The following is a 72,089-nucleotide window of genomic DNA, read 5'->3' on the forward strand; positions in this document are numbered from 1 at the left end:
TGTCACTCTTCCGCGGTTCTCTTTCCCGAGGAATTTGGCTTGTCTTCAGGTTCACTTAAGGAAGGTTGAGGACAAATGAATGAAGACCTGCAACTGTCAGAAGAGCCTCGGGGTTTTAAAAGGCCTAATAACCTTGTTTCTGCTTCCAGGTTTGTCAGGGATTTTTTGTCTTTTTTTTAAAAAAAAGAAGATGAGCTAAGACAATGGATAATATTGCTGTTGATCCTGGTTTTGTTGATTTGAGCCTGAGTCAGGGACAAATCAGAGTCAGTTTCCAGATTTCTGTTAGTCCTAGAGGACAGTCTACATGGAGAATCATACCTCCGTGCAGGCACTACCAGTGAGCAGGCCCTCCATGAAACTTACCTGGGACTCCGTGTGACCTAGAAAATACAATTCATCAGAGTGACATTTCTTTAGGATTACATCTTGAGTCCCTTCCAATTTTTCATAGCATGCAAAAAATACAAAAGTAACTGTTGACATTAACATGGCATTAATAAATAGCCAGAGGGCTGGGGACATGGCTCAGTGGTAGAGCGCTTGCCTAACACAGCAGGCCCAGGATCCACCCCATACAAGGCAAAACAGAAACAAAAAAAAGTTGCCAGACATTTTTATTTTAAAAGTTATTATTAACTTTTGTTTCCTACCCCTTTAATAAGACACAATAGATGAGACTTTTAAAAATGCCCTAGACAATGGAGAGAGCTATTAAGATATAAATACTGAGGTTTCCTTGTGCCGTGATCCAATTTAGTCTTAATGACTGTGTATGTGTGCATGTGTGTGTGTATGTGTGTATGTGTGTGTTTTAAAGCTAAAGTTTATTGCTCAGCTACAAATAAAACAAACTTTGGTTATAGTAACTGACGTGAATATTAAAAGAAAACTTTCACTAACACAAAGTTTGGAAAAACTTTTCTGAATTCTAGATTTGGTTAAAAGTTTCAAGATATATTTTTGAGAAGTTGAAAAGCATGGAAACCTAGAAAATAAAATTGGTATGCATTCCGGAAAGCAATATGGAACTACTGTTTCAATGATTACCAAAGCACATAAATGTTAAATGCAAAAATGGAAATTATTAGTGAGAAGCATGAGTACCAAAGTTTTTAGCACTCTATAGAGTACGAAATTTATTTGTAATTATTACATTTATAATTATTAAAGTAAGATTATTAAAGATGAGAAATTCTTAGTATCAACTATAGTAATGAAGCTTTAGGCATCAGTTCCAGGTACCTGCTTCCTGAGGAACTGCAGTGTGTGTGCTAGAGCTGCTGTTCAGAAGCAAGAATAAGAGGCAGAGGGGACCCAGGCACAGTTCAACCCAGCTAGCACCACCAGCATCATTTCACTACCGCCACGACACTGGGCTCTAGGAAATTCAGATGTTTACTCAGAATGGCGCCAGGCTTTGCTGTTTACATGCTGACTAGAAGTCAGACACCATCCAAGTTGGACACTGACCCGAAGAGCAGGGCTAGCAGGGGACACAGGTCCTCCCGGCCACTCCAGAGGCTGAGGCAGGAGGATCCTTCAGCTCAGAGCTTGTGAGCCAGCCTGAGCAGTTCAGGAGGACCAGTCTGAAAACAAAACATGAATAAATAAGCTGAAGTAGTTATTTGGATAGGAAAGACATTCCTAAAGGTTATTGTCTTACTGACTGTGCATAATACTGATATAAAAATCTTATTCTAATGTTCCTTTTTTTTAATGTCCATAAATACTCAGTTACTAAAATGCAAGTAGAACCAGTTTTACCCATGTCTTTTTCCCGGATCATGAATTAAATACAATTTTGACATGATATATGTAACATTAACTTTACAAAAAGTATACCTTGAAACTCTTAACCAAATCTAGGATTCAGAAAACCATGAGTCCTAACCCCAAATAATCAAACTCTCAGATTTCTAGTATATCTTAAAGCATTTAGTTAAAAAGAGCTGGACTAGGGAGATAGCTCAGCTGGTAGAGTGCTTGCCTTGCAAGCACAAGGCCCTGAGTTCGATCCCCAGTACCGCAAAAAAATAAAAAATAAAAATAAAAAAAATAAAAATAAAAAGAGCAAGTCTACAGTGGTATAGTGCTCACTAGCACGTGTGAGTCCTAGGTCCAACCCCCACCTGCTCAGATAAATAAACAGAATGCAAGTCTTTGTAAAGTAATCATATATCCCACGAACATGACCAAATGAGAAATTCAATGGATCACATCAAGTGGAAATGAACTACTTCTTAATTATAATCAAGCATATCTTAAGGAAACTTTCATTTATGTCTCTGTAACAACTTCCACAAGAACTAACAAAAACTGAAACAAGTAAGATTTTTCTGTACAGTCAGCAACACATGACAAATTTATTGACCTACTGTCATTTCTTTCCTCAAGATTTACTGATAGTTAGCGTTGTTCCTGACAGCCATCAATCCAAATACATGGATTACCAGCCTCTGTGGAATATTACCAATAATAAGAGTTGTCATGCTGATACACTGTCAGCAGATAAGTCTCACAAAATGGCATATCCAGCAAAAGATACAAGTCTCAAAGAGCACCTATGAAGATTCTACATGTGTTAAACAGACAAGCTGCAGAGGAAGAGTGTCCATTAGTGCCCGTCTGCACATTTGAGCAGGATAGGAATTGGGCAGGACTGCAGATGGATGTGAGCCTTCCTTGTGTGGCCAGGAAGATGTTGTAACATTAGGTCACAGTGAGGTTGGATGACTGTTAATATACTTAATTCCATTAATTGTTCACTCAAGTGGGTACATATTATGGTAGGTAAATTGCATCTAAATAAAATTGCTAAAAGATAAGATGTTTTATTATTACTTGAAAGTTTTTAATATACACCTCTATTCCCCCATGCAGGTAAATCTACTGGGTCTGGAATATTCCTATTATTCCAGCTAGGGCAGTAAGAGTGAACACAGTTTGTTCATGCGATATGGTCATCAGTCGGGTCCTGTGGGCATGTGGCAGCCCAAGACCTGGCACTGTTTGGGCTAATCCTAACAGACATGTATGCACACACACAGAATCCTGAGATTTGATCTCCAAAATCACACAGATGTTGTGAGGATTGCTGAATGCTCACGAGGCTCGGCTTTTTTGGCTAGCCAAAGATGCATTCCACATTGTCCAGAATGCCTCTTGCAGGATGCTGGCAATGGGCAGCCTCTGAAATCAAAGGAGAAGTAGTTGTTGGTATCCTAAAGGGAAGGAGCTGGTGTTCACGTGCACTCCAGGCCTGAACAACCCTCCTTTTCTTCCTTCTTCCCTTCCCTCTATTCTTTCTCTTCCTCATTCTTTCACTCCTACTTTTGTTGAACCTGTCTGCCCCACAATCAGCATTTATGAAGGCAAACTTTCAAAGACTGAAAGTCGCTAAAATCAACCAAATAAACAGATATTTCAAAATTAAAAGGGGTATAGTTTCAATTTCAGAACTTTTATGAACTATGTGATTGAAAAAAAATTGCATCTCTCACTCTGCCTACAATCTAAATCTAAAATATTGAGATAGGTCATTTTTACAGACACAGAGGTGAAGCCATGAGAGTGGAAAAGGGGTGGGTGTGTAAGCACACAATTTCCTCACTGAGGGGAAGGCTCCTAGGCTGCAGCGCTTTCAGGAAATTAATGACCAGAAACGGAAATATAGTGGATGCAAAAATAACTTCTAAGATTACGCAATATATAAGTGCTTACTACATACAATAGAATTGTATTCGTTTAACCAAAAGGATTCTTTTTTAAGTACCACTTTCACAGTCATGATGATCAAATTTCATGATCCCATTGCTAATATCTCATGCCTATTCTTAAAAGTCTGATCTTGGCAAAATGAAGCCATGACTGATTCAACAAGTAACAAGCCTTCTCTTTCTAGAGTTCAGAGGTTTCTAGGTATCCTTTCAAAGGCACAGTTTGGGGGAGGAATTGCTTCCCATCATGCTTTGGTAGGGCTGTGTGATGGGGCCGGGAGGCGGTTTTGGCGGACACAGGGTGTGTGATAATGGAAAACTTGCAACTTCTCTGCAGACGGTTTTGTCGTTTCAGACAACTCCCTCCCTTTCCTGTCTGGACTCTTTTGTTGTGTTATGTTTTTATTTTGGTTCTTTGTGAAATCTTAGGCAATACTTGTCTTTTAAACATGATTTCTGTGTCCTGGCATTTCTTTCTCTAATTTCATAGATCAAAAATGCCATATGTGCTTTTACTTAACTTGGAGATTTATTATTAATGAAAGAGACTCTGGAGTCCTCATGTTTGTGACACCAGATTATCCCTTTCTCATTAAAAACTTACAGGCTGATGAACTGTGTAAGTATAAGCTGCTTAAAATCCATTTCTTGTAGAGCCAAGAAAGATACTCCACGCAACACTTAAGAGTAACTCTGCTACAATGCATTCATCTGTGTGGATCATGTGTTCACAAGGTTTGCCATTCACTTTGTTTTCTAAAGTGAAATTATTTGTAACAATGTTTTCTTTATAAAAAAAAAACCAGATTATTGAAACTTAAAGTAAGTGTCAGCCGTCTTTAATATTTTTACTGCGGAGGAAGCTTTTAAATATTATTTTGCCCTTGCATAAAATTATAACACCTATATACTTTAGTGTGACAAGTAAATGGTATAATCTCTTAACTATTACTGTTACCTTTGCTTTTGTGATTCACCATTGTAGCAGGGACACCAACTCCAGTGAAATTCATAATTATAGGAAATGGAGACTTCTTTCTTGTCTTTCTTAGTTTTTTTTATTTTAAATAATTTTTATTTTGAACTTTTTTCCTAATCAAAATTGGCCTAGATTTTAATTGTGAAAGATATTATTGGTATGTGGTATGTGATGCATTCTATTTTTTAAAAATGGATTTTTAAGTAAATCTTTCAGGAAATTAAAATGCTTATACTTAATGTATATTTAAAAAATAACTTAATTTTTTCCTTTTTATAAATTTTATAAATTCTTAAGGAAAATATACATTTTGGCTAAATAATTGGCTTAAGTCAAAATGGGATTAAATCTTCAAAAGATATACACAGTAAAATTAATTTAAATAAAAATTATAAATTGATTTTAATGGATCTACTTTGCAATATTTAAAAACAATCATTTGAAACAGAACTACTAAAATAAAAATAAAGCAAAGTGAATGAATATATACCGTAAGATAAATTTCATGCTAGACATTTAGAATGATATTTTCAACTAAATGAGGTTTTGGGGACCAAAAAGAGATCTAGCACTTACAAAAATTATCATTATATCCATAATGGTAGTGTGCTTCTATGCTCAAGGACCTGAGTTTTATCCCTGGCACCAAAAACAAACAAATTATATATATATATATATATATATATATATATATATATATATATATATAATTTATATATATATATAAAATATATATATATATATAAATTAAAAGTGTGATTTTTAAACAACTTAAAAAATGAAATATAGCTCTCTTTAAAGTGAAACCTGAGCTTCCTTTTTTCTTTAATCCTAAATTGGAGTCAAATTTGTGTCAAACACAGATTTCATTTTCAACTGAAATGGGACGATCCTGTCCTTGTTCATGATGCTTGCTAAACAAAGCAAAAGGTTGTACGACTACATAAGAGATGTGCGTTGCTTTCCTGTCAATCCCAGCATACACTTTTCCAAAGAAATCTGGATTTGTATCAAGATCATCAAATCTCAAGTATGATAAATGTTTAGTTTGTGCCAAAAGCTTGCCTCTTTGCTAAAGCCAAGTTCTCAGTCCATGGTCAGTTGACTCTGTTACTCTGGGTCTGAAATGAGGCAGAACATCATGGCAGAAGGGCATGGCAGAGGACAGCAGCTCAAGGACATGGCACCAAGGAAGGGGGTGGGAGAGAGAGAGAGAGAGAGAGAGAGAGAGAGAGAGAGAGAGAGAGAGAGAGAGCGTTCTCTGCTCACCAGGGACAAAAGAAAAAACCCCAGTGACTTACCTCCTCTAATCACACCCCACCTGCCTACAGTTACTGCCCAGTTATTCCATTCAAGTGGATCAAACCACTGATTAGGTCATAGCTCAAGAACTAATCATTTCACCTCTGAACATTCTCACATTGTCTCACACATGAACTTTTGGAGGACACCACTTACTCCAAACCATAACCGCTAATATTAAGAGGTAAACAGTCCATGCAATGAACATCAAATTAACTCAACATTGTGATTTATTCAATTTTTCATCAGACAAAAATTATTTATTGGGCACTCACTTTGTGACAGACACAAAGTGAAATGATCCATGAACAGATCTTTCAGTTTTCTTCACACAGGCACATAATTTAGGGAAGGAGAACAGCAAGAACAAACAAGTGAGAATCAGACAAAGAAATGATCAAGGCACTCTGCAGGCCCCTCAGAAATGTCCCACTGAATCCCTTTAATATGTACAGCATGCACTCACAAAATAAAAGCCATTGAACTGATGCTAAATATTAAGTTAAGAAAATCTAATTGTTACAAACCATGAAAAGATGTGAAAGGTAACAAAGGTTACTAAAGTAGAAATGGTGGAAGGAGATCCACCTTAGTTTGGATGCTAAAAGGAGAATTTTCTCCAGCAGCAATAGTTAAGCTGAGGGCTCAGGGTAAGAAATGGCCAGGCAGTAAGGGAAGAATTCTAACAAATCCTAGGACAACACACGCAAAGCCCCTAGGACAACAAGTGGTGTATTTGAGGAACTGAAGAGCCAGTGTTGTGTGAGTGTGATCAAGGGCCGGAGTGGCGGGGTGACCAGAGCACACCAACCCCCTCCGCGATTTCTGACACACACTGGTGTCCACACAACACGTCCAGTAAATTCCAAGCGAAAGGCAAAACCTTAAAGGGGTTTTCAGGGAAAGAGCTAACATAAGCACTTTGCCTGGTTTAAATGGAAGGCTTGTATTAGTTGACTGTATTCATCAATTCAAATGTTTAATTTTTTTTCTGTAGGCACCATGTAAAGACTCTCAGGAATCAAGCTGTTCATTAGCAGCACCATTCCAATATGCATGTTTTATAGCAGGAAATTCATTTCTGCATGTGCGTGTGCTTTGATCTTGCCATTTTATTTCATCTTCCTAAATTCTTTATAAAGGCTTATCAAATAAAAGCCTTGGGAAATATATATAAAATCCATTTCCATTTTTATCCTATTACTGGAGTCTTCATTGAAAAAAAAATCCCTAAGGTTGGGCTCGTTTTGTATGCAGTTTGAAGATACAGTTTAATGCCTGCAGAGATACATTTATTTATTTTAACTTTGATCATAGCTGAAAAACTAATAGTGTGTTTTAAGCATATTTTTCTATTAGATGATAAAATATTTTATTTTTACCAAAGAATAATCTAATTGGCATGCTATTTATATACGCTTTTCAGAAAAAACTAGTCAGCAATCCTTTTATCACATAAAATATATATAAGACTTATAAATATTGCTGTTTTCCAATGCAAATTGATAACCACATCATAAAAAAAAAACTTGAAAGGGCTGGGAATGTAGCTTTGGAAGGGCACCTTCCTCGTATGCATAAGACCCCAAATTTAATCCCTAGAACAGCAAAAAGAATTTTACACTACAAAAAATAGTAATTTACTAAAAAATTATAGTTCCCTGACTTTTTTCTAACAATCTCACTTTCTATGTTTTATGTTGAATTGTCATACTTTAAATGGAACACAAAATATGAAGTCAATCAAGTTCAGTGCTGTGATGTGAATATGGTTTGTTCCTTCTGAAACTCATGATGAAATTCAGTCCCTGTGATGAGATGTTAAGAGTCCCACCAGGTGGGACTCTGTGGAGCTGAGGAATGAATGAACCAGTAAATGCACCTGTGAACTAATGGGTGAGCAGGTTTTCTCTAGAGACAGTCTGTGGAAAGGGCCTGTTTGATTAGGTCTCCCCCGTGCACCTCTCCTGCCAGGTGCTGATCTGTACTGCTCCAAGACTCCTGGCAAAAGAGGTCATAACCAGATGCAGCCACCCGTCCTGGAACAAGAACTATCAGCCCAAACAGACCTCTGTGCCTTGTAACTTAGTCCATGATCTGGTATTATTAGCCATGGAAAATGGACTGAGAAGTTCAGATTAAGAGCATTCAAATTTTCTTAGTCTAATATCATTATATTCCTTGCAGGGAAAAAAAATCATACTATCATTTCTTATTTTTATTGGAGAAAATCAATAGACAATTCAGAAACCGGTATGGATACCTTTAACAACTCTTTGATCAGAAACTTACTAAAGTAATTTTGGTAAGTAAAATATATTATTACACTTTTTAAAATATAATTTATTTGTTAACAAATACATGCCACTGTGCATCAAACCCTACCGAGGCCAGTCCTGGCTACCACAACACTAACGCAAGGTACAAGGTATTCAGGCAGGTGAGAACAAGGGTACTTAGCCAGTCTAGGACCCTGGAGATAAGGGATGGCTGATATCAGTCCGACATGCTTGTCAGAACTACCTGTAGAACATCCCAAAACAGTTAGGTAAGACCTGGCTCCTCACCACGCTGGAAATAATGGGAAGGGCAAACTCATCAATCAGGGAGCCGTGTGATCAAATAAACAAATAAGGGAGATCATTTGGAAATCAGGATATGACATGAAAGGGCGGTGGGCAGAGGGTCACCACTGGGAAAGATAATGAAGGGCCTTGAGTGAGGATGACCGTGTATGAACCGGGGCTGTGGGTGGAAAGGAAGAGCCAGGAAAGAGCAAAGGTCCCTGCAGGGATAGAGCGGTAAGGAGAAGAGGAATCCTCTGAGCGGAGGGAAACACTTTTAAGGGTCGAAATCAAACACACGCCTGCTGTGTGCTTTTCAATGCAGCGCTACCAGCCACACGTAGCTACTGGGCACATGAAATGTCACTGGCCTGAAATGAGATGCATGTGTAAAACTGGCCTCAGATTTTAAAGGCTGAGCAAAAGAAGCAGAATACAAAACATCTTGTTAAGTTTTGTACTGATTATATGCTTAAGTGTCCTAGAAAAGCATGTCCTAGAAAAGTAAAAGTATGAAAGGGATTTCGCCGGCTCCCTTCACTTTTTTAAGTGGGACGACCAGGAAATTCATGATTGCACACGTGACTATTGAACGGCAGAGATTGCACAGTTATCTGGACTTTATAGTTTTAAATGCCAATTAACCTTTCTATAACTGTTTCACCTTTGCAGAATATGAATCGCTCTATTTCCAAAGTACAAAGGCCTATGTGAAAAATCAATTGAAGCAATATATGAAAGGACTAAATAATGAAATCTTTTTATATATTAATTCAGAAGGTATGAAATGAATGAAATGCACAATTTTACCTAGCTTACTTTGAAAATAATTTATATGTTTTGTATCTTCATTGAAGATACAGTTATTTTTGATCCCTACATATAAGCACAGACTGATCCAAAGAATCTATTTTGGCCAGGGTTTTTTGTTTGGTTGGTTGGTTAGGTTTTTTTGTTTGTTTGTTTGTTTGTTTGCTTTTTGCTGTAGATTTTCAATAAAGCACTTTAGCAGTATCTCCTAATAACATATGACTGCTGTCTAACCGTCTTGTAAAACCAAATGCTCCCAGGGCATATAGCAATATATTCTCTTTGGCCTAAAACTACTCTTTCAAGTTTCTTCTTCTGTTTTCTAGAAGTCATTGAAAAAACACATAGTTGTCCTACCTATAAATGTAAGTTACTATTTTTAATCATTCTTTACAACTTTACTTTTGCTTTATGTCTTAGTTTTAAATAATAATTAATATGAAGATAAATATATTTTTTTTTTTTACAAAATAATCTTTTGAATTCTGGGAAGAAGCAATTTCACAGACTAAGATGAGCCAGTGGTAATTTTTAAAGTCATCTCTAGTTGAAAGTAACTGTTTGTGCCTCTCATAATTGGCAGGGTTTTAGTTATTACATGCAACACTCATTTGACAGAAGCACTAAAGTGATTTTTCATAAAAATAAATGAACACTTGCTTTTGATTTTGTTTTTAAAATTAGGCTCAATAGGAATTGATTTCACTTTAAATTGCACAGGAACATCAAAGACTTCAAACTTTGCATACAGTGTCCATGACATAAAGAAAACATTAAACACATAGTCTAATGTAAAGTGCCAATAAATCAGTCATAAATGTAACTGCTCCTATTGCTTCTCATTTATGTAGAGACAGTGTTAATTTGGGCAAGAACAGCACTAAACATTCAAAAATTTTTTCATGATATATGAAATGAGATATTCTCAATGTTTCATTATAGATGAGATTAAACTCTATTCTTATTGTATGTAGGTAAAATTTTAAGTCAGAAAACATAACATTATTCAGATGAAAAACAGGAAAAAAATAAACAACTGGAACAAAGAGCTCCTGCTGAATTCATGATCTTTATAACAAAGATAAATGGTCTACTATGTGTTTCCTCAAAATGAGTTATAAATTGTTTACTTATCCTTCTTACCTGTAGCCTAGAGGATAACAGCAATCTTTCTTTCCAAACTAGTTCCCTCCCTTCCCACGTGTTCCAAACATAAGCAAGGATAGCAAATCCTTTTCCAGTTCTGCAGCTTGTACAGGACAATTCAATGCAATTCGTCATTCCCTGAGTATTGTGAGACAGCTGGGTTGTGCTGCCTTTAAAAAGACATAGCGTGATGTATGGGAAGGATAGCAGAGGTCAGCAGGGGGCCTGGAACTATTTGTCATGTGGCACTTTACCAGCGTATTTGCTCTCATTTCCCCACTGGTAATGTCCCTTCTCATGCCTACCCTGTGTTTTCCATGGATGCCAAAATAGTCTACTTGCTCTCTGGAGGAAGGTTTGGTACAAAGAACACAGGAGATAAGTTTATGGTATGTTGGATTCTAAAAGGTTAAGAAATCCTGTAACACCGAATTAATGAAACACAATATTTAAAATGAAATAGCAATTGAAAGCGTACCTTTATTACGGGAGATCATGGATTTAACCAAAGAAACTTGCTATTGCGTGTGAAATGGTTACAGAAAACCACTTTTAACAAACATTCGGATAGTTCTGATCCTTTCACTGAGCTGTTCACTAATTGCACACTGAGCCTCCGCATATGCTTCTTTGTGTTGGGCAATGAGGAATTCAGTAGCAAAGAGAACAGTTCTCACATCTGTGGACTGAAAAGACATTTTGGCAATAGATACACTTTTAAAGTCACCTAAAGGACACTCCTACAATTGTGATAGGTGAAGGGAAGGAAAGCTCAAATGTCTAGGATACCATATGTCGTGAAAGATGATAAGGTAGTTTGACATTACCATGTAATTATATGTATTAATAGGGAAGCAGATGGAAATGACAGATATAACTAATGACTGTGATTTATAAATTTCTTCAAATGCTGAACAATCTTTCTGAAGAGAGAGAGATTGAAAAATAACATTTGTAGAAATATTTGCTTAGAGATCTTGCTAGGCTGTTTTCCACATTTTGATTAATAATTCAGAGAAAAAGAAAGAATTCTTCCTACTCCTTAAAATGAGGTCATGAATTGATGTTATAATAAAGTTCGGTCTCACTTGCACTGAAGGAATTATAACTGAGAAGTTTCTATTCATGATGATGATACCAAGAATAAAAAACACGTTAAAGTATTAGAAGTGTTTCCACTCGGATTGACAGATATGAAACTAAAGGGGTAAAATCAACATGCAATCATCATACAAAGATTTGTATGCAAATGCTTGGAGTAACCTTATGCCTGAAACTGGAAATAACCAAATATCTATGAACAATCATGTTGTAGCCTCCATGCAGTATTATTCAATAATGAAAAGGAATTGATTATTGAAACACACAACAAAGATAAATGTTAACATCACTATTCTGAGTGAAAGAAGAGACCCAAAAGAATAGATATTACATGATTTCATTTACACAAAATTCTGGGCTCCACACACTCATGGGTGGTACCAGTGGCACATGGGTTGTTCCATGGGATTGGGTTGAAAGCTTGCCCCTGCCTGAATCACCTTCTACCTCCTCCCACGCTTCTATCATGAGTCTATGAAAGCTAAATGCTCGCATTGCCCACGTGTGTCTTAGCCTGCGTGGCAAGTGGCAAGTGGCCTGTGGCCTATTTCTGAGTAATCAGATATGAACAAAAATCCATCAGTGTCGTCTATTTCTTACCAATGAAGGGCAGGATGAAGGGCTGCAGTAGGCCCCTTGCTATCATTAGAAAAAACAGGCACAGAAATGGAATGTCAGTGAGCAGACTGAACCCTGACAACCGTGCAGTTCTGGATTCATTACATGGGTGCAGGAAAGGCATTAATTATTCATTTATTTATTTTCAAGTGAATATTAATATTTTTAAAATTTTTCCAGTTTTCTGGAGATACAACTGACAAAACCGAATACATCTGGGGCAGGTGTTAGGATGATTTGGTGTGCCTGTGAATCACACAACCCATTGGGTGACAGGCCCATCACCTCACAGGTACCAGTTTTACCTTTGTGCTGAGAACATCTAAAGATCTACTCCATCAGCAAGTTCAAGTGTACAATCTGTCTTTACTGTGAAGGTCACCAAGGGACACCACAAACCCATTAATTTGTAAAATGACTGTAAAGTTACCTTCCTTCAAGAACTGGCTGTCGTACCTTGGGTTTTATGTCTCTGGGTCTTGAATGTTCTCCCTAGTACATTCACCTCATCTGTTTGGAGAATCTCCCTATGACCTTAAACTTCTCAGATGTCATTTTCCCGTGAAACTGTCCCTTCCCACTCCGCGACATCATTTCTTCGTTGTTTCCATTTCCCTGGGCAGACTCCGGAGTCCTGGTCCCGCATCGCCCCTGGTCTCTGGTACTGGGAAGTCCAGCACATTTCAGTCACTCAGCACATGCTTGTGGGACTGGATGCTTTAGAATGAATCCAACTGTGTGGAATCCAGTTAACTGGAGTGATAGTTGAACGGAGCACTACTTAAGGAGCAGGACTTTGTAAGTGAGGCGGAGACCACGTGGAGGCCAGAGGTGCCACCTTGGACAATGTCAGCATCTGATGTTCAGGAGATATTCCCCTGAAAAGCTTGAGCTCGAATGATTTACCAAACAAAAACAATTTTAACAGAACGAGGGAAGTTAGAAAGAAGAGCTAGGTGCGGAGGTAAATGATGAATTCTGCTTTGATCGGTTTTCTTTGAAAAGCAAATTTAGCAATTAACTTTTGGAAGAAAATCACATTTCAGACTTCATGGTAGTTATCAAGTAGCATTTGCTTAATCCATTTTTTTAAACAGGCAATCATTAAGGCAAAGAATAAGAAATAAGTGAAAGACTTAAAAAACCAGGCAAATAAAATTTGAAAATATATAAACTTATACCAAAATGACATTTGTTTCCATCTGTTCTCCATCGGGAAGCCGTTAAATCTGCGAAACCAGTGCCCTGCTTAGCGCATATGCCTGTGTGTGTGTGCTTATTAAGGCGGTAACAGAGCAGCATCATGCTTTTCATTATGCATTTGCTTTTCAAATTTTTCCTTTATGCTTATTTAATGCATATGTTTTTATTCTTTGAATGATCAAAACTCTTTTATAGTCATTAAGATCACACCAGATTTCAGGCAGCACAAACATGAAGAAAGCTCTCAAAGAATGCTGTGATAGTTGCTAAAAGGTGATTTTTCCTCCTCTGTGTTGTTTCCACAGCTAGTGAGTCCAATGGAGCACACATGCATTACATGGGTGTGAACACATTTCTGTGTAAACAATTAGGACTAAGGATGGGCAGATCTGCAACTGAAAATTTAAGGGTCACTCTGTCCTTTCTTGATTACATACACATGCACACCCACACAAAGAGGACTTCAGAGAATGGTTGTTCTAGAAAAGGCATTTCAGTCCAGAAATTGAATGAAAGCAAAAAGGAAGGGAGGGAAGGAGGAGGGAGGCAGGCAAGAAGACAGAAAAGTCAAAAGAAAGCTACCTGTGGAACCTAGGAAAAATCAGATTTCTGATGCTATCATTTCCTTGACAAATACCACCTACTTTCCACATGAGCATCTAAAGTGCCATCTTTTTGAATGCTTGAGTGACCAGAGAGCAGCCTGCCGTCCAGCCTGCCACAGAAGTAAGAGTTTGGTATTTATACTCTGATCCTATCAGTCATTGGTGGAGGAATAGCCCCCTCCTCCCTGGGCAGGTGGACATAAACTCTGTACTCCTGTGGTCACTGGAAGAAGGGTCAGTGGTGGCCACAAAAGGCCAGTAGGGAAGGAGATGGCAAGGAGAGCTGAGTCATCATGTACTCAAGCAAGGACAACTGTATGCAGGCAGTGCACTGACCATATCTGCAGAACAGGCCCCTGATGACCTTGGACAGCACAGACAATTTTCTTCCTCCCAACTCTTACATAAAATAGACTGGATGCAACATCCTCAGCATGTAAGGTATGGCCAGAACAATCTGGCAATCTGCGCTGTGTTACTGCTCCTTCTGGAGCAAATATTCTACCAGGTTCTAACTCCCAGGGTGTAGATGGGATATATCTATCGAGGTGGGAGTGCCCGGGGTCTCTCCGCTGCGGGTGGACAGGGGTGAGATGCCACTTGTCCTGTGCTGCTCTGCTGAGCTCCGAGTCTGGTTTGCCGTGGATCCTAATCTGCGGTTTACCCTTCCTGCCTGTCTGAGGGGAAGACATCTCCCTGCCTGCCTCATTGAGGGTCTTCTGTGACACTGGACTCACACATTTGGCAGAGAACCTTTGCAGTATCTGCTATTAACATTTTATAAAATTGAAATTTTATAGAAGTATAAATAATGCATTTATTTCCCACTCTTCCTAAGAAGTAAACTTCCTGATGGCAGAATTACAAAGATGTAGCAAACTCAGTGAACCCTCCTCTGTTCGGACTAACAGGCAGCCCAAAGGAGACAGTCAACATGAAGGAGCGGAGGTAACAAGAAGGGAAGCTTCCATGTTAACAGTAGGATACGATAAAGCGCAAGACACAAGATTATGAATTTACCTCTACCGATGTCCACCCTGTCAGATGACCCTGGGGAAGAGTCCCGGAACTGCTCCTTTTAGCTGCCATAACTTGCGAAAGTTGGAATATACTGAGAAGAAGATGTGAAGGGAAGTGGTGATGGAAAAAGAGGCAGAGGTAGAGCCAGAGGGGGAGAGGGAGTGGGGAGGAGAAGAGGGGGTAGCACAGGGGAGGCGAGGAGTGGGAAGTGCCCGTGAGCAGCGGGAGGCGTGACCAAAGGGCAGGAAGGAGGAGACGGAGACCTAGGGTGAAGGCAGAAAGGGAGGCCAGGACCCAGGGACAGCGTCTCAGGCAAGGAGAGCAAGGCGGAAGTGCTGAGGAACACTCATCTACTTGGCTGAGAAAACAAATAGATGAAAAGGTCTTTTGGTGGAGCCAGGTGGGCTGGAAAGGAGGAGTTGGTGGGGCAGCAAGGGAGGCAAGTCCTTAAGTGTTGGAAAGCGGTATGACCTTAGGGCCTAGGAAGTGTTGAAAGACTCGAATTGTCTTCCATCAGCAGTTTTACCTCCACTTCTTTTGCCAAATTCTGGCATTTCACTAGCTGCCCAAGGTCATCCTCACCCAAGCTGGTTGTGAACAGCAGCTCTGAAACGTGAACCAAGAATTAGATGGTCTCAGCCTCAAGTGGCAGCCGAGGCCCAGCAGGGTTTGGTGAGGGTCTTCTGCTGCGCATGCGTACACACGCACACATATACACACACACACCACCCACACACACAAACACACCCCACATACACATCACACACACACCACACACATACATCACACACACACCACATGCCACATACACACACACCACACACACACTCACATACCTCACACACCACGCACACACACACACACACACCACACACACAAAAACACCACACACACAAAAACACCACACATACACACTACACACAGCACACACACACACCACACACACACATCACACACACCACACACACACACACACTACACACACACACACACACACACACACACCATGTAACAATTTGATAGGACGTATTCAGCTGAACATTAAAATGGTTTTCCTCAACAGTTAGAAATAACAAGGAGAAACATAATGGTTACGCATACTAGAATCTGTTTTCTATCTCCAGCATCTCTAGATGTTTATTACAGAATTACATAAACTCTCTAAACTCTAACAGTCTAATCTGGAAACTTGAAAAATTTATTTCACAGGATAAATATGAAGATAATTAAAGTCATAAAATCATGAAGATAATGCAAGAGCAGGTCTTAAACATAATGTTAGTGTCATATTGAACACTTTGGTGGTTAAAGCTAATAAATAAAATGCAAATACCTAGATATTAAGATTGACATTTCAGTACATTTCAGTAGATGTGTCACACGTAATAAGTATTTATCAACTCCAACCCGAATTTGGAAGGAAGTGATCAGTGGGAAAAAAGAAGCCAACATTGAAAAAAGTGTGTAAAATATAGTAATAGCTGCTTTACCTCAGTTTTATTATCTTAAGTTTGCTTTTAAAAACTAGTAGGAAAGAACAATAGCTTTACAATTCACTGTAACAAATATACAGCGTGATGAGAAGACTTTTCAAAACTAAAAACAAAAAAGTATAGAAGATGCAGGTATTCAACATAATTCTACCTATATTGGATCTTATTTGTTTTTATCTGAATAGGAACCAAACCAAGCATGTGCTCAGTTACTTAGCTTTATTTTGCTTGATTTATGAAATCTTTTATGGTTTTTATTTAATATGGAAGATTTCTCATAGCACAGTCCCATGAAAATCATTAAGAAAGTGTCTTTTATTTCCAGTGCAATAGAAAAGGTTGTTAATTGGTCAATGTTGATAGTTTATTTACATAAATCATGAGCCCATTCACTAAATATTCTCTTCCTAAATAGCAGCAATTTTAGACTTGAATTATCTAAATAATTGACTCAATTTTTCATCTTAGCTTGCCATTATACACACAACCTTTGACTTGAAGATGAATATGGGCTTTTGTGAGTTTAGCTGACATTACCAAATTACTTATTTTTTTAGTGATTTTTATCTAATTAGAGTCTTAATCTTGAATAACTTATTTTCCCTAACCCCACAGCAAGCCACTGCTGACTTCATGCTTCAAATTCCAAAACATACACTACATATCAGGAAGACGTTGGCCGGCTCACTGGAATTCAATTGGGAAATGTAACAAGGCTTTTACAAAAATAAAATGAGGTTGGGAGAGAGAGAGTCATGCATTTTCTGAATGGACTGAAATTAAAGCAAATTTAAACAGTTTGTTTTCTATGGCATTTCTGACTGAGTTAGTTTATCACTTTGAAATCACTAGTACTTTACTAAATGCTACAAGAACAAACAAATGAAGATGGTTATGTTTCTTATTGATAATATTTGCCAGAAAAAGAAGCAAATTGATTTGCATGTTTTCCTTCCATTTCTTAAATTTTGCCATGATTCTTCCCCCCCCAGTTCTGGTGTGAGGGGAGGAGAGTGCTCGTTCCTGCTATTTTATGGCTAACATTCCCACTTCCACCAAGAGCAGTAATCAGACAGAACAACAACAGTTATACTAGAACATGAACTTTCCCAGCCAACAAAAAAGATTTGGAATTTTTACCTCTCTGAAGTTTAAGCTTGGGTTTCCCATTTCTCCTCATCGACTTTCCATTGTGTACAAATCCCTAGAAAATAAATGTCATACTTGATTAATTATACTGTTTCCACCTTCATAGTATATGCAATAAATTTCACTTGTATTTGTAAATTAAGTGGCCCTGTGTGTGCCTATGTACGAGTTCTTCATCTCTGGTGGTTTGTGGATCTCCTACCAGTAGCAGAAACTTTCTGGGATGGTTGGAAACATGTGGTTATCTATCCTGTTGCCCCAAGCTGTGAAGTAAATCATAGGGTCTGACTGAGAAATATGCATTCATAAAAACAATTAGTGATTAGTTTGTCCTCTAATGTTTAAGAAACCCGCTCAAATTTCATATCCATGTATGTGTACATACTTAGGTACATATACATATGGTGCCTACACACATCCATATGTATGTATGGCTGTTGGCTGAAATTCTGCCTTGCATTATCCATGGCAGTTAGCTTTACACTGTATGAGAGAACAGAGGGCTTTCTCCTTCTCACCAATCCCTGATGTTTGAAATCCTTCACTAATGGGATTGTGTGTGTCTGCATTAGTTTCCTAGGACTGCTGTGTCAAAGTACCATGTGCGTTTGGTGTCTTGAACAATAGGAATCTATTATCTGCAGATATGGATAGAATTTCAAAATCAAGGTTGGGCAGGGCTATGCTCCCTCTGAAGCCCCTGTGGAAGGATCCTTCTTAGTCTCTTCTGGAGTCTGGGGCATTCTCTGGTTTGTAGATGCATCAACCAGTGTCTGTCCCTGTGTTGGACACCATCTACTCTGAGAGATTCTGGGTTCAAATGTCTTTTACAAGGCTAACCCTGATCCAATATGACCTCATCTTACACTCACACCTACAAAGGACCTAATTCCAAACTGGGTAGCCGTCATAGGTACTGGGGCTAGGTCTTGAATATATGTTTTGGACAGATACAATTGAACTCACAATGGGGTCTATGTGCATCATAATTAATGAAAGAGGAAAAGAGTGATCTTTGTCAGGAGCTTTTATTTATTTTTCTAACATCTGTTTAATTTGGAGTTTTTTTCTTTGTAAATTTTCTATATTAATTCTTATCAATCTCTAATGACAGAACGCTCAGACTACAGAACATAAAAAATGGCGGGCAATGAATTCCCTCTGAGGATTTGTAATTAAGCTGCAAAATAGAACCCATGCATGAAAGAGTTAAATGGACAGGCATAGTTCCATATGGTGACCACTAAAACCAGAAGATAGGAAATGACCACGGTAGCATTCCAGTGGGGGAAACAAAGTGAAGAACTGGGTGGATGGAGCTAATAAAGAACACATTATTCTGATAACAAGTTATTTATGTAGGGGGAATATTTTGGGTATGCTTTGAACAATGGTTGAAGGCAGTAGTAGGTAAAATTATAGCAGGATCACTGGAAACCTTGAATCTTAGAAGAGAATAATAAGTTCAGAGTTTGGCCTACAGTTAATGTGGGCACTAATTCTCTTCCCCTAAAATACTGTTGCCACAAACTAGTTTTTTTCTCACAACCATCACAGGCTTCCCTTAAACTTGTGATTAATTTTAAATGTTGGATCCCAATCTATGACTTGACTAACAAACTTGGTCTCACTACGAATGCCTTATTTCCTAAAGCTGGAACATTACTTTTAATTTTTTTAGAACTCAAGATTAATCCTATTACTATTAAACCAGGTCTTTTTAAACCCAGAAAACTATGCTGCTCTTGCCAGTCTCTTCCTTATAAACATTGGCCTTGATTTTAGACCAAAGATCAAATGATGAAGGCTTTACTGATTGAGTTGGATCCCCAAAATTATCTGTATTCCCAAATTTCAGTTATTATTCCTATTATTTCTATAATCTAACATTTCCTTGGGATGTCATACTATATCATGTTGGTGAAAGATATCAACCCATTAACAATGCACCTGATACAATAGACCAAATGTTCTTTCAGAAACATTCTTAGGAACCCTCTAAAATGCTTTCTGATACCAGTTTCTGGGTTCCTGTACACACTTGCTGTGACCAACCTGGAATGTCTTACTTTTCCATATACTTTCCAGACCACTCGCATCAACCGACACTTGCCTACCCACAGTTCCCAATGGGATCAGTTGTATTTTCCATTAGGCATTCAGGAATGGAAGTAAGCCTGTTCACTTGCACAGACTCTTAGGAGAAGGAAACACCCAGCAACCACTCTCACTTGAATGTTCTTGCCCTTGAACCAGAAGTAGTTGATGGCAAAGGTCACAATAATTCATTTTTCAAGTTGTGGCTCAGTTATCACGTTTAGTGACAGTTACTGCAATTGTGCACAAGGGCAGAGGTGAAGATGCCCTGGGTTCAAAGCCTTTCCTAGATCTCTGCTGTGCATGGAGCACCTGGTACTCTGGATGGACTCAGTACCCTGTAAGTTGGCCAGACTCTTTCCAGTCCAATCAGAAGCAGGCTACTTCTGACTGTTCCAACTGTAATAGGCTCTCAGAGATAAAAGATTGATTTTTCACTGGCCCATGTACTATTAAGACCTTGTCAGAAGAATAGGAGTGGTAAAATCATTGAATCAAATGCTTTTGATCATTTAGGGGAAAATTTCAAAATCTAAGAATGATCTTGCACCTTGACTATTTTGTTCAATGCAAAGTAATTCCCAATCCTTTAATACATTTCCGTGTAAATTCATTCTCACTGTAAAATTTAAATGCAGCACAATTTTGCATCTTTTCTCCAAAAGGATATACGCATCATATGTTACGGGTTTTTGTCTCCTCAAAAAATATGTTGAAATATTAACCCTAGTACCTGTGAATGTGAGTTGATTTGTAAATAGAATTTTTGCAGATGTAATCAAGTTAAAATGAGATGATTAAGGTGAGTGTTCATACAATATGACTGGTATCCTTATAAGGAGAAAGACATTTCTACAAAGGTACCCACAGAGAGGAGAAGTCCACCTGAAGACGCAGACTCGGAGAGAAGATGGCTGTGTGATGACAGATGCAGAGACTGGAGCCAGCTACCTGCCAACCTGGGAATGCCCAGGATCCTGGAGCCACCAGGAGCTGAGAGGTAAGGAAGGCTTCCCCGCTTCAGCCTTCAGAGGCAGCTGGCCCTGCCCACAGCTCAAGTTCAGACGTTCATTCCAGAATCTCAAGACAATGCATTTCCCATTTTTAGCTACCAGTTTCCTGCTACTTTGTTACAGAATTCCTACATTGTTTTTACGATTTTTTAAGAATTTCAAAATTCTCAAAGCAGTGTGTCATCAACTAACTTTCCTTCCCTTTCCTCCAAAATAAATTAATTCCAAACAAAAAGGTAAAGTCATCTTTAAAGAAGCTACCATCTCCTGTATAAGGCAGGTAGCAGAAAACTGCAGAAGAGGGTTGAACAGGATGTGAGGGTTTGGCATTTTTAGTTGATTACCATTTTAAAAAAGGATTCATGAAGTAAAACTAGATGCCTTGCATGAAAGGAAAGGAAAGAATGAGGCGGGAAGAAAGGAGGCAACAAAGAAGGAAAACTGGAAGAAATGGAGGACATTTTCCTAACACGGTAATGCGATATAGAGCCACCACTATGATCCATCTAGAATGGGAATGACAAACGGAATGGAGAAATCTTTTAAAAGAGGTATTGAAAGGTGTATTCATGAACCATATGACTCTACCCAGATCTCAGACACAGGAAGAACAGGTTAACTCTAGTACTGCAAGGTCGAACAGGAAAACCCATCAGTACTGTACTGTGATGCCGTTTAGAAGGAAGTTTACTCAGGTGAGATGCAAAGGAAAAGATAAAGAGCTGTGTTTGTGTACACTGAATTTAAAGTCAGCTACGCATGTCAACTAGATACTGAATTCTGAAAATTTTTATATAGACCTGGAAAAAGACTATGAAGGGACAGAGGCTGCCAGTGCCCCACTGCTGTGCAGGGTCCAAGGAACAATCATCCTGGCTTATCCAGGGTGTGGCTCTGTTGATCTTAGGTTTGGGTTTTCACCTTCATGCTTTTAAAGCAGCTTCTAGATACTCGGTTTTCACATCCAAATTCCAAACAAGACGAAGGAAAAGAAGAAAGAAAAAGAATGAGCATGCCAGTTCTGACGATCTTAAAAACATTTTTCCAGGAACTATAACTTGACACTCCCCCTCATGTCTCCTTAGGTCCAAAGAGAGGGAGGAAACAAAGATGGCAGCCAGGCAGAGGAGAGGAAGCTGGTCGGCTGTGAGCAGCCTCGGCTGCTGGGATACCCTTGTCTACTCAGTTTACTTGATTGTTGAAATATGATCCGATTTAGATTCCTTGCCAGGGGCTCAGGTCCAGAGATTTCAGTATTTTCCTTTTCAGAGAGTTTTAGGGAAAGTCTGTAGACTCAAGCTAGTAAATCACCAAGAACAGTTATTATTTGTCTAAACATTTGTGTGTTAGCCTGTGTGTACTTTTCTGCTTTCTGAAGAGTGATATGAATCATTTTTGTCATTTGTTCTCAGTAGTATGTTTTTCTTATATCTTCCATTAACATGTATAATTAAAAGTTAACTTTATCCTAAGGTGAGAAAACATAAAAGTAAACTTGACCCTTGAAGATGATATAATCCTATCATTCTTTCCTATACCACTTAGCAGTGCACAGCTAATGGAGCAAACAGTGATTTTTCAAATGTACATCATTGAGTTGTTTTGCTCAGAATATTATGTGAGAACTATCATGTCCTAAATTATGTGTCAACTACAGTTAACTAAATAATTGCCCATGATCCAGAAAATTTTTTTCTCCTTTAAACACTTTCAAATATAAGAAAACAGAATAGTTTGTTCAACATTCACTCAATAAATATTTAATTTTTCCCTAGTGCCAGACATTATGTGCAGCTCTGAAGATAGATCTGGTGGTAAATAAAATGAGTTGAGATTTAATATTGTTCAAGCAGTTTGTGGCCAATGCAAATAACGTATCTACTGTGTCCGAAATCAAAGGCACTTTTGTTCATAACATTTTTTGTGCAAAAATACAGCATCAACATGGAAACTGTGTTGTGTGGAAGTGAAAAGGTGCTAGGCGGTATTTGCTCCAGCTTTTTCTTGCCGGGACCACCCACCTAGCCAATGTTTCAGGCTGGTGGTGGTGTGTTGGGGTGAACTGACCCTTCTGCCCAGAGTGACGAAGCTAAAAAAAAAGAAAAGAAAAGAAAGAGAAGAAGTCAACGTGGAGGGTACTTCAGCACTGTTTTCTAATGCAGAGGTCAGCGACTTGCCCTTACGCTCGTAACTCTTGATCTGTTTAAATAACGTCCTGCCTGTTATTCATCACCTGGCTCCCAGCAGCACTAGACACACTCATCTAAACTCCCCTGATGTGACAGAGATTCGGTGGTGTGTTAGCAAATGCTCAGAGTCACAACAGCTTGGTTTGGAGTCTCTGAATGGGCACGAAAGTTAAGATGAAGAGACAGGTACAGATTCATGGCCTTCTATCACGAGCCCTGGTTTCACCTGAAATTTAATTCAATAGGAGAATCTTAAACAATTGCACATAGGAATGCCCCCCACCCCTTAGCAGTACGTAAAGTCCCTTTCAATACGTTTACACCCGCTTATCCCTGGAGGTAAATTCGAATATACGTCCTGAGATATGCAAATAGAAGACCGGGCAGTGCTGACATGATGTCGAGTGATCATATTTTTGGAAAATAAGAGCAGCATAAGCTCTTTCCAGTTGTAAGGAATATTGTCTTCTGAATGCCGTGCGTCATAAGAACACAGAGTCAGGGTGATAAAACACCTATAGTAAAACATGCTGTAATTCAAAGTGCCAGAAGTTCTATTTCTAATTTATCCACACAGTACCATTTGGTGGCTTCCAGTAAATTAAATCGTGGGGATAGCAGTGCCTAGAGGGGCAGAAACACGTCATGGAACATGGGCAGTAAGGTCAGCCACTTAAGGTACCCCAGGATATTCAAAGGCTATGACGACACTGAATTATCTGCAGGTGAGCAGATAAGACGTTTTTAGATAGTAAGAGCAAAAAATATACATATAATTAAAACAAAATAATGTTTTAAGTTATAATTCAGAGAATTTTACTATCGTGACCATTAAATCAAATCAAACATTTGTGTTATCAGCTTATAGTTTTAAGTATAGACAATATAAGATCAGGTTGAGTGAAGAAAACATAAATAAGATTAGAAGGCTTGGTGGAGAGAGATTTTTGTCTTCAGAGAAGTGTGAGAGCCTCTCTCATCCTGATTTTCGTCTGCAGGACTTAAAGCTTTACATCCTGACCTGATCTGAACCAAGCCAAAATGAAAATTCATACTAATTGGGAAATCACCCTTTCCAAGGACCATATGGTGGAAAGACCACACACACCCTGTTTCAAAATGAATGATGACACAAGAATGATTGTAATGCTTAGTTAATTGATAGGGTATTGATTTCCAATTTCTCTTTCATATTCTGAAAGCTTCCACAGGAGCAGCAAGTTACCACATCTCTTATGGATGAAAGCCCTGGTTGAAGTCCAAGCTGCCTGTCACTTCTTTGATTCCCATTTTCTCCACATAGAAATATAAATAATAGCTAGTTTGGAGAATTAAGAAAAAGGGTTAAATTTATATATAAAAATTTATAAACATACATATTGTTTAATTAAACCCTTTCCTAAAACCTTCTAAACTGGGTATTATATATACATTATACATACATACACATACACATACACACACACATATATACAAATGTATATATATATATAAATATATGTCTGTGTGTATACATATATATATATATCATGTAACCTGAGTTTAAAATATTAGCTTTCACTAACATCACCACTGTAAAAAGCATGATTAATATGTAGAAAAGTATTTGATTTATGAGTGTTAACATGTCAGCGTACATCTGAGGGTTTCTAGTCCAACATTACATATACTTACAGGTCTACTATAGTTTGGATCATTTCTGATACCATTATTTTTAATTATTTAATTTAGAAGAAGTTAAGTATAATAAAGGAGATAACTAGATGTTTAAATCCACCTATTTTAAAAACCACCTTTATTAAACTGAGTAAAAAGACCTTGGTAAAATATAGCCAACATCATCCATCCCTTTAATTAGTAAGGAAAAAAGTTGACTATGTTTTGTGTCTTTGTTTCTTTTTTTCCATTTATCTAAAATAGTCAATCTACTCAAGGGCTAAATGACCACTAAGGGTTTCGTGGGTGAAAAAATAGCTTGAGATACATTGCTATAATCATCGTTCTTATGCTCAGATATATGTAAAGTAGCAGCTATCATTTATATTATCATTATTAAACACAAAACTAATTTGTGGAAAATGATCTTTTACAAGTTTTGAAATACATTGGCTCATACCCTGGAGCTTCCAGTTAGAGATAATAAGTAACAGTGGTCATCTTGCTCTAGGAGTATATGAACAATTTGAATAAAGCAAAAGATTCTAGGAATCATATATCATTTTGCTTCGGGGGAGAAAAAGTAATATCTTTTTCTCAGCTCTCACAAAGTTCATGGCTGACACTCCTATAACAAATGTCAGTTTATCAAGAGGAAAGATAACAAATTTAATATGTCCTACTTGACACAGCGGCCTTTAGAGATGAAGACCCAAAGATCCTGGGAGAATCATCCTCTCATGGACATTCAAGCAGCAGTGTGATGGGGAACACGCGATGTGATTCAGTGGCAATAGGATGGGGGAAGTCTGCAAGGCCTGTTGCTCAGATGAAGAGAGAGAAGACAAGCTACACAATGGAAAAAGAGACCAACATCACCACAGGACGGGGCACCAGGAGGCACGTTCTAAAAGGATACAAAATAAGAGCTGCCAGATAAAATTTAAAATGTCCAGTTAAATTTTAATTTTAGACAAATAAAAAATAATTGTTATTATAAGAATGTTTTATGCAATATTTGTGGCATAAAAATAGCTGTTTAAAAATTTTGTTATTGAAATACAGGAAATGTTTATAAAATTATTAAATACCAGATGAATGAATGCATGTGTGGGGAATTTAAATACTAGGGTTTAAAAAAACCCTATACTATCATTTTATACTATCATTTAAAAAAAAACTTTATCAAAAAAACTATTATCAAAGCAAAATATTCAAGTAAAAGGCAGGTTATTTTTATATCATGAAGAAAATATTGTGAATATCATTTATGTTTTTAAAGATTATGTCAAACATTTTTATCTAGCAGTTTAATATGATAACAAGAGCAATTAATTGATAGACTACAGGTGGAGTGTTTTAGTAAGACATTAGTTTTCAGAGAAATCTGATTTGCTCACAAATCATAGGGGTCTTTTTTACATTAATATAGTCTTTAGTCATAGAACATTTTTCTTCATGAATTATGGCACACAGAAACATCAATTAAATTATTGTTTACAACTAAAATCTCTACAAACATGCCAAAGACATTGAACTTGCTGGTGAGAGATTCACGAGTAAGTATAAATATTTAAATAAAATCCCAAAATCCAGCTGCTGTGTTTAACACTCAAAAGGAAGTATATATCCATTACATCTGTAGAATTTTACTGAGAAAAGTATACAAGAAAACTCACAGTGGTTTTAAAAATTTCGTATATATTATTTCATAAGCACTAAGCAACCTCTCTGGTACTGCATATATAATGCATCTAATGGTATTTAAGATTACAAATTAAAAGTTTTCTCTAAATGCCTTCAAAAAACAACACACACACGAGAGAGAGAGAGAGAGAGAGAGATAGAAACAGACTCGTTTTATTGACAAATGAGTTAGCAAGGAGATGCATTTCAATAGCTAAACATAGTATATTTTCCAAAACATAATGAATGAAATACAAGGCAAAGAATGGGAAAAAAAGTGAACGAGATATTAAATAGGTTTTAGTGGATTCCAATATGAAATAGGCACAAAAGGAGTAATAATTTAGCAATGTTTTAAATAAGGGGCTTTGATTTTTGTGTATATTTGGGGGTGTTTTTTCATAGACAGTCTTGTATGTGTAAACACAGATGGTTTAAATTTCTTCCTTTGCAACATATAGAACTTTAATTCCTTTTTCTTACCATGAAGAAATGGCTGGAGCTTCTCCTACCCTTAAGTGGTGAGAATGGATCTCCTTGCCTTGCTCCTACCTCGGGGAGAGCTCCCATCTTGTTCCCTGAAGGATGATGTTAAGTAGAGGTAGACTGTTGTAGTGTTAAGTGCTATTTGTTAAATTAACACAATTACAATATCTCATTATCTTGGTACGAGTTCTTTTTTTTTTTTTTAAACCATGAGTGTTTGATTTTTACCAAATATTTTTCTGATCCAATAAGACCAAATGACTCTCCTCTCCGGTGTGTTCATGTGGTAGGTTACATTGAAACTGGAATATTGAACATGCCACTTTTTCATGGTGCAGAATTCTTTTGCAAAGTTGGGTTCTATTTCTTCAAATTTTGTTGAAGATTTTTGCATCTAAATTCATGAGAACCATTGGGCTGTGGTATTTTTGGTTTGTCTTGTTTGTATATGCTTGATTTGGGAATAAGAGTAGTTCTGGCCTCTCTTCTGAAAGAATATAAGTAAAATCAGTGCTAATTCTGTTCTGCACTATCCTTCATTCTCTTCCTGCATTGTTCCTGTCTGGTGATTTCTATTTGTCTGTCCCCATGTGCTCTACTTCTCTAATTTGTCCTCTCTCCCCTATCCTCGACTGCATCCACTGAGTCTTAAATTCATGTTTTTACATTTTTTTTTAGTTCTATAATTTCCTTTGGTTCCTTTTCGAAAACTTCAAATTTGTTGAGTTTTCCTAATTTTTGCATTTTATTTAAGAGGATTTATAATTGCATTGAATTGATGATAACTGCTTTAAAATCCTTTCCAGAAAATTCCAACATCTAATTATCTCTGGATTTTCTTTTCTCAAGCATGTTCTTATTTCTTAGTATAGTGGGTAATTTTTTATTGTTTCCTGGACATTTTGTCTCTTCTCATTGGTGAGTACAATCTTTTTTAAATCTTTTATCGGGCAGTCATCTTGTTTAAGTTTAACATGCAGATTCAGGCCTACATTTGTGGATTTTGTAATTACATTTAAAGCTTCAAACCGATTTTAGTTAGCTTGGTTTATCTGGTGGTGCTGGGCTCTGCTTGCTCTGGCTGGTGTTGCCTGAAGGGACATCTCTGGCAGCCAGTACCCTGCCTACTGGACCATCTGCAGAAAAGCATATACACCTGATATCCAGACAAGAGATACATGACAATCCAGGGGGTGGAGCAGGGGACTGAGTGTGGTTTAAGGAAAAAAAATGTGTTTAATCTGCATTAATATGACTAGAAAATATTATAGTTAAAAGTTATTTTCAGAAGACAAAATGTTACTAATTTTGTGTGTGTGTGTGTGTGTGTGTGTGTGTGTGTGTGTATTAAGTTAACTTACAAAATTGCCCACAGGAAGAAATTTATTTGATAGTAATATTCAACTATAAACCTGCCACACAAATTTCTGGGATTTTAAAAGTTGTAGTTTGTGCATTAAATTATTGTTACTCAATTATATATCATCTTATTGCTTCATCTTAAGTAAAACTAGTTCTAAATAGTTTAAATGACAAAACAAATAAAAGATAGACCTTAATGAAATCTAAACAGAAAACATACTTGTATCCGTCTTTAAATTTGAAAAAAAGGGAAATTCCACAATCTATCCCTTCACTCCTCCTGAATTGATTTAAAAAAAAAAGAAGGCTCAGATAAGAAATAAAGACAAAGTTGGTAGTCACCTATTAATTAGCATTTCTCTTTAGGTTAATTATGCATTCATAAAATAATAACAATAAATTAGAAAAGTTTCATCTTCAAAAATTTTCACCCAAAAACATATTGGCTAATAAGTCGCCAAATTGAAGGTAAGACCCACATTTATCAAGAAAATACTTTCTCAATTGCACCTCTCCTGTTAAAAGAATTTAGTTAACATCACATGCTTCTTGTGGTTATATCAGTCATAGTCTCTGGGGTCATGAAACATAACCTAAAGAAAAACCAGAAAAATCCTTTGCGTAACATTACAAGAGAAGATAAAATATTGTTAAGAATTGCCAGTAGAACTCCTTTTAGGTTAAAGTATAGGTTTAAATTTAAATTTGTAGATTAAAATTGCAAATTTAATTTACCATTTAAATTTTGTTTCTGGGTTAAAATACAGGGTTCACCCTGGGTGTTGGGAACATCTCTGAGCTTCTCCTCTCTTTCTAACTTCACAATGTTCCAAATCTTTCTCTCTTTATTTGCCCCACAAAGCAGTTGGAATTCTTAATCTGGCAAATGCCTTCTGAAAGTGAGATTGGTAACTACAAAATCTTTTGAGATAAGAGTTCAGAAGCCCTAGATAATCACTTTTGCTTTATTACATTGCTCATGAAAGTCAAAAAGTCTGAGAAAATAAATTGGGAGAGAAGGTCAACCCCACCATTAATGTAAGGAAAAGCACAGGCCTACGGAATGGCCCCTTTAACAATTCACCCACTACATGAGACCACATTATCAAATTTTTTAAAAAACCCTTTACACATTTGCTGTCATGAAACCATTGGTTTCAGACATGGAATTACATAAACAGATCAGTGGAAAAAAAGAGAATGTCCAGAAATATACCTGAATATATGTGAATATACGTGAATACCTATAATCTTTTACTTTATATCCATTAATACTGACATACAATAATTGTATATTTTTTCTGGGGAATACAGCATGATAATTCAACACATCTATATAATGTGTAATGATAAAATCAGGGTAATTGGCTTTTCTATCTCTTTAGACATTTATCTTTCATTGGGAAACTTTAAAGTTCTCTGTTCTAGTTCCTTATAAAGTATGGAATGTAAGAAGGGCTAAATCAATCCTGCCATAATTGCATATCTTAACTTTAGAGTTCTAACTCATCACAGAAGATTAATACCAGAATATAATTTAAAATGCTATTAATTCATTATCATCTTCTAACAGGGATTTCATATTCTTAAGCAAGATACATGGTATGAAAAGGATAAAGGAAAAAATAATGTGTCTATTAAACAATATAAAGCTCTAAATTACAAATGAATTAAGGTAAAAATATGTTGGGAAGATATTTTTATAATGCTACCATACTTAATGAAATGTTAATGCTAAAGTACTTAATCAAAAAAGATCACCATTCCAAACAAGAACACAATGCATACGTGCATTAGAAATGCAGTTATGAACAGGCATACTTGGAAAATTCTTGATCTCACCAGGGATGAGGTGACTGAACTACTTATAAACACTTTCAAAAATAAAAATAATGATAACATAATTTTCTTGAAGAATTTCCATGTATTGATAGCTTTTCTTAAAAATATTCTGAAGCACATACACAAGCACAGAATTTGTATGTTGATATGTTGTTGGCAATTCATATGGAAATGGTTACATTGTATATGGGGTAGGCTGGGAAAAGATATTTCATTAAAATAATGAAATAATAAAGCAAATTTTAGACTAATATGTATGCCATTAGTCTGTTTAAATAAAATCAGGTATGTGCCTATTTATATGTGTGAATTTACACACACATATATATATATATGCATGTGTATGTGTGTGTGAAATGCAAGCTAAGGCAAGACTGGTTGTTTATATACCTTTCAACTAGCTCAATACTTTAATTACAATGATTACTTTTGTAACTTAACAAAGAATAGGGGAACCAGATGGTACTGAATTCCACTGGTGCCTGTCATTGGCCATGAATCATGGCATATGTCTTAAATATGAGTGTGACTCTTTTCTAATCTGTAAGTGAAGGTAATAAATCAGTCTTGACTGTCTTGTGGTGGTTAAATGAACTGATGTGTGTGTGCAGACCTGTGTTATCAGGCTGGACTCTCCAGCACTGAGGAGAGTTGAGCAGAGATCCAGGCCTCTGCTCACAAGATGTTCTCTGTGCCACCTGCACAGCACCAAGGGCTGCCCTACGGGCACTCAGGCCTGTCACGGACATGCAACGGGTGCCACATACCCAAGAGGGTCTGTGTCTAGGAAAAATAATGCCTCTTTTATTTTAACCTATGTAGAGTTCTTTTTTTTATATATATAATCTATTAAACTATTCATTTTTTTTAAAGTACCAGAAAAATAGAGCAAAGGGATCTATCAAAATCATTTCTCAAAAGATATTTTGCATCACTTTAACCCTTATCTTTATGAGTCGGATGTTATTACTTCATGAAAATCAGGATGTTGGTTAATGGCAGGTCAGAACCACGGGTTCTACTGACGACTCAGTCTTTGTCCTGTGTGTGTACATGCATGTGTCCCATGGCACGGTGACCAGGTGAATGAACAAGTGCCAGGTGCCCCAATGCCACCTGCATTTGCTCTTGGGCGGAGGGTCTCCAGGCCTATGTGGAGCAGTCACTGGAACCACTCAGACTTACAACTTCATGATAAAAACAATCAAGCAAGAGTAGATTGTAAAAAGAAAAGATTGAAGTTTTGTTAATGAAACAAGGAGAGAATAACAGGCTCAAGTTTTCCTTGGTCAGCTGAAACCTAAAACAATATTGTTTAAGTGTCACAGGGCTATAGTTCTCTGAAACGGGAAAGATCATTGAACAGATGAAAAAGAGCGGATTGGAAAGATACGTAATTCAGTCCAAGTCAAAGGACCATCGTGTGCGTCCCAGGACTGTCCCTTCAGTGCTGGCTGGGAATCCACGTGGAATCCTGTGCTGGCTGGTGGTCTCCCTGCCCACCTGTCCCCCACAGTCCTAAAGCAAGTGGATGTGACCTTACCCACATTTATCTAAGTAGCTGCATAAGCATCCCATTTTTGTTAATATTCAAGAACATATTTAAGAGCCAGGCACAGTGGCGCCATGTGACTGCGATCCCAGAAGTTTGGGAAGCTGAGGCAGAAGGATTGCCAAGTTCAAAGTGAGGACCTAAGCAATTTAGCGAGATCCTGTCTCTAAATAAAATGTAAACGGGCTGGGGATGTGGCTCAGTGGTAAAGCGCTCCTAGGTTCAATCCCTGGTACCAAAACCAGAAACAGACAGACAAACGAACAAACAAAAAACATACTTAACACATGGCACAAAGTTACAAAGAAAGGAATAGAAAAAATACCCAAATGTTGACTTTGTGCTTCAGTGAAACTACCGAAACTCATCAAGATGATTTGAGACCAAACACAGGGGACAATGATGACGTAGGTTTGTAATCTGAATTCCAAGTTTGGATGGAGGAACTGAGGACATGGGAGCTACACTGTAACAGAAGTGGAATCCAGGGAGGGGGTGGTCACACCCGTGGTGTCTCATTTCCTGGGGTAGATTTTGGTGGTGATTTCTTTGCCTTCTAGCATTCTCCACATAGAAAACCCCTTTCATTCCAGAACATGATTCTTGTCGCCTGCATGACTGGAGATTTATGCTAAGGGTCAGGGCTGTGAGGGAGGACCACGGCTTGCAGATTGTCACCTTAAATCAGGATGGGAATGCTACCCAGAATGGAATTGGAAGTCTCAGGCTTAATACTGGGTGAAAGTACAGTTAACTTCTGACAGATACATCTATCAAAAATCAATTTTACAAGTTGAGTACAATTTGAATTTTTAGGAAACACAGAAAATTGTGCGTAGATTTTAGTTATTTTTAAAAACACGCTTTCCATTCAGTTTTTACCTATTATGTCATATGTGTACAATAAAGGTAAAGTTGAGATTTAGCAATAATCATAGCCAGCATCTATAAAGGATTTCCTATGTACTAGTTATGATTCTACAAGTTGTAGACATATTCATTCTTTTAATTCTAAATTCAATAATATACATATTAGAATTTAAAAAAGGGAGATCAATGCAAAGCCTCTCTCCTGAGAGTCTCAGGAAAGGGCTCATGTCAAGAATGACTTGGCTCAAATGGCCCAGCATAGGGGCAAGCACTATATGGTTCTGCCTAGGAATTAGCTATTTGATCAAAATGATGGTGTGAGATTGCACATCCATTGTCTACATCCATTTTTATCATCTCAAAACATCTGGTTTCCTGTTGCATTCTGTAATGTTGAAGATACACTTGTATCTAATTTAATAATTTTATTACCATAAGCTCCATAATAAATTGTTCCCTAATTCCACTCATTCTGCTTCTTCTCTTTTACCAACCCAGTGCCACGTGGTCATTATTACAAGCCCTCTTTTGGTTTTTTTCTGCCTTCACTATGCAGTCAACACTCACAAGAGTATTAATGCAAAATGTTTTCCTAGTCATGTTACCTGCATGATTAGTTAATAAGCGCCCCCCGCTGATTCTGATACTCTCCACCTCTCTACCTTTCCAAAAGCACAAGATTAGGGCAAGTCTCTGCCTCCTCTGTGCCCATGTTATTGTGCACCACAAAAAAAAACAGATGATCTTGAGGATTAGTACCATAGCAAATTTATGGTATCCAAACACAGAGGTAACCACAATTGCTTGGCAATTCCATTACATTTTTCTTATTTGGCCTATTTCCCATCCCCTCAGCAATTTCTCCAGCCCTTCTTCATTTTCCTAAAATCTCCAACCCCAAGACTCCATCTTACTCCATCAATTATCCCCTTCCTATGCTGTATTTTTAGACTTCTTTAGTGCTGCAAAACCACACCCACATAGACATAAGTGTTATACATCAAATATTCAGTCCACACACATAGCTGTGTGCATAGACTTGAGTGAGCAAGTGTGGATGTGTGGACATGCTATGTGCATTCAACTTTTGACACAGTTAAAGTCAAAAACCTTAAAACTCTCTCCTTCTTTCCCTACAAACCACCCCTTTCTTTAAATCAAGTCTTCCAATCACTCTGCAGTCTCCTTCATAAACACCTCCTTTCTTACAATATGAAGCTCACCGGGATTGTATTTAGACTTCATTTCTTCCTTGGGTATCTGTACTGAGCCTTCAAACTCGTGTTCAGAGGGGAGGAAACAGGTACTTAACGTGACAGACACACGTGGACAGTTATGGAGTTGGGTCCAGAGGTTTAAAACCAGCACAGGACTCAGTGAAGACACTGAGCTGTTGTTCTAAAACCCCTGAGCACTTCAGCCTCGACCTAGTTTAATCACTGCCCCTGTGCAGATGACGGCCAGACCTGGACTCGCCATCCTGAGTTACAGCTGTGTGTCCAGCAGACAACCGGACACCTCTCTCCACCTCTGCCTCTCACAGCTACCTGCCGAGCCCTCAACTGCCTCCACGGACATTATTAAGACTGTATCTTCTTCCTGTTTCTCACCTCAGTGGACACCATTGCCATCCATCTGTCCAAGTGATAGCACTAGATGTCCTAGACATCGCCTATGAACTTGACTTCCATCACTGAGGCCAGACGACCATCTGTTTACTTTCCCCAGAATTCCGTTCTATTTCCCTGTCCCCCCAGTGGCTGACCTAACTCAGGTCCTTACTCTTTTGCGTATGCAATGGTCCCTTCCTCCAGCCTCGAAGTTTTTCATACTATAATAAGAAACATCTTTCTGAAACAGAAGTTCAATTACGCCTTTCCTCCAGCTCATGTTTGGATACATGCCCAAAATATTAAGTTGTGGAAACACTATAATGATACCTATATTTATTTTTATAAAATAATAGGTAGGTTTATCCTTCATAATATTCCTAGATTGACAGCTGCAGGCTCTCCTTGTCCACTTATCTGACTTAATTGCTATGTGGATTAGATGAGATACACCAAGGCAAGAAAAAGATTGTCTAAAAATGAGAAATTCTGTTGTCATCAGCTATTTAGTTACTTTCAGTTCATTTCACTGTACCGTAGATTACAAAGACAAGGTTTGTTTATTTACTGATCATTTAATCTGGTTTTGACTAAAATACTGTCACTGAACAGGCAAGAGATAGATAAGATTTCCTGCAGAGAAACCACAATTGGGAAAATAACATAATGAAAGAAAAATCGAACAATAAGATATGTAATTATTATATGTAATTAGGCTGGGACAGGAGGATGGCAAGTTCAAGGCCAGCCCAGGCAACTTAGCAAGACCCTGTCTTAAAAAAAGAAATAGAAAGGACTGGGGATATAGCTCAAAGGTAAATTTCCCTGGGTTCATTCTTAAGTAACAACCAAACAAAACAATTACATCTGTCTTTTGTGAAAGAGATGTAGCCATCTCTTCTTAAGTCACTGAAGTAGATAGAAACAGTAACAGCTTAATTCAATCAGCAAGACTGGGCAAAAAAAATCAGAAAGTAAGAAGATAGATTCCATGCTTGTATAATTGTATCAAAATGGATTCGGCTGTCATGTATAACTACAAAGAACCAACAATAAAAAAAGGAAACCAAAATAAATCTTTCTTCCTAAAAAAAAAAAAAAAAAAAAAAAAGGCCATATGAAATATGGGTTTATATCCTTGTTAATGGTGAAATTTACCTAAATATATTTTATGCCATGAAATGGAGAATAATGGTAACAAAAAGCTATGATTAGCATGAGTTTTAAAAACATTAATAAAATATTTGAACAAACTAATTAAAATTTCTAATTCATCTTTGTGCCAGGTTTTTCTATCTGTATCTTTTGTAGTGTACACATTAAACAATAGACATATTTCCTTTGCAAATAATGAATATATTTATGCTGGTAATTTTTGCATGACATTTTTGCATGTAGAAGTGAGTGATTAAAATGTTTTGACACCAACAATTTAGTGTAAAATTGGACCTTGTTAATAATGAGTACAATATCTTCCCAAGGTTTGCATTGCATGCAGCTGAAATCCACCATTTTCAAGTTTCTCGTGTCTCTCAGGACATTTCACCCACATCACAGTGTGTGTTTCATAAAGCCATCCCTGCTTCCTGACCTCTGTCAGTCCATTGCTGCTGAACCTGGACTCCCCTGGCCACCTGACCTTCACTGGTACTTTCTTTCCACCTTTCTTTTCCACAGTGGTTACATTTCTGCCATTAGAGTGTTAGTCTTTTGCCAGCCAGCTCATAGCACCTTGTAGACAAATAATTTCCTCATCTTCAAGAACTAAGGTGCCCCCTGGTAGTCACAGGCTGGGATGGAAGTAAGTTAGCACGACCTCACACGTAACTGAGGGTGGTCGAGATTTGAGTTTCTGAAGTAGGTCGTGTCCCGCAGAGCATCCCCAGCTTGGCAGCAAGCAGACTGTAGTTAAAGATACTTCATTGTGGACTGGAAATCTGATAGGAGAGTAGATATTTAGGTACTTTAGGTTCCCCAAAAGAGGAAATGTGTTATGGGGCACAACTTAAGAACAGATCGGTCACCACTGAGAAGTATAAATTTGGGAATCTTTATTAAGCCAGCCGGCCGACTGTCTTACCCAATGCCCCAAAAAATGGCTATTGGGAGAACAGTCCTGACCATAAGGTTGTAGGGGTTCTTATACCAAAAATCACATCAATCATAAGTGTCTGTTGCTATGATTCGAAATTACACATTAACATCATGAGATCATCGACAGAGGGAGAAGTGGGTCGAAATGAACCTTACCAAGGTACAAACTAAAGAATGGTTACTAACATCCACACAATTACTGTTCACATGGTACATTGTTTAGGAGCAATAGGAATCAAAAGAGAGCAATTTTTCTTTACATAGGAATTATCATTCTGTATTGTTAAACATGTCACACTAAGTAACTGATCATGGGTACAGAGGTGTGGTGTTCCCATGGGAGAAACTTATTTCCTACGTAACATGGAGTCTCAGAGCAAAATGGAGTCTGTTTAGTTAATTTCCTTATAGTCTGGCCTATAACATTCTCATGGAGTCAGATCTGTTAGCCCATCATGCAATGTTGTGAGATGGTGCATACATTGTTTATAATGATGATTGTATTATGTATACCAAATCATCATGTTGTAAACTTTAAATATTGATAATTAAAAAGTACATTAGAAATTTCTGTTACTAGTGCTATTTAGCTTCAGAATCAACGATCATTTCACCAATACACAGTGCAAGGGGTTCCTACATGGACTGAGAAATTAGATCAAAAGGCTTTGTTCTCTTGCACAACTAAAATTCTATCAAGTGTTTCACGTAAGCATAAAATTTAAGATTCTTTTTCCCTAGGGAGAAGAATATATGATTCAGTTATATGTCTTATCTAGGTTAATAGAGAAGAATTAATATGCACAGTTAATAAAATTGAAGTGAATACCATTATTTTTGGATCAGCAATGTAAAACACAGAAGAGAGATTCTTAAAGGTCCTTTGTTTTCCTTGTAGCCCCCTTTCCCCTACTGGCTTCCACAGGGAAAAGCCACTGACACACTTGCTAGATAAACTGAAGCTGTTTCACTGGGAGTGTGAGTGCCAATTCAGCCCAGAGTCTGAAATCAACTTAAATGTATTTTCATCATCTAATTTATCTTTCTCCTGTGGATTTTCAAGCTGTTGCTTAACAGTTTCTTAAGTTTCACTAGTCTGTTTTAAAGTCTGAGGTAATATAGAAAACTAAAATTTTTAGAAGGGCCATTTGGAATGTTCCTTTTACTATAAAATGTTTTAGTACAGTATCATATTTCATTTGAGACTTTCCTCAGTTAAAAAAAATACTGATAATCACCAATCAGAATGAAGGAAGAAAATGAACGTTCTGTGTACTTTGTGCAGGTACAGAATCAGAAGAAGCACACTGTACCCAAAGTCCATAAACAAGGAGGTCTGTTATGGAGAGTCAGGATCCTCCTTTTTTTCAGGTTACTTTATTAAGTATTTCCAGTGTCTGCTATGAATTTTTGATAAGAGCGGTTTACTACGAATATGATCCACTAAACCATGACACAATGATTTCAATGGCAGTGTTCATCTCTTTGGAGAGATGCCATCTTGCACTTGCTTGTGATGTGAATGCGGCTGAGCAAGAAGGAAAGAAGGAAGTCGAAGGAAGCCAGATGGCAGAGAGAAGAGTGTGCATGCTCAGAGGATGGAGACCAGGTTGCCTGCAGTCTGAGCGAGCTGAGAGGCCAGCTAGCTGGACTCATCCTGGAGTTCAACCTCCTTTGACTTTTTTGATACTAAAAACAATTTAGAGCAAAGTCGAAAGCAGGGACTTTGGAATACTAATAGCACTTTAATTTTAATCTGCCTGTTGTCCCTTCTGATCACTACCTGACTTTGCAGGGAGGTGTGAGCGGAAGTACTGCTCCAGATGTCTTCCAGAATGGCCACAGGTGCTGGGGCACCTCTGTCTTTGCCTGGGCACCTCCAGCACCCTCGGGCACAGCAGATGCTTCGGCTGCCTCTCACCCTCCTCACAGGCAAACAGTTATGAAACTCCCCTGTGCTGTTACCAGACAGAATCGGCACCCTTCCACCTGGGCGCACCCCTGTACTACTTGGGCGTAGCGTCTTAGAAAACGTTTTTGCTTGTCTTCTTTTTCTTGGTTTTTATTATCTGAAAAGCCTGAGGGGGGCTGAACTTGAGAATAAATACAAGTGCACATGGCAGGCTGGAGTTGGATCTTTCCTCCGTCTTTGAAGGTGGGATTTGTGACTGCCCAGGAGACATTTGACAATGTCTGGAAACCCTGACTATGGCCACAGCGGTGGGGAGGAGTCCAGCTGCTTCCTGCAGGGTAGAGCTCCGGGCTGCTGCTGACCATTGGCGACATGAAAGACCAGCCCAGCATGAAGACGGTCCTCCTCACAAGGCCAGTCTTGCTGACCAATCATGCTCTGCCATACAGACCTGCTTCCATAACAAACTTCTGGTGTCCCTCCATTTTTCAATGCCAGCACTGAACACAACGGCTCAGGCTGGTGAATATCTTGAGTTCCTCCCCTTCCTTAACAGACTGCAAGATACACACTTTCTCCTATGTTCGCACAATCAAGTACCCACGTCCATAACGAGACCATGTGCCAGGCAGGTACGGTTAATGTAACTGCAGAATAAATAAAGTGATCTAAGATAACTGACTGTTGAGATCTAGAGCTGTGGAACAGAAAATCTACTTACTAAGAAAGAGAGAAAATAATAATTTTGAGCTTTTCCCCAGATATTCCATTATACAGCGGGCTCAACTCACAAACCTGACTTTCTTGGGAGTTTAGTAAATTTATGGTTTTTCTATGAAATGGCTTCTGATTTGGAAGCAAAGACATTGATGATATGCCTTAAAAATTTCAAAACTTAGTCTTATGTAGAGTCCATAGTATATTCAATCATACCTGAGTATATGTTCAGCTTTATTAAAATGAGACCTAAGCAGTTTTTCATACAATTACTTGCTTAAAATTACAAGATCCTATGTATGTAAAACATTTTATGGCAAGTGTTAATCTATAGTCAACTTTTATGAGTGCAAGTAAGAATTCCAGTGAAAAATGTTGAAATCTCTTAAATAAATTTAATGAGCCTTGTCACAATAATACTTCTGTTTTGGTAAAGGTATGTTGCAAACTCCAGGACAACCATTTAAAAATTAAAAAAAATTCAATTGATAGATTATGGGTGGAGAGAAAAAAATATGATTATATAAAATGTTCAATTAAAGCTAGACAAGGCAGATAAATGCAAAAAAAATCAAGAAACAAAAAACAAAGGCAAAGAGTAGAAACAATTACAGATATTAATCCAACAATATCAATGGTTACATTAATTATTAATGGTTTAAATACACTAATTAGGAGATAGAGTGTCAGAGTGGATAAAGGAAGAACATAAGACTATCTACATATTACTTATAAGAAACCCTCTCAATATACTCAAATTTAAAGAAAAAAGATGGAGAAAGACAAGCAATGCTATCTCTAATTAAAAGAAGACAGTCTCTGATTTAATTTCAGAAGATGGAAACTTCATAGCAAGAAAAATGATGGAAAAGGGAGAAATAATAAAAAAATAAAAAATTCAACTAAGATAATGTTTCTGCACATGATGCCTATGGAAAGAGTTGTCACCAGGCAGGTGGCACACACCTGTAATCTCAAGAAACTCCAGAGTCTGAGGCCAGCCTGGGCAACTTAGTAAGAACCTGTCTCAAATTAAAAATAAAATCAAAACGGCTGGGGATGTGGCTTAGTGGTATAGCGCTCCTGGGTTCAATCCCCATTTAAAAAAAAAAAAAAAGTATACATCAAATTATGACATACAATTCAATTTTGACTCAAAAATGGAAAGAGGTGAGAAAATAAACAAATAAATCTATTATCACAGTTGAAAGTTGAAGACCTCAACATGTGTTTGTCAATTCAAAGCATGAATAACCTAAATAGCACTGTCAATCAATCTGATCTAATTGAAGATACATAACATTTTATCATATCATACCAGAATATGCACACTTCTTAAATTCACAAGGAATATTCTGAGATAAAACACATTCTAGGATATAATAGACATGTTAACAAGTTTAAAAGAAAAGAAATTATATAGATTATGTTTGAGATCATATTGGAATTAAATTAGAAGTCAATAACAGAAGAATATTTGAAAATGTCTTAGCTATTAGGAAATTAAGGAGCACAAGTTAAAACAATACATGTCAATGATAAATTCTCATTAAAGAAATATTTTGATGTAAATAAAAATGAAAATACAACTTATAAAAATTTGTGAGAAAAGGCAGAAAGCAGCGTCTCAATGGAAGTTCACAGCATTGAATTCATATGATAGAAAATAAAACATGTACAATCAATAACCTGAGCTCTCATCTTAGGAAGTTAATGAATGAAGAACAAGGTAAATATAAAAGTAGCAGGAAAAAAAAAAGAATTAATAAGGAGTAAAGCAGAATTCAGTGAAATTAAAAACAAGTAAACAACAGAGTATTAACAGAAGTAAAAGCTGTTTCTTGAAAAGATCAATTGATAAACCTCTTCATTAAGAAAAAGAAAAATGAGAAAGCCCAGAAAATAGTGCTGTTTTAATGAAAATATTGTATGATTATATAATTAAAAATTTTAGTATTGGTTTTCTTTTGGGGCAGGGTGATATGAATTTATAGAAATGTCCTCTTCTAATGAACAAAAGTCTATGAAATATCTACTCATGCCTACATGAAAATTTAGTTTCAGATCTTATGAGCATAATAAACTTTAAAAGAAATGGTTGCATTAATGATATAATAAGTACAGATTTGAGCATTCAGTTAGATTGAGAAAAAATTAATGGGATGCCACATATGGAAGAAAGAGGAAGCGATTCTAGGCAGAGACACAACTTGTACAAGTAACAGCAGCGCAAATGGCTGTCTGTGCTTGTTAAGGAAAAATTCTAAATTCAAGGTTGTGCATAGAAAAATGGAAGTGGACGTGACCTTGGAAAACTCGTTTTCAGGCATAGTAAAAACAGACTTGTTCATTGTTTTAGAGCTTAGAATTTAACCTATGTAATTCCAGTACTAAGGATGAGGGTATTCTACAATAAGACAAAAACATGACAACATGTGTGCATTGTTCGGCTAATGAACTGAATATGAAATAAAATACAGGTGGGGAGAATATTAAAAGGAAACTGTGACCTTGTTGAAGTTTAAATGGGGTCTGAGCAACAGTCAGGTAAGATGCAGAGTCCTCAGGGAGGGGCCTCGTGTGTGCTGCGGGACTGGAGCTGAGGCAGCCATGTGGACCTGTCACCGTTTCAGCCTGGGGAGGAGCAGCAATGTTTTCATTAATCTCAGTAAAATGTAAAGAATAAGTGGAGGAATTTTAAAATACAATTCCCATTTACATATTCCATTGTGGTCACATGGAGTTGGATGAACTTACCTATTTCCTTATCAAGGTTTCTTGAGCCCAAGAGCACACTAAGAGGCAGCACAGCAAAGTGGTTCTGAGTTCAGGTTCTAGAGCTAAATGGTGCATACTTGAATTCCAACACCATCTCTAATCAACTTATGTAAAAGTCATAGTTTCCTCATTTACAGAATGGAATTAATAAAAGAACCTAACTTACAAGTGTTTTGTGAGATTCAAATGGGGTAAGAGAGGTAAACCATAGGGCCTGGCACACAGTAGGTGCTCAATAAATATGAGCTGTTACATCCATAGATCAAAAGGTCATTGAATTATACTGGGGAATGCAGTAATGGAGCTAATGAAATCAACCAGTCTAAGAAGACTACAAAAGACACAAGAAAAATTAGCAAAACTATAAGAAACTTTAAGAAATAATAAGTGGGAAAAGGTAAGAAAGACTAACATAAGCCAATGAGAATGCATATACGTGATGTTAGGATAATAAATAAAAGAAAGTTTTGGGTGTTATTAATACCAAAGGAAAGAAGTAGAATTTTAAGAGATACTATAGCAGTTTCAAGACACCCAGGAGGGATTGCCTAAAACCAGAGATGGTACTGAGCCCTAAAATATAACCTTTTCTACCTCATGTAAACACTTACCACACGCTGTGGTCATAACTTTTGAAAGTTTGTGGCTCATGAACACAGGGATGAGCCACAGCCCAGGCAGGAGGAAGCAGGAAGGCACCAGACTATATCACGTTACTCAAAAGGGCACACCATTTAGAACTTATGCATTCTTAATCTCTGGAATTTTTCCATGCCATATTTTCAGACCACAGCTAACCATGAGTCCATGGGCATCTGAAACCATAAAAAGCAGAACTACATGAGAAAGGACACCTGTACTGCTGATTTCCAGGAACACAGGGAAGAGAACCAGGCAAAGAAGCAGAGCTTTGAAAAAGCTCTCTGCACTTGGAAGTTGGGAGACATTAGCATTCACGAAAGCTCTTTGCACAGATGTTGCAGTGAACCTGAGATGGGTCAGTGTCCAGCAGTGGAGATGGGGTTGTGGACAAATTAGAGAGGCTGGTGCCCGACAAAGTAGATGAATATGTGAGAAGTGTCCCCACAGAAAATATTTCAATAGAGAATAAGATATATGTATGGAAAGTTTAAAGTTTTAATGGTGAAATGACATCTTTTGTGGTATCTAAAAGTAAACAAAAATATTAAGAAGTATCAAGCCATTTAGAAAATCTGTTTGAAGAAAAATTCATTTATACATAAAAAAAGAGATGAGCAACTAAGGAGGGAATCTTGCTTTATGGTATCATTTTATTAAACATCTATACATTTATAATCTATAAATTAATTAATCCCAATAAAATAACCAAGTAAGTGGTTTTAAAAATCAAATAGGTGGATAAATAAACAAACACAGTCAGAAAATTTTTGAGGAAAAAGCAAAACCTTGTGAGTAAAAGATCTACCAGCCCATGGATAAATTCCTCAACGAAAAAGAAATAGAATTTCATTGAGATATATGAATCCCTCAGTATTTAATCAAGAGAGAAAGCACCACGCATTTAAATAAGGAAAATTAACAATAAATGTTACCAAGTAAAAAGTGATTGGAGATGAAAGAAGATAAAATTAGGCGGTAAGGGATGCAGAAACAGAAGGCCAAAAGCCAAAACCCAAAACAGAAACAACAACCTGCAGGGCAGAGGGAAGGCCCGCAAGGAAGGAAGGAGAACTTAGAAGAGATGGCCCTGCCAGGCGGCAGCTGGACACCCTGGGGAGAGCAGGCTTTCTGCAGGAACCTGCACCTGCAAGCGGCCAGGAAGCTGGTCAAGCTAAGGCAGAGGTTCCAGCCCTGAGGAAGTCGCCCTCACAGGTGGGCAGAGGATGCCCTTGACGTCCCCACCTAGTGGCTGGAAAACTTACCCAAGGAAGTGGGCAGACCAGCACTGGTCTTTAGGTCTTCGCTTCTGAGGGCCAGAGCTCCGCTCCAGGGGTGGAAACTGGAGTTCTGAGATGAAGGCGGATCCGGCGCTTCTGCGGGCAGGCGGGTCTGCACCAACCGCAGCCTCTGCAGGGAGGAAGGGTGCAGCCCGCACAGCGGCCTTCAAAGGGGCAGTCGGCGTGCCCTGGCTCCACTTGGACTGGCTCACCACCGCGGGCCTCTGCTGGCCGCCGTGCTCAGCCCCTGTGGCAGGCTGCGTGGCAGCCAGCTCTGGCTGCTCTGCTTATCCCAGCAGGGCTGCCATTCTGCTGCTTCTCTGCAGGGCACAGCTTGGTGGCAGGAGGGCCACGTTCCTGGCACCCAGGAAGCAGGCTGAAATATTGCAGGGAGATGTGAGCCAGGACTTTCTGGAGCATCGCCCCTGCTCCTGGTATTTCGGAAGTGCAGAACAGCAAGGCCAGGGGAGCCCCTGCCTCTGCCACGCCCTGCCTTGGCCCCGGCCTTCTAACCACAGAGCCTAACATCACGGGCCAGCCAACCGTGAGGAGGCACTTTTACAGGTGCAGCTCTCCAATCACAAAGTAGACAAGGCAGATTGATTTAAAGCCAAAGTGTGATGAATAATTAACAAAAGATCCAAATACAGATGAAAGTTTCTTGTGTTATAAATGACCAAGGAAATGACAAAGCTGCTAGAAATTATGGAACATATGTAAAATCATAGTGTGGAAGTACATTCGAGGACTTATTTAAAAAAACACACCAGAAAAGCAAGAGACCTTCGACACATGCCATTAAACAGGACCCATGACAAAGTAACCATAAACAACAGTGAAAGACACTGACAATTTGCATCTGAGGAAACTGGTCAGTTTTCCTAATATATTTTGTACATGTTAATCAGAAATGAACTAACATTAATAACCCCAAAAGATATTGATTAGACTTTGCAGAAAATATAAACATCTCTTAAAGATATAAAGTGATGCTCAGCTTCTCTCAAAATAAGTGAAAGAAAAATATCAAGTGCAGTGAACTACTTTCACTTATCAAATTACCAAAGAGCCCAAAATTCAATATATCAGCAAAGAAACTAGCAGACTCATGCATTTCTGGTGTGTAATCTGCAGATATTGACATGTGTACATATTATTTTCAAGTCTAAACATTTATCCTGGAGTTCTCCTTACATAACTGAAAACTGAAGTATATACATGATTATTGGTTGAAAATTTTTACTGGATTGGCAGCACCCTGCATGTCCACCAGCAGTTGACTGGTTAAAAAACATTCTACATCTAAGTAAGGCAACATCATTCATCTAAAAAGGAAAATCAATAAACTCCTTCATGGCAAGGAACAAATTCAATAATGTTTATTTTAGGAGTAAAAGAAAAGAGGAAATTAACCAATACATGCATTGCTCTCAGGACAAGCATAGACACCCAAGAAAATGCTCATATCTGTTTCTGGAGAGGAGAAATAAAGGCTCGTATCTGTCTCTGAAAGGGTGCATGTCACAGTACACTTTCCCATAACATTTGAATAGTTTGTATATGAAGAGTATTAAAAATACAAAAAACAACAAATAATGTTAACTTGATCAGTTACTTTAAAATATTGAGATGTAGTCATCAATCCTGGAGTTGTTTAAAATTTTTAGATATTTAAGATAAAAACGATGGTATCAATGGTGTTCTGATATAACTAGCACAGTGGAGTTATGGAAAACACTATAGAAACTCACTGCTATGTAACTTTGCATCATGCTTGGTGAACCCATCTCAAGAAAAACCAGCTCTGGGGGACCCCTCATGAATGACTTGGACCTTTCTTTTCCCTATGTAAATCCTGCTCAGTTTCATTTTCATAATTATGCTGTGTGAGCACAGTCTATGCTGAGTTCTTCCCATCTTACCATGTTCACTATTATAGTACCAATGTGAACAATTCATATTTATTGATTAGTGGCTGCTTCATGGTCTACCTCCTGCATCTCTGATGGATGTCAAACTGCTATATATCAGAATAGTAAACATAGACATCTCAGAGGCCTGTCAGTACCTATCAAAATGTTCTTCCAAAAGAGAAAGCTCACTCAAAGCTTACTAGAAAAAAGAAAATAAAATACTGTCCTTTCACAGCTTTTCAGGCATATTTGGTGGTAGATTGAGAAAATCTGTGGCTAAAATTTAGAAAAATTTCTAAAGTGGGCATAGTGGTGCAGCTTCAGGAGGCTGAGGTAGGAGGATCACAAGTTCAAGGTCAGGCTCAACAACTTAGCAAGACCTTGTCTCAAAATAAAAAGATGAAAAGGGCTGAGGATGTATCTCAGTGGTAGAGAACCTCTGGGTTCAATTCCAGTGACACCCGCCACACACACACATACACACACTATCAGAAATATAGAAAAAGTCTTATTTGTACCAGGCAATGACAAAAAAATAATATTAATGAGACGATACTTGTGGTGAGTTGTTCACCAGCTAATGTCCTGTTACAGTGTTATAATTGAGAAGAAATACAATCCTGAAAACCAGGAGGATGATGTATTCGGGACAAAAAGCTATTTCAGCTGTCACTGGCTACAAAGTCCAAATAGCAGCTCAAACCATCAAGGTGTTTTTTGTTCAGTTTTTATAGAAATATATCAGGTTATGTCTATATGAGAAATATTTTTGGAAAAGCAAAATAATCCAGTAAGTAATATATCCATAGTGATTTACAAACCATCAATCTCTCTCCCTACCCTATATATCAAAATCTCACACAAACCTAATTAAGGAAAGGAAAGGGAATACATGCTTTATTGCTTATGTAGTGAGGTTAATAAATTTCTCCAGATTAGTGGCCCATTCAAAGGTATCAGAGGAGTTATATTCCAAATATTAAGGTATTATGCATATGCTATATACATGCTATATATCTCAACCAAGTAGCACCAAATATACAACCAGATGCTCATGTCGATCCTTAATAAGTCACAAGGGATTCTTGTAACATGGGCCCTTACCTGGAGATCTAGTCTTCAAAAGCCTAATTGAAAAGAAAGGAATTCCCCACGTGCAGGACTGATGGTCTGAATCCAGCGCTGTTTGCACCTGTGACCCAGCTGCCGTCTCCCAAGACTCCTTCCAGGTACTCTGCACAGCACCTCTCACGTGCCCGGCCTCAGCCTTCTCTGCCAGAAGCCCTCCTCCAGGCCCTGTGGGGACTCGCAGCTCCGGTCAGCCTCCCTCCCGGGCCCTGCGTCTCTGCACATTCTCTTCTGCTCCCTCTCCCTAGAATCTGGCACTTCCTTTGGCCAATACTTCCCTTTGCCTTCCGAGTGCTTTCTGGTTCCTGTTCCACATTCCTTCCTCGCTGTTCTTTTCCAGCTGCCATCCTCTGCCTCTTCCTAAATCCCCTTGCACTGACCTCCTGAGCAGACGGAACTGTCCATTTGTGCTTGGTGCCACGGTCGCCAACTGGCTGCTCCTCCTTCCTTATGTCAGGCATACAGCACCTCCCGACTCAGCTGCCTCTCCACAGACACGTTCTTTTGTGATCCTGGTTATTTCAGAACCGAGGCCCATGTTCTCCTGAAACAGCTTCCCTTTGAGCTATCAGTCTCTTTCTTCCAGTGATGTCAACTGTCACATTCCCTCAGCCACTCACTCACAAAGTCGGGAATCCGCCATTGCCAGGAAGTACATTCACTTTAGAGCCACAGTTTCCACCATCCCGCTCTGCCTGCAGATTCTGTTGGTCCAGCTCAGTCGCTGTAGTAGCTACCGTCCAATTTCACAGGGACCACTGGGCTTCTTACCCATTTATCATGTTTACTCTCTGCTGTGATTTGGATACAAGGAATTCCCCAAAACCTTATTGGCGAGAATGCAAGAAAACCTAGAGGTGAAAGGCTTGGGTTAGGAGAGGTTTAACCCAATCAGTGCATTAATCTCCTGATAGGGATTAACTGGGTGTTAACTACAGGTAAGCAATTGCGGGGAGGTAGGTCACTGAGGGTGTGCCTTTGGGGTTTATCTGTGGTCTCTGGTGAGCAAGAGCCATCTCTCCTCCTTGATTTCCATGTCCTGAGCTGCTTTCCTCTGTCACACACTCTGCCATGATGTTCTGCCTCACCTGAGGACCACAGCAACGGAGTCAGCTAGCTACAGACTGAGACCTCTGAAACTGTGAGCCGCCAAACAAACTTTTCCTCCTCTTACTGTTCTTACCGGGTCTTATGCTTACAGCAGCGAAGTAGCTGACTCTAACACTCCCTTCTTTACTCATATTAAATCCCATGACTAAGTCAACTACATATATGTTTACACTCTTACCAGCCCTTTCCCATTTCAAAATATTCTTATGATACAAATTTTTACTCCAATTCAAAATACACTCTACCTCTTTGTGTTTACCTATGCAAGTTAGCATTTCTAAAAGAAATGGAAGTAATTCTGATTTGTCTCATTTCAGGTCATCAGTACTGTTTTAGTCAGCTTTTTCACTGCTGTGACCAGAAGATCTGACAAGAACAAGTAAAGGAGGAAACGTTTACTTGGGGGCTCACAGTTTTAGAGGTCTCAGTCCAAAGATAGCAGCTCCATTCCTCAGGGTTCAAGAAGGGGCAGAGCAAGGTGGAAGAGTGTGACAGAGGAAAGCAGGTCAGGATATGGAACCAGGAAGCAGAGAGACTCCACTTGCCAGGGACAAAATATACCCAAAGCCTGGTCCCCAGGGACCTACCTCCTCCAGCCACACCGTTCCTGCCTATAGTCACCACTCAATCCCTATCAGGGGATTAATGCACTGACTGGGCTAATGCTCTCGTAACCCAATCATGTCACCTCTAAACTTTCTTGCATTGTCTCACACTTGAGCTCTGGGGACACATTCCCTTATTTATCCTCCATCTCAGCAGATCACTTTGCTTTATATTTCAATGATGAATAGAGAAATTCCAGGTAAATTTCATCAATCCCCTTCTCAATCCATGTACCATTAGGTGATAAGCTTTTCACATTTTTAATTATTTTGTGAGTACTACTTTGCATGGATTTTAATTGAGCAAGGGGTTTTAGGAAACTTGAAAATGGTGGATGTGCCAGGATACATGCAATTATACAAATAATTGTGTGTGTTTTTACTATGGGGACATGCGTTTCTATCTCTGGCAGCAAAACATATAATCTATGATACTTGCTTGTAATTTGCTACAACTATCTGATAGGAGACTGGGTAGAAATCAAAGTCAGGTAAGGTTCTTGGTCAAAGAAAATACTTTATATCTTCCTATTATGTTGACTTCATGTTATGATAACCTCAGTGTAAATACACAATATGGTCAAGAACTCCAAATACTGTTGACACGACAGTGTCAGAAGTATTGTATATGTCAGTGTGACCTGTGATATTTCTCCTTCACCTTCAACACTGCAACATGATCAGACCAGGCTCAGGCTACTGTCGAATTCCAGATGTTTACAGAGCTAGTTGACTAGCACCCTCTGAATCACCCCTCATGGAAGAAAGAAGCTGAAGATTGACCACTTGGTGATCGCTGTCACCAGGGGGTAATTTCTCACTGGGTGTTTTTGAATAGTTGAAAGTTTGTTGCTGTTTATATGGTATTAAAATTCTACGTAATGTCATTCATTCAAAGTTCTGACATTTGGGACAGCTTATGCCACTGTGTTGAATTGTATTTCATTTTTGAATTGGCAGTAGAAAACACGTTATTTTTATCAATTTTACAAGATAAAATTTTAAGAGCCAAAAATTCATACTCCATCTGTTAGGAACTACCCTCTGTCCCTGGAGGATGGCCAAGAATAAATATACTATGATCCAGTCAGTAGGATGTCAAATAAATTTATTTATCAGGTGAAATGTGTGTATGCATGTGTGTGTGTGTGTGTGTGTATGTGTGTGTATGCATAGGTACATGTGTGTTTCTAAAAGGATATTGTATTTTGTTTATGTTTTTCATTTTATAATTTGCTTCAAGTATGTAAAAATGCTTAAATGAATATATCACCACTCAAAATTTTGGACTTTGTCCTGTTCATATGTTTCAACTCTTGCCTTTAATCTAAATATGTGGAATAAAACTATATTGTAAGCCTTACATTTCTAACATAAAGAATAAAAAGAAAAGCTACAGGATATGAGAAGACAGAAACTACTGTATTTGGGAAAGAAAAACTATTCTCAATGAATGTTAAATTAGAAAGTTAAATAAGGAAGTGTTGAATTTTGTGACACCAAAACTAATGATCTGGAATGATCCAAATGAAGTGGGTCAACCGTGGGTCAGAGCCCCTAGAGGATTTCTATAGAAGTGGAAGTGGAATGCCAAAAGAAATCAGGGACAGTAGATGCAAAAATCCAGATATGATAGGGTTCAAAGTTTAGATACATGCATTCCCAGTCAGGACTAATAAATCTGATCTTACAGTAAATTTTACCACTATAAGTTCTCAAGCAAGAATCTATGGGCTAAAGTGGTCATTTGTGAAAAACATATTTCAGAGGCAGAACGCAATGTGCACTCCTAAGGGTGAGAAGGTCATAGAGGAACTTGCACTCAAGTTTGTGTAATCCTAACGTACAACCTATAATCCTAGAACCTGAATTTTCTCTATGAGGAGACTGAAAAAATACGCTGAAAGCAGTTTACTTTGGTGAGAAGCTGGGGACAAGGACTTTGAAAAACCAAGGCAACAAATTGTACCTGCTACAAAGAGGATCCTGAGAAGATGGCAGAGGAGCAGCCTCTGGATCTGTTTCCTACCTAGGCAGCAATGGCACAGGCAGAATGTGTCTGAGAGAACTGCTTTGGAACTCTAAAGTCTATTTGGATAGAAACTTCCAGGGGTGAGGTGGGTAGGTTGTGGTCGATTTCACAACTTCACCCTGAAACACAGTAGCAGTTACTCGTTCACCACTCCTTGGTGTAAAGCAGGTTCGCATGCATGACTTTCCACAGTAGCTTGCAAATAGCAGAAGAGACCCAAAGTGGGCAAAAAAGACATTGCAAATGTTCGGGATCTATACTATGATCTCTGATTGCTGTTTCTGGTTGCTGAGTTACAGGCAAAAAGACAGGCAACCCCTCTTATTGCACTTCTCCCCACTGCTGCAAGCCCCAAGCTCTCAACTAAAATGACTTCCATGGGACTTAAGGGGCTAGTGCTGCTGCTTCTTCATTTTTCTTTTCCTACTTTTAGGAGCCAGGCAATAAAATGTAAGATATTCAAAAGCAAGGGACCATAAAGGAAAATCAGAAACTTAATCACACATGCGCAGAAAAGAGCCAAGAAAACCCTAAATTTACACCTCAGGCTATTTATCAACACCAAGAGAGTCTCCAACAAAACATAACCAAAAAATAGCAAATCCTGGGAAATGAAGAGAATCTGAATTCCAGTCTTATCACATTATTAGATTCAAATATCTAGTTTTCAACAAAAATTCAAAAACACACAAAAATATCAGGAAAGTATTCCCATTCAAAGAAAATTTAAAAATAATTCAGCAGAAACAGTTCCTATAAAATACTTGGTGGCAGATCTACTAGACAAAGATTTTAAGACCAACTGCCTTAAAGATGCTGATAAAAACAAAAGGAAGATATGGAGAAAGGCAAGAAAATGACATGTGAACAAAATGGAAATGTCAATAAAGAGAAAAAATTAAAAAAAACCATAGAGTAGTTCTGAAACTGAAAAGTACAATAACTGAAATAAAAAATACACTAAGGGACCAAAGCAGTGGTCACACCTGTGATCCCAGTTATTCAGGAGATTGAAGTAGGGGGATCACAAATTCCAAGCAATCTTCAGCAGCCTCCTAAGACCCTGTCTAAAAATAAAAAAATATTAGGGCTGGGGATATAGCTCAGTAGTTGAGTGACCCTGGGTTCAATCCACAGTAACTTAAAAAAAGAAAGAAAAGAAATAAAAGCACTAGAGTCATTCAAAGACAACTATACATAAGAAGAAAAAGGAATCAGCAAACTTGACCAAAGAGCCATGGAAATTATAGAACTCTCTTTTGATGAGCAGAAAGAAAGAATGAATGAACAGCACCAAAAGGTCTGCCAGGCACCATCAATCACACCAACATTAGTGTTGTAGGAGTAGAAAAGGAGGAGACAGAGAAATGAGTGGAGAGGATATGTGAAAAAAATCACCTGAATACTTCCCCAAATCAATGAAAGACATGAACTTTAAAGAAGTTCTCTGAGCTCCCAGGAAACAGAATTGAAAGAGAGTCACATTCAGACACATGATAACCAAACTTTCAGAAGCCAGGATATAGAGAGACCAAGGAGCAGTTCATCACATACAGGAGATTCACAGCATGTTTCCAGTGGGTACCGCGTCAAAGACTTTGGGAGCCAGATGGCTACAGTAAGCTGATATATTCAATATGCTAAAAGAAAAACCTAGAACCATCCACCAAGAATGCTACATCAGGAAAAGTTGTCCTTCAAAGTGGGGGGCTGAATAAAGGCATTTTCAGAGGAACAAAGGGTGAGGGAACATGTTCCCACTAGACTTGCTGTGGCTGAATGGTTCCAGGGAGCTCTGCCGGGTGAGAAGGAGGCGCACTGCGCAGTAACTCCAGGCCCCTGAGGAGGCGGCGTCACGGGGAAGGTACACGTGCTCTCAGTTATGAAAGCTGGTATCTTGGAACAACAGCCCATAATCCACTTCTGTTTTTCTACATGATTCCAAAGTGCTCCATTAAAAATGACTAGTCTAAAAGCTAGCATTATTGTAACTTTAGTCTGTAAGCCCACATTTTGCTTTCTACATAACTTTTAGAGTAGTGCCCTTGAAGTTTTTGGCTTATATTTTCAGGCACTCAATAGGCGCTTAATGTATAAAGATGTAATTTTGTGCCAACTTCAAACAGAAGAAATGGGACCAGAGCAATAAAGGAACAGTTTTTAATGTTGTTGTTATTGTTAAATATAAGATGGCATACATTCAAATGAGAAAGATGACTTTAGTATGTTAAATATAAGCCCAGTTCATGGTAACCACAGAGAAAATAGATATAGTTTACATATAATAGAAAACGAGAAAGGAGTTTAAACATTTCACTACCAAAATATCAACTAAATACCAATGAACATGGTAACGCACATGAGGATGGAGAATAGGCCATAAGCTACATATAAAAGAACAGTAAAATGTTAGGTGTCTTTCCTTATCAATAATTAATTTAAATTACTCTAAATGAAAATGGATTAAACTCTCCAATCAAAATTCAGAGGTTGGCAGAAAGGACAAGAACATGTGATCCAATCATATGCTTCTACAGGTGAATCACTTCAGATCCCAGGACACAGGACATGAGGGAAAAGGGTGGAAAATTATATACTCTGCAAACAGTAACCAAAGGACAGCAGGCATTGCTATGCTGATATCAGACAAAATTGCCTTTAAATTAAAAATGAAAACACGTTTATGATATATTAATAAAAGGCAATATGGGAAGAAGATATAAGGATTATGAACATTCACACACAGAATGACACCATCGAACTATGTAAAGGAAAACCTGACGTTATGGAAAGGAGAGAGCTCTATGATGATAGCGGGAGCAGGTGACGAGGGAAACAGAGGACCAAACACAGCACACCAAGGTCTGACGTGCCCAGGCCAGAGCAGGCTGCGTTAGAGAGCACGGTAAATAAATAACACTGGGAAGCTCACGGATGGGTGGAAACTAAACAAGCACTCTTCAGACAGAAGCCCCTAACCCACACACTCTTGGACATGTTCCAAACTCTCAAACCATACACGTGCCAAAGGAAAAAAAAAATCACTAGAGAAATTAGTACTTAGAGGTAAATGAAAATCAAAACACAACTTGCTGAAAACCTTACAAAGGGAGAAATGATAATAACAAAAAACAAGATATGTCCTCAAATATCAGGCTCTCTTTACAAATTAACAAACGTGAAGAAGAAAAAACTAAACTTAAAACTAACAAAATGAAAGAAGATCAGAAGAGAGGTAAAATAAAGACTCGAAAATAGCCGGGTGTGGTGGCACACACCTGCAATCCCAGTGGCTGGGGAGGCTGAGGCAGGAGGATCACAAGTCCAAAACCAGCCTCAGAAAATGTGAGGTGCTAAGCAACTCAGTGAGACCCTGTCTGTAAATAAAACAAAAAATAGGGCTGGGGATGTGACTCGGTGATCGAGTGGCCCTGAGTTTAATACCCAGTATGCCCCCATCCCCAGCAATAAAAAAAAATTAGAAAATAATACAAAATCAATTAAACCAAAAGTTGGTTCTTCTAAAAGATAAACAAAATCAACAAAGCTTTACCTGAATTGACTAAGAAAGAAAGAAAAGAAAAGAAAAGAAAAGAAAAGAAAAAGAAAGAAAAGAAAAAAGAAAGAAAACTCAAATTACTAAAAACAGAAGTGAAATTAAGGACATTGTTAGTAATTCTACAGAAATTAGAAGATTTTTTTTTTTTTTTTGTATCTAGGATTGAACCCAGGGCCACTGAGTCACATCCACAGCCCTTTTTTATATTTTATTTAGAGACAGGGTCTCACTGGGTTGCTTAGGGCCATGCTAAGTGCTGAGGCTGGCTCTGCACACGATCCACCTGCCTCGCCTCCTGAGCGACTGGGATCACAGGCGCGCACCACACCTGGCAAAGATGAGGATTCTAGGAGAGGGCCATGAAAACGCAGGCCAACAAACTGGAAAGCCCAGACGGAATGGAAAAGTCCCTGGAAACTCATAACCTACTGTGTCAAGCCTAAGGAAAAGGGGGACAGTAAAATACCCTGTCCATGAATGTCCCCTTTCTGCTCCCCAAAACCCAGCCAAGGTAAGGGAACAATGAGAGCAAGACGGTTGGGAAGCCAGAGAGACATTATCCTGGAGGCCACTGGCTGTCTCTCACCCTGGGAACTAGGAAAGTGAGGGACCTGTAGTGGTCAGTTGCTCTTGGGGATGCTGGTCACACAAGCAAACCAAGCAAATGATGCTGATGATATCACGGCTTCTGCAGCCTAAAATACAAGCCCCCTGTCTGAGTGGGGACAGGCATGGAATGGAAGGCACTGTGGGAAGGACACATGTCACTTGCCCAGCTGTGTCGGGGAAGAAACGTCACGAGGGACGGAGCAGCAGCCTAGCGAAGGACCTGGAGGGCAGAGGTGCTGTTGCTCAGCCTGTCACCACTGAACCCTTCTTAGAGCTTTCCCCAACAAATTTTATGTCTCCTGCTGTCCTGGGGCACTTTCACTCCCCAGAACCTACCCACTGCCCTGGAACAGCTCGTTGTGGGCATAACACCTGCCAAGATCAAATCCTGAGAAATATAAAATCTGAATAGACATGACTAGTGAGGAGATTGAAGCCATAACCAAAAATCATCTCCAAAGACCCAAACATGTTTGCTGCACAAGTGAATTCTACTGAGCATTTAAAGTAGAACTGAGTTCTCCTTAGATTTTAAGAAGCTGGAAAGGGAGGAATACTTCCTAATGCATCCTATAAAGCTGACATTGCTCTGATATGAAAGTCAGACAGAGACACCACAAGAAAAGAAGACCAAGACCAATGTCCGTTTTGGATAAGATGAAAAATCCTCAATAAAACACTCGCAGACCAAATTCATTACCATAGTGGACACATTACACACCATGACCAAATGTGATTTGTTCTTTTAGTGCAAGAATGGTTCAACATAACAAAAGTCAATCAATGACTTATACTACATTAACTGAATGTAGGGGGAAATCATGGTCTCCTCCAGTGATACAGAAAAATGTTTGACAAAATTAAATACTTTTATGATAAAAGTATTCAACAAAGTACATATAAAAGGAAATTACTTTAACATAATAAAAACCCTATATGAAAAACCCAAGGAAAGTATCATACTCAATGGCAAAATACTTAAAGCATTTCCTATAACCTCAGGAACTAACACAGGTGCCCACTTTCACAAGTATACCCAACATCATTCTGGAAGTTCCAGACAGAGCAACGAGGCAAGAAAGAGAAATAAATAGCATCCAAATTGAAAAGAAAATATCTCCATGCGTGAATGATGTAATCTAATAAGTGGAAAACCCTCATAATTCCACAAAAATGTTAGCATAAGCAATATAGCAGAATGCAAAGTCAACACACAAAACTCAGTTGCATTCTTATAAACTAATAATGAGAAACCCAACAAGAAAAATTTAAAATATATTTATTTCATTTGAAATTTCATCTAAAAGAATAAAATACTTGGGAATTAACTAAGGAGGTAAAAGCTTTGTACTATAAAAGAACTTAAAAATTGATGAAAGACGTTTACAAACATATATAAAAGGAAGCACACAGCTCATGTTTACAGCTTGGAAGACAGTAGTATCGTGATCTCAGTACTACCCAAAGGTATCTACAGGTTATGTTCAACCCCTCTCAAAGTTCCAAAAAACTTTTTTTCAGAAATAAAAAACTCCTTTCTAAAATCTATACAGAACCTCAAGAGAACCCAAATAGACAAAAAAAAAAAAAAAAAACCAATTTACAAGAACATAACCCAAAGACTTATAATTTCTGACTTCAAAACTTACTACAAAGCTGAAAAAGTCAAAATAAGTTAGTACTAGTGGAAAACAGACCTATTGACCAATGGACTAGGGAAGTGAGACCCTTGGATGTACAGTCTTTTGATTTTCAACAAGAGGTTCATGGACCCCAGTGCAGAAACAACCTACCTGGAAAAGAAAGAAAAAGTTAGACCCTTACTTATAACCATGTGCAAAAATTAACTCAAAATGGATCAAAGACCCTAATTTAATACCTAGAAGTATGAAATACCTAAGATAAAACAGGTCAAAAGCTTCACAATATTGAATTTGAAAATTATTTCTTGGATATAACACCAAAGACATATTCAATAACAGGAAAAAATAGACAAATTGAACTTCATGAAAATTTAAAAGTATATATGCACCAAAAGAGACCACTGGCACAGTTAGAAGATGACACACAGAACATAAGAAAACATTTGCAAATCATACACCTGAAAGAGATTAACAGCAAAATCCACAGAGAAATTCTTGAATTTCAAATCATAAAATAATAACAACCACTAGGAAAACACTATGACAGTCCTTCAGAAAATTAAAAATAAAATTACCATGTGACCCTGTAATATCTTTTCTCTGTGTATACTTCAATAATTGGAAGTCAGATTTCAAATATACATTGTACATACTCCTATGTCCATAGCAGCATTATTCCCGACAGCTAAAATGTGGAAGAAACACTAGTCTCTGTTGACAGATGGATGGATAAGAAGGTGGTACTGTACACAGTAGATGTTTATTCAGTCTTAAAAAGGACACATCCTGTAATCTGATGAACCTGGAGTATATAATGGAACATGGAATACTCCAACCACCAAGACTTAAATTGTGTGATTCCATTTATGTGGGATACTTAGAGTTGCCAAAAGCATAGTTTCAGAAAGTAAATTGAGGGTTTCCAGAACTTTTTCAAGGGCAATAGGGTGGTATTGTTCAATGAGTATTTAGTTTGCTTTGCAAGATTAAGAGTTCTGTAAATATATGGAGGTGATGATCACAAACACTATGGAGGTACTTAATACCATCAAAAAGTACACTTTAAATTTAATACATAAATACATTTTTGTAAGGGTGGTAAATTTCACATTGTGCCAATTTTATTCTGATTTACAAAAATGAAAATACGAAAGAAAAAGTTTTGGTGAAAAAATTTAAATATGATATAGTATATCCACACTTTACTCATTTATTTAACTCTTGGTAGTCAATCAGATTGTTTACCGATCAAGCCTCTTATAATCAAGTTTGCTTTGAATAATTTTGTATGTGCCTCTCAAAGTACACCTGTAAAATTACCTTTCTGGAGTGTATTTCAATTTCTTGAGTGGAATACTGTTTATATTTTATGCCTAGTCTAAACTTTAATAGATATTACCAAATTGTTCAAAAGCAGTGGCATCAATGTGTGGCTGATAGACTGTTCGATTGTGCTCAGGATTCCCACTGCTTGCTTTCCACACATTGGCATCAACTCTCCTTCTGTGTGAACAAAACATGTGACTGCTCCTAATTGACAGGCTCCATCAACAGTTATTGGATGTCACTCTCATGATTAAACTATGTGATGTAAAATTCCACATCATGGTACTTGCTAGGAAGACTTTCTCCCCTGATGGTTTTTGTCAGGAGACCTATAGTAGGAGGAGAGTGTTTCCCCTCAGAAATGAGGATGGCCCAGGTGGCAGCGACCAAGTGAAGGCCCTGAGTGTCACAGCTGCTGGAGATGAATTCTGCCAACCACCTGAGTAGACTGGAGGAGACCCTTCCCCAGGAAGTCCTGCAGCTGAGAACTCAACCTGGCCAACACCTGGTTGCAACCTCACACAGGTCCTGGCTAAGCCACACTAGGGGTCCCGACACAGAGAAGCTATGAGGTGGTATATGTGTGTTGTTTCTAGCCACTCAGCATGGGTTATGTGTTTCACAGAAGTAGAACATTAAGACACAGTATGGATTTACTCTTCTTGTATATGAGAGTTGCTGATATTCTACAAACTCTCCAAAGTTAGGTATGGAGATAGAAATAGATAGAGATACAGATATAGATATAGATATAGATATAGATATAGATATATAGATGTATAGATATATATGTATAGATATAGATATATCTATATCATCATACCTATAAACACACACACGCACACACACACACACACACACAGTGGCAGTGTAATGATTTTAATGTGTCTATTTTTAATTTCCAAAATTATCAAGTTGAGCTTTTGACACGTTTATTATCTATTTGAATTTTCCCTTTCATAAATGTCTGTTAGCGTCTTTGGACAATTTCTATTGAGCTACTTGTCCATTTGTTATTGTGTTATTATAGTTACATATAATGACTTTATCATCCTCTGTTAAATATGTGTGACACAAGTATTGTTTGCTATTTTCTTTTCATTCTATGATGTGTTTGATGAGGGAAGACTAGTTTTAATGAAGTTGCACTGATTAATCTTTTTCTCAATGGCTACTTTGTGTACTGATTAAGAAAGTCTTCCCTGTCTTGAGGTGAGGAAGAGATCCTGTTTAGGGTGTTTTCCACCATAAATATTTTTCCTCCCTCTTGTCCTGTTTACCAGCTGTGTTCACCATGCTCTATTTTATGGTTATGAAATAAAGGCATAAGAAAATACTTTAAAAGGAACAAAGTAATATGGAAATACAAATAGGTATAATAAATAGATTTTCTTTTTGTGGTAGGACAAACTGTGAAACCATTTTCAGCGTAGATCTAAGTTTTTGCCTTAACTACTTTGCTGGCAAAAAAAATTCCTTTGCATATGTACTAGAGAGAGAATTTGCATGAGCTCACTATTTAATTTTTAGTACTAAATGAATTTGGAAAACACTCTCTTAATCCAAAACTTATATGACTACCTCGTTAAACATTTATAAGACATTATATTTCATTCTTAAGAACACATGACTTGATACAGGGTAGAAGAATCAATCAATGTTTGTTAATAAGCACAACTGGACTGAATTTCTGAGGAGATACTGCTTTTATAAGGAAAGGTACATGAGGAACTTTAAAGGGCCTGAGATCGCATGATCCCTCCAAGCAAACATGCAAGTCAGCCTACTATATTCCCTCGGAAACCGGCCGAAGACAGTGTGCTGAGAGGGAGACAGAAAAGGTGATTACAGATAGCGATGCCAGCAGTCAGTGTATGCACATTTTTTGCACCAGTTCCTTGAGCCTAAGTAACCACAGGAGGACATGAGGAGGACTAGGTAACAGCCATGCAGGTGGCATAGAGCCCAGTATGAGACCAGCAATGGGCTCTGAGAGACCGAACCTCATGCAGTGCAATGTGAATGTGCTTGTTCTTTGCTGAGCAAAGGGAGAGGCTATTTATGTCTTCCTAAATTGCTTACTGAGCAAACATCCTTGAAATAGTTCAGAACAAAAACCATGAGTGCCTTTGCTCATAGAGGTGTAGAAATAAGAGACACTATGGACCACTTTCTCCCAATACTATGAAATTTCAAAAAGAGTTGGATGGAAGGCTGTATCCCAGGCAAATCAAGGAGAAATTTAGAAAATGTATTTTAAATTAATGTCTTCCCTGACATCTCCTACATATGTAATTTTGTCTCACTTTTTTGGGGCACCCAGGAATTTTGTCCCGAGTTACAACTTATCACAAGCTGATGCAGGCCTCTGGAGACCTGGTGGGTAAGGATCCTGTGTTTCTCAGAGCAAAAGTAGCCTGGTACCCAAAGTCTCTAAGATAGGCTAAAGAGCAGATAACTATTTTTGGATCATTATATTTTAATTTGAGCAGGTATAATCTGCTCTTCATATAGGTGAACTGACTTTAATCCCTGGAACAAGTCAGAAAACTATAAGTGAATCTATAATATACCTCAATCTATTTCTTGTCCATTGATTTGATTTCATGGATCTCTCCGAATGTTTCAGTATTCTAACCTTTCTTCAGCATCATGTCAGGCTTCAGCAAAGATTTTGCAATTAGTAACTTTATTCTAAGACATAGATTTGAATTAAAGTTCCTGTTATATACCAAGAACTGAATTTAGTATTTCATACATATTAGCTCAGCTAACAAAATTCATTTTTTTAAAAAAATTTGTTATATTTTATATTTAGGAAACCAAGACCCACAGGAACGAACACATTACTCCAGGACACTTTAGCAGATCTGAATTCCAGAGCTATGCTTGCCTGACCCAGCTGTGACCTGGTCTGCAGAGTGTGACCGGCTGCCCAGGAGAGGCAGCAAATGGCCCAGAAGCAGTCAGCCTTCGGGCAAACATCAGGAAGCCGGTGGTGACTTAGGAGAGAAGCAGCCAATATGCTAAGGTGGCCTCGCTCAGTGGAGGACGACCCCTCTGCCTCTGAGTCAGGGGTGTCAGTGCACGTAGCTTCCAACTGATGTCTTAGGTACCTTGCTTTCAGTTCACCTCCCAGAAATTTTCTAATCATTGACAATCCACTCTCCTGGGATTGCTACATTTGTCCATTTCATATCTTCAGTCTCGTCCAAAATAAAATGACGTTTAATCTTTAAAAGTTACTGTTGTCTGCTTGTTAATTTTTAAAAAATACTTTCCACTCATATATGTCGCATAGATCATCCCTGCATCAGCGTTCACACAGTAAGTAGATAAACTGTTTGATGTTTTCAGTCTTTAAATTGCATCGTTCTGTAGAGGCTATAGGAGGGCCATATACACAGAGGTTCGTGGCCACACCTGCATGCTCAATCTCCTTGGGAAATATTCTGAACTTTTCGAGAGCAGATCTGTGTGTTATGATTTCTTTATAGTCTCCGAGGGCCTCCTGCAGTTTGTATAACTGTACATATTAATGAAATTCTTGTTGCATTGATATTTATAAGCAAACTGTTTTAATATCTGAGCCTTGCCACAAAATAACAAATAAGGCATGAAGCGCTGTCACTGAAGTTCACTGCTGACAAGAAACAGCTGAAGAAATAAGAAATACGAAAGAAAACGGCATTGTTCCTCTTTCTAGAATTTTTATATGTCCCACACAGCCGCTCCTATCACAGCCCCACTCATCGTAAAGGAGTTTTGAACCCATGTTCCACACCATCACGTGTCCCATGAGAATCGGGGGCAAACTTTCACTATGGATCAGAAAAGTGTGTTTGAAAAAGTAGAAAGTGGTGTGGGCTTTTAGTCAAGTAATTCACCTCTGATTCCTCACTAACTTTAAAGACATAGTAGGTTCAACTCAAGTTTCTAGTCTTACCTTAACACCCAGCAAGGGAAATGACAGGTAAGTGTGGTGACCTAAGTTGACAACTTACTTGAAGAGCAGATGCCTTGAGGTAGTCAACGTCCAGAACAGTGGCCACAGAGTGTTCGTGAAAGTCCCGGAAAGACCGGCTGCACTCTGCCTGGGAAAAGCTGCATAAGGAGGCTCACTTGCACGCATGCCGAGTCCCTGCCAACGTGCGAGCTCCCTTCCGTCACCCACTGTTCTAGTCCCCATCAGCTTGACTCAGTTTTTATTTGAATATGCCACACTTCTCAGGTAAGCAAATGAAAAAAATGTTAAATATTTCATATTTCAGTTGATCCAGGTTGCAGAATCAAGGGCAAGCCTAATTGAAAATGAGACAAACTAGAGAGGACTTTAAGTTTTGAAAAACAAAATGATTGGTGAGGGTTGGGACTGTTCTGCCTGGGCTCTCCGGCCCTCTGTCCACACTGACCATGACCTGGGCACACCCTGCATGTGCAGGGAGCCTGACATTGCGGTAAAGAATTGGCTCAGAGTCGAAAGCTGCATTTTTTATAATCTTACAGCTAAAAGTAAACAGGTTTTAAAATGCTAGGGATTCTGAACTGTTCATAGATTTCATTATGCCACTTCATATAGACTATAATTAGCAGACAGCCCTAAATGAATAGAAAAAAAATCCTACCCAACTGCCTCCTTTTACATCATAAACCATTTAGCCGTTACACTAGAGTCCATTTAAAGGCAACTTTAAATGACTCATGGCTGGTTTCCAAAATAAATAAATTAAAATTTGACTGTTAGAGAGTGTTAAGAGTTAAAAACAATTTTAACGAAAAGCGGTGGCAAACCTCGTGCTACCGGGGGTTTTGTTTTTGAACTTTCCTCAGTGAGTTTGACTGTGACAGTACCTTGGTAACCAGCTGAACACTAGAAACTGACAATTCTGGAATTCATTTAATTCACATTTCTCCAGCCCTTTACATTTCTATGGCTTGAAAAATACATTAATATATTGGAAATACCGCCGGGAACACAAAATGGTAACAGAACCAGTAGTTTCTTATTCATACCATTTTGTCCTTCTTGGACCAATCTAGTTTTGTTTTGCTTTCTTTTTTCTCCTTTGGTGGACATTCCTGACAGCTAAATGATGCAAAGTTTATTTATCTTGATTTACAAGAAATTGTTGGAAACTTCTAGAAGTGATAGCACCCGATGAGCCAAAAGGTGTGGAGCTGCAGCCCAGTGCAGTTGGGTCCTCCTCCCGCTACCAGGAGAAGGGCGGTGTCTCAGTGGTCCCTGCACCACCTGTGCCAAGCTGACACGTCACAAGTTACCCTAATTCCGTGCTTGCAATGATCCCTGCTTTCCAGAGTGTGTCTCGAATGGGGCTGCTGGCTGACATTTCAGGGCACACGGAGCCAAAAAATAGCCCAAGCTAGTGCTCTGGACATAAAGAAATGTGTCCCTGAGAAAATATGAACCGAGAATGTTCACGTTCAAACAGCTCACTGTGGAATATGACCATTTCTAAGTCTGCTTCTTTATAATTGCCAGCTAATTTCACTCTTAAAAACCGAAATTCACCCAGTTTTCATCACAATTTTAATTGAATTTATAGTTCTTGATGATGCTTACTGACCAGAGATCATCACTCTGAAATTTCAAATTTTTAAGTATTACTATCTAAGAATGAAGTACAAGGATATGCCCTTTAATACATAGAGACAATTTGTGTTATAAATATTAAAGCCACTCTAGATTCAGGCATTTTTACATTAACTGCTGAAGATTCACTCTTGTTCTTTGTCCACTTTTTTTACTGAGACACAGAAAATCATGGTGGTTTAACTGACCAATACAGTTTTGAAGTAAGATCTTCATCAAACATTGCTTACTTTTTGCATTTGGGACTAGGAATGGGAAATCTTTGTTCACAAACAGATGAATGACCTCATTTAAACTCTCACCAAGTGTTCTTGGCTCTAAATTTCTTCATTAGATCCAGATGTTACATTATTAACTGCCTGTAGCCATTTGCACTCATAATCCATGAATTGACATTTTTTTTTGCTAATAATATAGCAAGTTAATGTTTTCCTTTGTCACCTTTAATTAAAGTGGTGGGAGAGATGGAGAATGATGACAATTTTCAGACCCTGTAGTAGCCTGTTTCCAAACTTCCTCCTTCAAATGACATTGTCAGTTAGGAAGGAAATTGCCAGTATGCTTTTCTTTCCAAACATGGTTGATTGTTTGCATCACAATATTTAGAAGAGGGCATTTTGAAAGTTCTCATCACAAAGAAATGATGAATATTTAAGATGATGTATAACTTAAATATTTTGAGTTGATCCTTACACAATACGTACATGCACCAAATCATGACACTCTATCCTATAACACGTACACTTCTCTGTCAATTCAAAAATAAATCAAACAAAAATATGAAAAAGTGTTGGGTAATAGTCATGTGACTTTTAATAAGGAATGAATGACATATTTACCAATGTATGTGATTGAACAATATGAGAGAGAATGCCTGAGAATTTATTACTTAGTCACGAGACATTAATAATACTAGCGTTTACTCATAAGTTCAATACAATCCTATACATTTCCATTTAAATGTTGCTAAGAGGAATTTGTGGGACTGGTCCTTGTAGAAGACTGCTGTTACTGTGCCTCCCGTGTTAATACGGTATTCTCATGTCAATGTAGCTATTTAGATGATATTAGATGGCAAATGTACTCATTTATCAAAATCAGTAGTGTCTTATATTTTAATATATGCTTTTTAAAAATGACAGCCACCTGTGGTCTCTACCATAATCTTTCCAAGTCAAAACCTATGATTTTCCTGAGACCTGCTGTCTCCATGGAGACTTTAATTGGCTAAGATATTTTCCAATCTCCTCTTAGTCTTGGTAGTATTTATTTTTCTCCATTTTTGTTCCATTTTAATGACTGACATTCTTTATTTTCTGGCTGGCTTTTTTTTTTTTTTTTTTTTTTTTTTTTTTTTTTTTTGGAGTTTGACGCCAACTGTTCTCTGCTCATTTTTTTCATCCTAGCCAGAATGGCACCAGTCATTAAGAACACTGCCCAGAATTTCTGCCATAACTGAGAGTGATTAATTCTGATGCTTATTTCCACTTGGTAACACCTTTCTTTATAAATTCCATAATGTTTACCTCAATATTTCATTGAAAATACAATGAAAAGTACTATTTAATTATTAAGACATTTGTTATTCATATCTGCTTAGTATGTCTATCGTACTCGTTAGAAATACCGTAACAGAAAATCTGAATTACTGACAAAGTTAAAAATTGATAGGTACAATTAGGCAGCAATAATACATTACGCGGAAATTGATTTTTGGTAATAAGCTAATGTAGTCCGTTTACCTCTTCATCGAGAACTGAGTCAAACATTATGAAAGGAGTTTAAGATTCGGCATTATTTTCAAGAGGTCTGCGATGCTGTTACTCCAAAAAATATCAGCAGTCTAACGGGACACGAGCAGAGGCTGAGGATGGGGCCACAGGAAGCTGCACCACTCGGAGTCAGGCCCTAAGAACGCTGCTTCTCCGCGAGGTGGGCGAAAGAGGGGCTTCACTAAAACCCAGTGTAGGACAATCGGAGCGGCTTAGAGACCCAGGAACCTGGGTACATTAAACAAAGACTGCGCTGGAGCCAAATGCACTGACTGGTTAAGCACAGAGGGAGGGAGAGGCCCGAGAAACCCAGTCACAGACTGAGCCTGTCAAATCCTGAGAGCAGAAAAGCAGCCGCCTGGCTGACCCCGGCTGCACTGCAGGCCGCACACCAAGAGCGCCCGGTACCTCCCACCTGGCGGTGGAGAGTCAGGCCGAGGCCTCTCCAGGTGGCCGCCTGCGCTGCTGAGATCTGAGCAGACAGCTGGCGTTCCTGGCGGGGCCTGCAGGACCCAGGCTGCACCTCGCAGGGCGAGCAGAACAGGGACAAAGAATATTTCGCCCCGGGCATTCAGGTTGGAGAAGCGCAGGGAGCCCGCTCACTCTCCCTCTGCGTCCGGAGGGTGTAGATAACACCCAGGGACTAAGGCCTGGAAGCGCGGCAAGGGTGCAGGACCGGCTCCCCTGCCCCACAGTTAGAACCCCTGGAAGGCGCCTAGGATCCGGAAGGTCAGCTGGGATCAGAACTGCCAGGTCCCAGGGTATGTCCATCCAATCTCTCCAGAGCAGATGCTGCCAGTGAAGCCGGTCAAACCTAAGTCCCACCTGCCGGATCTCCGCTCAGGGAACTCCGCAGGCCCCACCCTGGGATGCGTCCCTCTGGCCTATGTGACAGAACCCGGCTGCTAGGACTTCCCACCCGTCCTGCCTCACCGCGGAGAGGGAGGCCGAGTTCTGAACTCCACTGGCAGCTGGGCGGGCAACGCAGAAAGAGGAAAGGTTCCCAGCCCTGGCCCGGTTCTCTCGGCTCAGCGCATGGCTTAAGAAGAAACGGAAAGTCAGTGGGCACAAGCAGAGATCATCCATATTGACCACCCCGAGGAAAACGATCCCTTCATTTTTTTATTGGGAAACTTTTCTTTGTCTTCCTTTGTCTTCCTTTTGTTTTCGTGTGTGCTTTTGCTGTGCTGGTTGGTTCCAAAACGTATATACATATACATATTTCTTTCTCTTTTTCTCATTTGTAGCACTTTTTAAAATGCAATTATTTTTCTTTGTCTTGTCTTTTGAAGGTTAGGGTTTTCAATTATTTTTCTTTGTCTTGTCTTTTGAAGGTTAGGGTTTTGTTTTGTTTTTCATTTACCTGTTTCTCTTGTTTCTCTTTCTCCCTTTTCTTCTGCTAACAGTCAAATTCTATTGTTCTCTCTCGCTCCCTTTACTTTATTACTTCTATTTTTTAATCCTCCTTCCTTGTAACCATCACATTTACATCTCTTCTGCATTCTCTCTGTTCCGTTTTTTAAATTGTAAACTCTTCCTATTACATTTTATTTTCTCTTAATTAGCTGCATTTTTACCATATTTTAGCTCTGATTGGTTTATATAATTTCTGCCCCACCATTGAAGATATTGTGATTATTATTGCTGTGGATGGCATAGTTAACACCTGTTGTTTGCCAGCTATAGTTCATGATTACTTATTGTTTTTGCTGGTGCAATTGCAGATCCTACCATTTCTGGTTTTTGGTGGCAATTAGCATTTTAGATGTCATAGTTGGAACCAAGTATTTAGTTTAATGCTGTATATTGTCTGCCACAGTTGCTACTGTTTACCCCTGCTTTGTGAGGTGCTGGGAACCTACAGAAACACTACAAGTTCACAGGGTAAAAAAATCTGCTCTGGATCAAAACTCAACTAAAGGAAAGTGTGCTTTGCACCACACAAAAATTAATGACACTCAATCTTCAGCTATACTTTTAATGCAAAGAATAGAAAAGAGAAAGACTCCAAATAGAAATGGCTAGGGTTGGGCCCCCATGTCTTGCCTATGGACATCTTTTGCTATAGCAAAAACAGAGAGAAATAACAATGACTGTGAATACCATGCCTATGAGGGTGTCTCAATCCATAGCAATCTAGGACACTCTAACAACTGAAGTCTGTGTTCCAAAAAAGCCCACACATAAGAGTGGAAGATAAATTCCTTCCAACAGATGTATAAAACCAAACACATGAATGTAAGAAATATTAAAAGGCAAGTTAAAATAAGACCTCTTAATGGTAATAATTCAACAGTGAGTGACTCCCAAAATGTTGAAGTGGATGGAGTATCGAATAAGGACTTCCAAAATATCAATGAATTCCAAAAGAACACAGAAAAACATTTAAATGAACTAAGGAAGTTAGTACAGAGTTAGAGTTAGAAATTCAGTAAGGAGATAGAAATATTGAAAAATAATCGAACAAATTTCAGAAATGAAAGACAATAAGTCAAATTAAATGTTCAGTTGAAGGTCTCTCTACAGAGTAGAATATGCCAAAAAACAGAATCTCAGACCTGGAAGACAAAGTGGCCAGCCTTGAACATTCAGACAACATTAAAAAAAAAAAAAAAAAAAAATCAAAAGATCAAAATATACAAAGAACTCTGCAACAACATGAAAAGACCAGATTTAAGAATCATTGGAATTGAAGTGGACTATGAGATAAGGACTAATAGAATGGTAAACTCTCCAGGGAAATAATAACAGAAAAATTTTAAAACCTTCAGAATGAAATGGACATCCAGATACAGGAAGCATTCAGAACCCCAAATAGACAAGATCAAACAAAGGACCCTTCCATGACACATTAAAATCAAAATGCCTAACATACAAAACAAGGATAGAATTTTAAAAGCCTCAAGAGAAAAATGTCAGGTCATGTTTAGAAGCAAGACAATCAAAATCATATCTGATTTCTCAGTACAAACTCTTCAAGTCAGGAGGGCTGGGAATGATGTGTTTCAAGTACTAAGAGAAAAATAACTATTAACTAAGATTTCTATATTCAGTCAAGTTGTCATACAAAATTGAAGATGAAATAAAAACCTTCCAAGATAAGCAGAACCTAAAAGAATTCATGACTACTAAACAGGCACTACAGAACTTGCTTAAAGAAATACTACACCTAGAAGAACTAAAAACCAACCCTCACAATCACAAAAGAATAAATGTCCTTTGATGAGTAGCTAAGCAAATGAGAAACGGAACTAAATTAAACATGACAAATAAATTAAAATGGTAGGAAGTAATAAACATGTCTCTATAATAGCATTGAATGTAAATGGTCTCAACTCTCCAATTAAAAGACATAGGTTGGCAGAATGCATTAGAAAACAGGACACAACTGTATGTCTTTTGCAGAGATGTACCTTACAAGAAAAGACAGTCACAGGCTGAAAGTGAAAGAATTTAAATCAATACACCACGTGAAAGGAGTCCCAAAACAATCAGGAGTAGCTACTCTCATATCCATGAAAGCAGATTGCACACCAAAATTAATTTAAAGAGACAAAGATGGTCACTTCATATTGGTAAAGGGAACATATCAAGAAGATATAACAATAATAAATATTTATGACCCAAATGTGGATATCACTAATTATAAAAGATACACTTCTCAAACATCATGTTTCTGCAATAATAGCTAACTTTAATCAGAGACTTATTCAATGCTAAATGCTAGTCTAAATATATTAAAATCTTAACTGAATAAAATATATAATAGTAATGAGTGGGAATCATTTATATCTTTATTTATAGTAGCAATTGAGGAAATTGAATCTAAAAGTCTAAATAACTTCCCAGAAACTACCACATAATTATATCCCAGAAATCCCGACTCCAGAGCCCACACTCATCCATTATACTACACTCAGTGTATGGCTATAGTTAGTTCTTCCTAATCACTGACAGAATATCCTGGACTAGTTGGAATGAAGTTATAAATTTCCCTTGCCGGAATGCAGCCCAAATAAAGACTGATATTCTGTTCTCTCTCTCTCTCTCTCTCTCTCTCTCTCTCTCTCTCTCTCTCTCTCTCTCCGTTCATTTTATGAACAGTGAAACTTCTTAACCTCACTTGAGTTTTACACTGCAGAAGCAGTTGTTTCTCACCTTTATCTCAGGGGGGTGTTTTAGGTTCATAACTATTTTTTTAAATTCAGTTATGTGTAATATATCAAGTTATGAAATGCATTCTTTATTACCTGCTAGCTATTCCTGTTTGCCCTCTTAGTAGAATTACACACATAGGAGAAATAATACCCTTTTCCATCCAGAATTTTCATATTCATGAATAACTTGCTTAGTTGCATAATCCTTTCCATGGACATTTACAAACATTTGTCTATTATAGCTAGTACTATTTATGATTGAAGGCCTCAACTTTTATATAATGCACTCTTGGCACAGATTTTAAAAATTAATTAGTTCCTCCCTTTAACTCTATATTTTGTATTTTTAAATCATAATTATGAAGTGCAGAGTTAAACATATTTTAAGTTGTAGAAGAATGTCATACATTCAACATTTAAATGAGTTCTACATACATTATAAATAGATAATGTGTTAATTTGAATTTCTATTTCATATCTATGAATCATCTTTAATGTTCTATCAAACAAGAAGTTGCTTGATTTCCAAAGGTATGTCAGTTTTATAAGGGAACAGATACAAAAACATGGAAAGGAAATTTTTACTGTAAACTTCACTTTTAAAGCATAATCATTATTAATTTATAAGAATTATATTACTTAGATTTAAGAATAAAACAATTATTGATTGAAAATTAAATTTTTAAATAAAATCATGTTGGTCATTAAGAAAAATACATATTTAGATTCAGAACACTGGCTACCTTGAATGCACTCTGGTAATAGAGATCTATAAATATTACATAAGATTAGTACATAATGTGTAAGTCTAAACATTGTTTCCCCAAATTCAATAAAATAAAAGGAAAATAATGCACTAATAAAATAATAATAAAGTTGTAACAACAAAATAAAAACTATCATATGCATTTGTCAAGCATTTACTTACTTGTACACAGTATCTAAGGAGGGGTTTGCAAGCTCATGTAGGAAACTGCCAATTCCCTAGTCCCACCTGTGTAGCAGACATTGGGCTAGCACTTTCAACCTTCCCAGTTGATACCTTTACCTAGATGTCCCTTTTTGGTCCAAAACTAAATCTCAAATATAGAAAGTCAGAATTACAAACTTGAAGTTCTTGATTTTCCCATGCCCTCCACTGGGTGCCAAACACTCCTATCTAGTATCCTTAGCTCCTTCTAGTATCCTTATAAATCTTATAAACTTGGAACCCTGCTTAATTCTCATGTTGTTGTATTTTTTTTTTTTTTTTTTTTTAGCTGCTAGTCTATCTTTAAACCCTGAAATTTATTTTTTTGTTTCAATACTAATGCAATCTCCCTAGGCAGGATTAAAATTTTATGCCTGAATTTTAACAGAGCTTTAACAGATATTTCTGCATTCACCTTGCTCTAATTGGTCTGACAAAATTTCACTGCATTATTTTTAGATCCATAAATTTTCTTGCCCCAAAACTCTTTCTGTCTCTCTAGATTACAAATAATCAAATTAAGGGGACCAAGGGCAGGTTTACTCTGAAATCACTGAAAACTGGTCATCAGTTCCCTTACCTGGCAAGGTAGCCTTGGATGCTCTCTACTGAACTTCGTGTGTGATTTTGCATTATGTTACATTTTAACTTCTCCAAATTGGATATGTTTCAAGAATTTTATTGAAACCTGGATCTAACCCAGGTTGTGCTCCATGATTAACATTTTAAGTCCCACTATAAACCTATTCAATTAACTAAAATTCAAATTTAGTAGCTGTCTGGAAGAATATGGGAGGGGGAAATAGCAGCATAAATAGTGTGGAGGGAATATAAGTAGGTTCCTGTGGAGTAAGCCTGGAACCAGACAAAGGTCTCCTTCTGGTCCTATCGTCCATGTTCTCTTTGTGTGAAGGATTCAACGTATCATTCTCAATGAATGCTGGCTAGGCCTACGGGGAAAACACCAACAAGGAAGCAAGATGCATGTCCATGGAGTTAAGTGCAGGAGGACTTTCATCTCCTAAGTGCCACTTAAGAGCTGGAGGGCCAGGGGAAACCAAAGAAGCTGGCAAAGCCATTCTTCAAGGGCAGGGATATCCAGAAGTCTGCATGTATTGTCCAACCTGGAAAATTCTTCAATATTTTAATTACTGAATTCTGTACCTATTGCCAAAACAAAGGATTTCCAAATTCAATTTTGGCCTTCCACAAATTTTGTCTGATTTGCTGACTGTGGAATTTGATGAGAAATCCCTGTAGAATAAGATCTTATTCCCATTTCCAGATGTACATCCTGCTCGTCCCAGACATATGAAGTGCTTGCACTCAGGTTTTTGGGCAATGTTACTAAAATGTTGATGTTCAAAATATGATCAAGCGATTTTCATGCTTTATATGCTCAGTTTCCAATAAAGACCAGCTGATTAAAGCTAAATAACATTCCAAGAAACCTTAGCAGAGTGGTGGTTAAATGCTCCTTGACCTCTGTAACTGTGAGATCTCCCAGGTTCTTCCTTTAAGCCAGTGAAATGTCCTGACAATAATGACTTTCCTGATACCAAAGGGTGGCATAAAACCTCATGCCCACATGCCTGGACTCACTCAAACAGGTAAGTTCTAAGCATCTGTCAAGAACACATTTTGCATTGAAGATACATTGCATTGTTGGTTCTTGTATGTTTTACCAATGGAACTGCAGAAACCCAGGCAGCATGTGGTGTCAGCTTTTAAATACACTCAGGGGAAAACAAGAGTCATCCTGTTCAATTTTTCTGGCCCATTAGCAAGAACTGAATTTGTTCATGTTATAATTAGTTCATTTTCAAGAGTGTAGTTTGCCTAATTCCCACTGTATTTTGGTTGTTTTCAAATCCAAAGAATGCTTGCTAATTAAAGAATTGTCGTTGCTGAGCAGGAAATCCCATTTGGGGAGCAGAATAGTCCCCAAAATGTCTACACCCTAATCCCCGAAGCTAAGAATGTTGCCATAAATGGCAAAACGGCCTCTGCAGGTGAGACTGGGGTCAAAATTACAAGAGGAGGAGATCATCCTGGATTATCTGGGTGGGCCCGCTAGAGGCATGAGGGGCTCTGTGAGGGGTGCACGGGCAGAGATGGTGTAGTGAGAGATACAGGCCCTGGGTGACGTGCTCTGGTGATGG

General features: G+C 38.1%; 1 long non-coding RNA gene across 1 annotated transcript; it reads right to left on the reverse strand.

The window, feature by feature from the left end:
• Positions 1–1,272: 1,272 nt before the first annotated feature.
• Positions 1,273–46,770, reverse strand: LOC124994897 (uncharacterized). The gene is made up of 3 exons (XR_007110568.1): positions 46,510–46,770; positions 17,701–17,764; positions 1,273–1,589 (listed from the first exon to the last, which is right to left on the reverse strand). It is a non-coding gene; the product is annotated as an uncharacterized LOC124994897 (long non-coding RNA).
• Between the last annotated feature and the right edge of the window lie 25,319 nt (positions 46,771–72,089).

This window comes from Sciurus carolinensis, chromosome 10, assembly GCF_902686445.1.
Source record: "Sciurus carolinensis chromosome 10, mSciCar1.2, whole genome shotgun sequence".
Taxonomy (NCBI): Eukaryota; Metazoa; Chordata; class Mammalia; order Rodentia; family Sciuridae; genus Sciurus; species Sciurus carolinensis.